A 69,261-nucleotide genomic window follows, 5' to 3' on the forward strand; every position below is an offset into this window, starting at 1 on the left:
TTCCCACAGAGAGAGAGATGGCGGGCCTTCAGAGAAGCTCCACAGCCTGGCCCTGGTTAGCAGCTACTCAGCAGCTTTTACACTCGCAGCTGCAGCAGCGGTGTGGTCTTCTCCAGGGTCTGGATGGATGGAAAATGAGTGGGAGCGAGAGAGAGAGGACCGGCCTTCTCTCTGCCGAGAGGTCTTTCACTACGAAGTTGTAGTGTCGTCTAACTGCACCACAGCGGCTAAGAGAAATTGTACTGACAGTGTTGAAACACCCTGGGGGGTCTTTCTAGGTTAATCTCTCTGCTTCCAGAGTTTATAGAAAATCAGTAATTGAAGAAAGAGGGGGCTTTACATGTGTACTCTACTATAAACATCCAATGGCATATGCTAACACGTTGAGATTTATTAACTAGGGCGGATGAAACAGCTTTTTAATGTTAAAGAAGGTGTTTATGTCGCATGAGGGATTAATTAGAGTGAATTATCAGTAGTGACATGCATAATGGTACAGTATAACAGGGCAGACATATTTGTACGGGCTCAGATGGGAACGGCCATCACTGGCAAATCGTTTATTCCAAAACATTTTGCATTGCGCCGGCTGATTTTTAGAAGACACAGTCTTTTTGACCAGAATAAATCCTAGTCACAGGATATATATATCAAGCTAAGATCAACACAGGGGGGGAATATATATTCTAGCTGTCATTGGAACTTGTGGGGGGGGACATTGTTTCCGTAAACGGCAGGGTGGACTTAGGTGTCTGCACATGATCATTACTCTCTCTGGTTCCTTTCAAGGTTGACACAGGAAGCAGGAGAGATTGTGTAAAATGATGTTCACTTTCACCACCAGCAGGTGTGATAATCACGCTGGAGGAGGAAAGAGTACAAATGTGGTAAACATTAAATGGTAGGAAACAGCACAGCTTGTGTGCTAATAGGGGGAGGAAAGGTTTTGCGGTCTGTCCAGATGCAGTGGGCAGAAGGCATCACTCAACACTTCATTTGTCACCTGCACGAGATCCAACACCCACAACTGCATTGCATCCTTCCAACAACACATTCTAAGGGCCAGACTTTCTCTTGTGAATGATCAGACACAAACTGGATGTGCCACAGTCGTGAAGGAGCTGAAGGAGCCTTCTTTCCCCTTTTGCTCAAACTCTCATTCACATTATCGTGCTGATGCAACATTATGTCACTGCAGCAGCAGACAATCCAGTGATATACATTTACCACACATGACACTGAGACAGTTTCAGATAAGTGTCCTGCCCTGCACTCTGCTTGTCAGGAAGCCTCTGGATAAGTCTTCATCAATGCAGATTGTCAGTATCACACCATCACTTAACATGCAGTGGTGAGTATTATTATTCTTAATAATAATAATAATAATAATACGTTAGACTTATATAGTGCTTTTCTAGACACTCAAAGACGCTTTACAAACTGAAAAGATCGAGTAGTAACATAAAAAGAAACAAAAAAATAATAAAAGAAAGTATAGGGGTCTAATAAATGTTTTGATGACTAAATCTAAATCTAATTGTCTTTGTAGGACAATCTACTCTGTATACTGCAAGTATATCTAGATTTCGGGCGGAGAAGCGGCGAACAAACAACGCCAGCGTCCTCTCTCGACTGGCATTTTTAAAAAGAGTATTATTCCCTGGTTTAATCCTTATTGTCTAAATGTATCCTGCTTAAAATCCTACTGTAACTATACTTGATGTGTGAAATACATTTTTTTTAAATAATAATTTTGTTCTTTGTCAATATCTTAAAGGTTCTTCCTAGATTTCTTTATTTCGTACCCTCCAATACCTAAACCCTGTAGCCCTGTTTGGCTATGTGTTGGTAAACTAACAGACGATTATCATGTTTACAGAGTAAGACATATTTGTGCATACTTTTCCCATGATTTCATTAGCATTTCGCTATGTTGTGAGGAAGAAATGACCGGAATCGACTGGTTGTATCCAAATATTTACCGATTAAGTCATCTGCAATGTGTTCTTGGAGACAAACATCACAAACAAAGTTAATAGAGAGTGAGTAAACAGCAGCATGAGATATGCACCTATGAGCACAATGGAAAACATGACCATACTTCCAAGAGGTGCACTCATACTTCCTCCACTGTTGCACTGATGCACAGTACTGTATGAATCTCAAAGTGAAGTCATAATACATTGAAACTCCAATGAGTAAACCTTGGGTGAAAAATGTAAACCATTTGTACCGTACCACTCAAATATAAGTATTACCATTCTACTTGACTGTGCCAAATGATGCTTACATAGTAATACTGTGCATTACAAGGAATTTAGGCAATGCCTGTTCAAATAAAGTTTGACTTAGATTTTATAATAAAAATAAATAAATATGTTGAGATAAAGACAGTAGAGATTGACCAGGAGGATGGGTGAGAGAGAGAGAGAGAGAGAGGAGGGATGACATGCAGGATATGTCGATGGCTGGAATCCTGACCAGGGACCTTGCGATGATATGGCATGCGCCTTAGTGTGCTATGCCACTTACCCGCCACTATCTTAGATTTCTGAAGTAATCGAATCCCCAAAAAGACTAAAAAGACTCAATTGTATTTGACTATATCAATCTCATGGTGAACAGTGTTCCTTGTAGAGAATGGCCTCACTGGGGATGAGACCTACAAAGCCCTCGTGGTCATTACTCATTTTTTATTATATATATTTTTAAATGTACTCCTCATGCCCTGTGTGACTCTGTCATGCTAGTCCCAGCCGGTCACCTAAGCCGACCCTATTTAGATTACATCTCCCAGCCTCTGCCAATGGCTTCTCATCGTCAACAGTGGGCTAGCTCACTAGAGGATGTGTGGAAAGGCCGTGGCTTTTGTTTCAGAGAGAGAGAGAAGAGAGAGAGAGAGAGAGAGAGAGAGAGAGAGAGAGAGAGAGAGAGAGAGAGAGAGAGAGAGAGAGAGAGAGAGGTGCAGTTGGTCCACCTGGGACCGTTATGTCTCAAAGCCAAGGGTCTGTCAGGACGCACGCTTCCCAGCTGCTCCCGTGTCTAAACATCATGGCTGGATACCTCAGGGACAGCGGTGATGTCATTCTGATTAATGCTACTGGAAGCAAGAGGTTTGGGTCAGCCCCCAGAATGATATAGAGATGACTGTCTGTTGTTTGTTCAACATCCATGTCCCAGATGTCCAGTCAATTGTATCTACACATTATTACCAATAGTTTTTGATGGGTTTTGCAGTATAGATTCAATACCTTACTACATGCCAATGTGTGTAGATAAATGCAGTGTAGTGAATGACAGTAGTTATACTGTAGTACATTCACAGTCCTTGAATCATGATGGCTTAGACTGGAATATCAATTAACAGGCAGTAAATACACATCATACTTCCACTTCTCTACCAACATAATACCATCGACCTGAGGTCACTGACAGGATTGGCAATGGAAGCATTAGAATTTGAAAATAATGTGTACATTTAAAAACCCTGGAGAACACATGGAGCTTTACTGTGACAAAAAGCTTGAATTTATTATCATGAGGATAGTGAAGATTTTCCTTCAGTCTGTACTGAATATTGTTCAGACCCTCAAAAAATATCTGGATATAGATTTTAGTTCTTTTTTATTCTTTCTTTTACAAAGACGGAAAAGTACTTTTTCCACTTGAGAAAAAAGTGTGTATCATCATGCATATCACATTAATTCTTTAACTTAACATTAAGAAACTAGGCTAAACCAAAAAGATCAAAATGGCAATATAAACCATGACATTTTGCAAAGCTAATACTTCTTATGGCCAAACCATGCCGCTTTGAAGGGAAGAAAATGTCTGTGAACCAGGAAACAGTGTGCCATGCGCCGTGGCGAGCACCGAACCCACTTTTCCCTCTCTCACACGAGTGAGGCCGTTCCAAAGATGAGGTCAGCTTTCTGAGCTGCCAGCCCTGCAGGCCCTGTGGTGGAGGTCTATGCCTTAGGTTCGGCAAGTCCAAACGGTGAAGAGTGAAAACATTATTCTGCCATGTTGCACTAAAAGCAGCTGGCACTCACACTCTCCCACTGGCACAGGGTACCCGGGGCAGTAAGCCCTCCTTAGAGCAGAGTAGGCTGGTTAGGAGGGAAAGACTGTGCCTTCTACAATGTGGGTTTAGTCAAACTCAAATAAGGATAAGTACAGTAGAAGCTTGTGTAGGCCCACACTGTGCTGTCCATGGGTTGACCCCAGGTCATAAGAGGCAAACCTCCAGCAGTCTTTACAAAGCTGTGCTTCCTGGGAGGTGAAATGCCTATGAGCTGTCAGCAGATTTGGATGTGGAGGATATCAGCTTGGCAAAACAAGCCAGTTGAGTTGTGTGATACTGTAAAGTCTGAAAATGTATTGGAACATGCACACAAAAATCCATCACCGCGCATCTTGTTTTTAGGTGGAATTCTATGAGCCTAAATTCAAAAATATAATATATTTTTGCTCCTAGTCTCTATGTAGAGCATCGGAATAACCTAGACACGTGAGGAAACCCAGACCTGCTGTCAAGACCACTAAGCTCCATGTTCCTCTTCTACCACCGTCACCAACCTAGCCTTTTCACCCTCTTTTATCAACAACACATGTTTGAGACAGGACCAAACACTCCTTCAGCTCTTGTGTCAGATCCTACTCAGGGAGGTCAAGTGGGGATGCCTTGTCCTTGAGGCCTGGTTGACAGTTTCAGTAGCATATCTCTCCCCCCCCCCCGCCCAGTGAAAGGAATACCATTGCCCACAGTGCAGGACATTCTCTCACTCCATAGAGGAGGGCTACTCTGTGTGGAATGATTTGCCTTACAATTTGGCATCAATTGGGTCTGTGCTTTTGACCCTTAGAGCCACTGGTTTCATTAGTCTTGTTCTGAGGGAACCCTGTGGGGCCGATTTAAGCTTCTGCGTCGAATTTACGCCCGTCTACGCCGTAGCCTACGTAAGGGGTCTCCAAGTTTATAGTTCTACGTTGGTCCGCGGACCGCGTCGCGTTGGTCGGTGTACTCATAGCGGCATAATAGTGATCAAAAAACGTATTTTTGTTATGCTTGTTGTAAAGAAAATGTCTATAGTGCATTGAAATGACAGTAAACTAAGATAATAAGATGGTTATCATACATTTTCAAATCTTTATTAATAAGTAATTACAGAAAAAGTAAATGACATTTCTGTCCTGACTTCCGCATTTACGAGAGAGTCGGAATGTGACGCTACCAAGCGGACCAATCACAGTTCTTATAGATAACTTAACATTAAATATGTCTATCATAAATATAATTTAAACCCAACGAACAGCCATGGGGCTCCCTGTAACTAATCATTTATTTCTAAGTAAACAGTACATCTCGTAAATGTGAATCGCGCTCCTTATAGGAAGGCTGTGCCTGACGCTTCCATAGTGCGCTCTACTCAAAGCGGCGTAATAGCGATTTCTTTTTTGTTATGCTTGTTGTAAATAAAAGTTCTATGATGCATTGAAATGACATTAAACTAAGATAATACGATGGTTATCATAATTTTTCAAATCTTTATTAATAAGTAATTACAGAAAAAGTAAATGACATTTCTGTCATGGCTTCCGCATTTTGGCCCACGAGAGAGTCGGAATTTTGTCGGAATCATGTGCTACCAAGCGGACCAATCACAGAGCTTACGGTTGCGTAGAAAGTGACGCGTACTTACATTTTTGGAGAGGTGCGCGTTAATCTACTCCGTAGGCTACGTAAGGCTACGCGAGCTACACCGTAGCCTACGCCGTCGATTTTACGCAGGAGCGTAAACTGGGTTTAAGGGAGGACGTAGCTGCCTAATTCACCTGTGTCTCAGAGGCAGGACTGCATACATCATCCTGACTGGTGGTTCTATTTTGCATGTCAATCAGATTTCTTCTGCTACTTCATCATGATTAGGGGGCAGAGGTAATCACAACTGTAGAAAATTAGGCTTCAATGAGAAACAACCTTGTTACCGCTCAATTCATCTATTCACGCATTCCTGACTCCTGACTTCCTGTTGAAATTGTTCAACACACGTCACCGACATGCATGTGAATGCATGTGAATGCATGTGAATGCCTCCCAGACACATGATATCCAGTAACTTCACCAGAGTGTGTTATGGTACACTGCTGTTTGGTGATCCAGTACTGTATTTCATATTCAAATTCTCATAATATTCATCCATCTTGATATTTCTCTTTCACACAACCATGATTAAGTTCACACGTGTGGACACACATGTCAGAGATCTGTATATTAAAATAGGATTACTTTACTATGAATATATTTCTTTTATAATGGTCGCTATTGTCTCAATACATGTCGATTTTCCAGACATTGACTTTCCAGTGATCCCAGCAGAGTTAAATGAGGAATTAGAACTTTAAAAGCACCTGCACAAGGGGGCCCTTTGTCTGCAGGCACACTGGATTATCCTTCATTGTAATCTTGCCAGCGTCTTAGGATGCACTTGAACATGTACCTCAAGTCAGAAGACAGTGGCCCAGACGATAGATGAAGTTACAGCACAAAAGGCTGTGTTACATCTTAAGCTAAGTAATAAGAGATTCTTCCAAACTCTGGATGTGGTTTGATTCTAGAAGAAACGGCATTAGTAGACGTTTCAGAACGTTGGTTGCAGGCGAGACATTCTCTACTGCTTCCAGTTTAATTGACAATTATCCATGAGATTTCAGCCACAATTGTTCGAATCCTCGGGGTTTAAACCAATAAATATGACTCAGTCGCTTCATAATCATTGTCTTGGTATGGGTATTAAAACACTTGAACATAATGGACTTCATTACAGACAATTATTCCAATGTGTAAAAAAGTACTGTAAAAGTACTGCCTTACTTCATTGAAACACTTTCCATGACATGGTCAAGTGTCTGGATGCAGCCTGAGAACAGCCCTGCTGCTTCAGGAGGGAGATTTCTGATGACGAAGCAGAGGAGCACCACTCATAAAACATTGAATCCAACTAAAACCAAACCAAAACAATCTGGTGTCTCCATGGCAACCCCACCATTGCCTTCAGATGTGGACACCCGTGGGAGGTGGAACATTCTGATGATCTTACTCATGGTTGATCCTCATGCACAGGCCCCACGGCTGTGGACATAGCCAATGTGGAGAGATTTTTGGTGTGAGATGGCTGTGTGAGATTCAATCTGACTTCCTCCCTCCAAGTATGTCACAGTAATATAATTAAATTCCATTCGTTCCCCCGAGGCTCCCTAAGTTTCATCCTAAACTGATTGTGTGGTTATCTATCACCGCCTGGGGTAGATATGCACTTGCGAGAGGAATTGTAAAGCAACAGTTTGGGCTCAGTTGAGGCCAGTGACCTGCTCTGACCCCTTTTTTTTCGGTCTTTGCTGAAAACACGTCTCACGTCTTTGGTGGTAATTGGCATCAGTCTCTTTGTGTACCACTCTCTAGAGGGACTGGCTCCTCTCTGTGGCATCCATCATCAGTACGGGGAGCAGGTTGCATCTGTCTCTCCAAACACAAACATCTCAACACACACAGAGGAGAGAGTGGGGTCTGAGACCAACCCCCACAAGTGAAAAAACAGATGCTTCCAACCCTCCAGCTGCTGTTCTGGCCTCAACATAACAACAATCCAGTCTCACAAAAGCTGGAAAAACACTGCGTTGGATCACCCTCTTCTCACCTTTTAGTTTTTTGTTGTTGTTCTCATGTGTCATTACTGACAATAGCTCCTAATAAATCCACTTAAAACTGTAAAACTACAGAATGAGCATAATGCACGATGATTACAGAGAGGTTAGACTGGATGTTGAATTACTGAAGGCTATGGCACAGCATTGGAATAAAGGTCAAAGTCACTGAGCCAGGAGCTGATGTAAATCCACTAGGAGGAGTGCCCTGTCTAGAATGACTGGGCTGCGTGTTTCCGATCTCCCTGGCTGTCTATTGTTGTCTGGATCAATATTACGCCTGGAAAATATTCTGACATGGAACCTAGTTTTGACATTTTCCATGAGAAATAGAGTTCTTTTTTTTTAAACAAACAGCAACCATCAGTGTAATGAATAATAAACTTGAACCTGACTACCACTGTTAATCTGAATTCTGATTTTCAGGTATTATATATTGTGATACAGTAGACTGTAGAATGTATATATATTTGTTAAAATATTGACTTAGCCTTTTTACATAACATACCAACATGTAAAGTTCTAAGAACAGGTGAACAAACCTAAAAGCAGGTCCACCTCTTTGACCCTTGCTGTCCGCTGCAGTGGGGACCAGACAGCTACAGTCCAAAAGCTCCACACACGTTCTGTCACTTCAGTTGATGTTCGGTCACGTTTTCACCCAGTAGCCATAAAAGAGAGGGCGCTGAGTTTGGACTCCAACGCTTCGCCAATGTGTGAGTATCAGCGGTTGCCACTCAATGACTCAATGACTGCGGCAGACAGCATAGCTAATACTCATCTCTCCACAGAGTGAACGACCCTGGCTGATCTCTCTATGCTAATCTGTCTCTCTGCAGGGAGTCTCTAATATGAAGGAACCCAAATCAATACCGATAATCAGCCGTCAGCTACCCAAATGAGGTCAGCGCCTCCAGACATACCGATATCACAGTCAAAGTGCTTGTCTGTGCACGCAGCGCTTCGACCGTGATTGCCTGCTATGTGGAAGTAGGAAGAATTACTGTATCCAGCTGTACAACATAAATAGCGGCTTTGTTGTCTAACATTTGGTGTTGGCATCTCATTATCTTGCTGAATGTGTTTGGGACTGATCTCTTCAAACAAAAGGCTAGGGCCTCTTCAACTCTGCACAACCCAAACAGAAAGACCTAGATCTAGTCCTTAGACGAAGTGATGCGCTACATTCTACGACGTCAATCAAAGTAACCAAGAGTGCATGTTCTGTAATATAAACCATCCTTCGGCCGAATGGCTTAGTTCTGTTTAGGAACCATCACGTCCGTATTGGTTATAGTCATGGTGATTGCTCTGTTTTGGCATACAACCCCTTGGTTTCCCTCCATTATCATCTCAACCTCCTCCATCCTGGTTTTGGTACTGTTTGGGTTGAAGAGGAGTCTGTGAGTGCCTTTCTCTCCCCAGAGTGACTAATCCCCCCAGGCCCTCGTTCATCACTGAGACAAAGGCATGGGTGTGATGTCTGCTCCGCAGGGAAATCTATGCCAGGATCAAGAGTTCCCTTTCACAGTTTCCAGAAGGCAATTTAAGAAAAACAGACACAAGACAAGCCCTCTCTCAGGAACAAGATAAGGATCTGGAGTGACAAATAGGACCTACTGGTATAAAATAAGCTTGTTCCTGTATCATAGGATACACTATGAGATCAGTTTCTCCACTGTTGAGTTGTTGAGTGCATGAAAAAGAAGAACTTATTTAATCAAGGAGTCTTTTCCTTTCCATTTACCTAACGCTCCTAAATCATGCTCTATAGAGCGTTTACTGTACTGTAGACAAAATACAGTATGTACATGCTGATCTGGTTATAGATACGTTAACTTATTGAAAGTGGAGGTAGAATGTATGCAAATGCTCTGAAATACATTAACACAACACTTGTGACTTTCAAAGGTCTACCTGGAACCAATTGGCTTGTAATACTGTATTATCTAGCTCTGATCTGCTTGAGTTGTTGTAAAGAGGGATGAGATCATGCTGAAGGATCCCTACCTATTTGTCTTTTTGTCTGTGGAGAAGATGGGAGTTGTAATGATTAGGTGTTTATTAATGCCTGTGTGGTGTTATTTTTAAAATGTGGATTTTTTTTAGTTAGTAATTAATAAAATACAAAGGTTCCTCCTCACAAAACATAATGGAATGTAAAAACTTTGACGCTCAATATCTCTGAACTGCCCTAAACGGAGATAGAACCTTATAATTCTAAGCTCACGAGTCTACTCATCTCAAAAAGATACAGACACATCCCCCCTCCTCCTTCTATGTTAGGCCTACATCCAGGCTAAACAAGTTCTCCCAAAACGAAGAGGGTCATTACTCCCTGTTTATGTTTCAGGAGTAAAAAGAATGTGTCATAAATATTCCGTGTTTTTAAAATGGTTACCCGGTCAGAGGTTGACATGGATAGCTTCCTGGCTTTGATCCTGCTTCTTAAGAGGCGGCCTTGGAGGCATCTGAGGAAAGCTACTCATTGGTCTTCTGATTTACGGCGGCATGAAAGAGGGAAGGGATTGGGAAATCCATAGGTGTTGTCAACACTAACACTTTTCTAATCTGTTAAAGACAACAAGGATTTCCCACTCTCAGTAAAAGTGTTTCATGTCTAAATACCTCCCCTGAGGGCTTTTGATAGCACATGTGCCTAAAGAGGAGGAAGTTAAAGGTATATTGGGGGTTGGCATCAAATACTCATTCTCCCATAGACATACTATCCAACTCTGAATGAGGTATTTCTTGCAAGACCTCTGGGTTTCATCTATTCGGTATAGAGTGACTGTCATGTTTCCTTTTCAACAGCACACAGAGCATCTTAATATGATAGGCCAGAGCCCAGGTGAGCTGTAGTCCTCGATAAACATCCCGCTATCGGAAGTCACTTATTTACCTCCCCTTGAGACATTCCACTAGTGCATAGCCATTGTTTTGACTGTGTCCATCATAACCCAATGAAGGATTACTCCTGGGGGAATCTGGGCACATTTCCTCTTTTTCAACGCCCTTTTTTTAAATATTTGGTTTCCAAGGGAACCCCACCACACATGGCATCTTCTGCTCAGGGGGTTCAAGGGTTGATGGAGGGAGAGAAGGAACAGCATTCTTGGTGAGTAGAGGAACTACTTAACACTCAGCGGTGACAACGCTGCCAGCTCTGGATGAGATGAATGCCTTGAGATGTAATAAAAATTGAGCCCTGAAAAGACATCAGTGTTAAAAACACAAACCAGCTGTAGTTAGTGAGGAAAAACACAAGGTAGCAGTTTGATATCAAGCAATGACAGGAATGTAGGGCTGAGGCACAAACTAGTAAACATGTCACTACCACTGCCAATACTAAGTCTACTTTTCCGCTGTAGGCTTCATCCAAACGATGCCACTTGACGGAAATCTAACCTGTATTCCTTATAACCAAGAGGGGGGTGCTAAAGGTGCTATGGTCTATTGAAGAGACCATCGCCTTGACTAGTGTTTTAGTCACAATGCCTGCCATAGTCTGGTAACACAGAACTATTGTTCAGCTCCACTGTCCAGCTATTAGTACTGTAGTATAGTACTGCACATCTTCAGTGTCTGTCTTGTTCATTTGGAGTGAATGGTTCCAATGTTTCAGTCTGTTTACTATACCTGCACATAGGGACAACCACTATAGGGAAGAACAACTTCCATTTGAAAATGTCTGAAGTTTTGAGGGTTAATGAAAGGGACCTTACAAATTGTACATGTGTAGGGTCACAATGAGGACACTTCCTCTCTGCAGTTCACCCACAGACGCCCACGGACACGAGGCCAGGCCAGTGTGTGTGTAATCAACCCTGTGGCAGGAGGACAAAACAAACCTCCATCTCATGTTAATTAATCAGCCTTCAAATCAGGAAGCTGTGAGATCATCGCTACAGGAGCTGAAAAGGCTCTTGACATGAGCCTGGGCCATATGGGGGACAGCTATGATTAATAGGCAGAAATGGAGAACAGTAGTAAGTGGGTCTTGTTCAGCAACTCCGTCTGCTAGGGAAGGTCACATGTTCATTTACATGGCCACAAGCAGGGAGAATCTAAGGACTAGCCAGATGTGGCACAACGCTTCTCAAGCTCAATGAGGTAGTGAGGCTGAGAAAACTGACAGAGACAAATGATGGTGGAAAGAGTTCATGGAAGCTAATGTAATACAAGTACATGTTTCCATATCGTAATTGGGCATAGTCTACAACATGTTTGTACTCCTCTTTGCTACAGTTTAAGGGTCCTCAAATCCAAAGAAAAACAGTGACTGTGATTGATGCTGGGAGTGAAACCATCACCTTCTAAAATGGGACTGAAGCCTCTCCAGTCATAACAGAATATCCCAGCTTGCACCACAGCACCCCGACATCTGTCTAAATAAGACCCCATGGTTACTGCTTTGGTGCAAATGGGACATCTCTTCACTGTGTCTGGGGCATGAACTGGCTGGAGATTAAGATTCCTGGATCACTGGTTCCTCCTCAAACTGTGCTTTGTTCTCATTTCTTATTATTACAGCCAAAAGTAGTATTATTACAATGATGTATGTATGTGTGGTTTGGTCATTGTTGGGCCTTAGTCTTTGATTTAGATGAAACAGTATTGATCATAGTGTTTCTAAAGCCCTCCAGTCCTTCCATCTTGAATCTATTTCCTTATCAGGCCAGATCCATTTCCCCCTGTCCAGATATCAGATGGTAATCTCATTAAAAGCTTACTGATATAAAACGTTCCCCTGCCTCTGTTCTAATTCAAAGATCAACTCCAGTAGGAAGTGAGGTCACCTAAGGGAACCATGGATGATCTCATGTCCTGTCAGGAAGTTGTTGAACATGGCTCCCTGGTCCAAGATTACCCATAAAACACATCCGCTCTCCCTGAAGCACAGTGCATGTAAGGAGAGGGCTGTCTTGGGCCCAATCCCAATTCACCCCGTGGCCCTACCACTTAGGCCTACCTCTCCATTTTGCACATTCACGTGTAGGGGGAGGGTGTCCCAATTCTTGTTGGCATGGAGGGGTAGGGCCAAGTGGTAGGGCTACATGGCCCTCCAAACTGAGTTTTTTCAGAGGCACACTCCAAACGGAGTTACAAACGGAGTGTTATGTGAAATCCCAGAATGCCTTGTGAATCATTAACAAGATACTGGCAAACGCACAAGCAACAAAACAATGTAATTATTTTCTTTATTAATAAAGATTTAAAAAATAACCATTGTATTATCTTAGTTTAATGTCATTTCAATGTATTATAGACCTTTTCTTTATAACAAGCATAACAAAAAAATCGCTAGTATGCCAATGTCTCTAGCTAGCTAGCTAACATTACAATAATGTTTTAAAGCTGATTTATGCATGACAGTCCCGCATTTTGACATATTTCCATGATGCTTTTCCCCCCTTTGAGGGCATATGACGCACGAAATTTAACTAAAGTCCAGCCGCGAAGCTGTTGCACTTGTTAAGCGCTATTCTAATATCAGTGCAGACTGGCAGGGTAGGAGCAGGGTTTGTAGCCTACAGAGCACCGCTATTCTGTCATGAACTGGCCTGGTAATGAAGTATTGTTTTTTACTATTTTTATATGATGACTTGTTTGATCGATTGACAGCGTGAAACTTAAGTTGTGAACGAATCACGAGCGTCCATGCTTTTCTATGATACTACTGATGATGTATCAGGGTCTTGAAGGGTTATCGCATTTCATCGGGGAAGATTTCAACACCTACCCCATGTAACTCTGTTCTGAGGGGAAAGCCGAAAAGCAAGTGGCACTCCAAAATGAGGGGTAGGGGTAAAAATTTGAAATGGGATTGGGCCATAGTAAAAATTCAGAAAATACTGATCATACAGAAAAAGACAGATATACATTCCTCACCAGCTTTTAAACTCATGAAGTATCTTGACTTTAAAAGAATTTGGTTGAAATAGAGCACGAGTTCTAAGACTATTTATTAAACAAAGTAACAATTACCGATTACAGCATTTCTCTCTGATGGTGGGAGAGCTTCTACTCAGCTGGTGGAGGACAAAGAGGACCTGGTGTGAAAGGAAGAGACCTCCTTTGTGTGTTGTCCACACCTTTATAGCCCCAATGAGCAAGGTGTGAAAAAGGGTCAGTGTCACAGTCACTCAGGTTAAAGGTCAGGGGGCAGGCCACAGGAAGCCATCTTGAACATGCCTGCTAGGACAAAAGAATGACCTTGTGCTTCTAATGACCATCATAAACCCCACCCCCCCTTTAGGAATGCGACAATGGCCTACAAAAGGTGTAACCCCCATAGGTAAAAGACAAATTCTACAGGTCTATACTATACAGTTTATGTGTGTGTGTGTCTGTGTCAAAATATACCACACCCAGTTTATCTTGTCCAACATGTTGATATTTCTACAGATATGGATATGTGGGAGCGGATCAGCTATTTTTTCTAATGGGTTTTGTGTTCTAATGGGGTAAGACAGTTGAACTCATGCTATATTTAAACCATATTCTTCAAGAATACATTAATTTCAAATTCCACAAATCTGGATGTTCCAATTCCAGATTGCCTGTTTATGTCTAGATTGATAAGGTAACAGTAACAGGATATCACAAACAAATAATTGATTCCAAATAATAGGTCAAGCTGTCAGTCCTCAGCTTACGGTACATAATGTAAAGAGGGTTCTCTCTTTATGTCTTTCCCATCTGTCCCAGTTAATCTCTCCTGTTTCTTACATTCCATACAGATGGGGGATTATAAGAAGCCAGAAGAATGATATGACGTGCTGAGAATGGAGCAGGGCTGGATCACAAAAGTCGCCTAAAGATGGACACCACCAGGCAAGGTGGCCCAGAACCACCTGGCACAGAACTGTGACAAAAGAGCTGGACCAGTGTCTTTGACAAAATGCTGCCAAGGACCGAATACAATGGAGAGAGCTCATTGAAGCCTTATGTCCCATAGGGGACAGATAAGATAGATATGTATAAATGGTTGAGGCCATTTTCAGATATTAAAAGAAACTCCCTCAATATCAATAATGTTACCATAAATAGTTTCCTTGTGTGGACTGGTCTTTGGTAGAGTAATGTAACCTCCAGCAGACCTCCCACTGTTCCAGCAGGACAGATCTGAGACCCACATTAACTACTGAATGACTGCTGCCTGAGACTCACATGAACTACTGAATGACTGCTGCCTGAGACCCACATTAACTACTGAATGACTGCTGCCTGAGACTCACGTTAACTACTGAATGACTGCTGCCTGAGACTCACGTTAACTACTGAATGACTGCTGCCTGAGACTCACGTTAACTACTGAATGACTGCTGCCTGAGACTCACATGAACTACTGAATGACTGCTGCCTGAGACCCACATTAACTACTGAATGACTGCTGCCTGAGACCCACATTAACTACTGAATGACTGCTGCCTGAGACCCACGTTAACTACTGAATGACTGCTGCTTCAGTGGAAATAAAGGTTCAGCAAGGAAGTACTTAACAGGGAAAGAAAGTCATAGTAAGAGAAGGAAAATCATAGTAAAGAGAAGAAAATCACTGGGGAATCAAAAGTACAATATCCAGTTAGTTTAGAAACACCTCGGATAATAAGGGCTTTATTTTCAGGCGACGCAAAACGGACGCAAGTCCAAGCGCAGGCGTATTGGCCAGGTGAAATGACCACAGCGCTGGAGTTCTGTCTCGTCTGCACACAGATGGGTGGAGTAGAGGTAAAAGAGGCGTGTCTACAAGCAAGTCAAGTGCCATCAGGTGCACTGAAAAATGCTGGCTTTGACAATAGCAGAAATATTTTTTGAGTTTTTGACACAGTTAAAGTAGAGCCCTAGAGGTTTGCTGCTACAGGTTAGCTGTGTTTGACACATCAATCATCATTTTAATGCATTATCTTATTATATTATATTAGCACACAACCAATGTCACATAGTGTGATACACATTTGGCAGACACAGGTACATAGCTTATCCCTAATAAATAAATACATTTTTAAAAACTAACAGTCAGTAGTGCAAACAAGCGGAATACAAATCTGAATGAACATACTGTAACGATCCTGTATGAGGCCCGTTAACAGCTCCGCCATGGGAGTTAACTCTCTTGGTGTAGTGGTTGGCGCGGCCGGCGGTTATGCGGGGGATCAGGGTTCGATCCCCGCATGGGGCGAGTTACACTACCAGTTTCCGTTCGCTACACTTGTGTCAGAAAGTTGGGATGGAAGGAAGGCCATCGGAGAGCCGTGTCCCACGTGAGGGACTTGACATAGTGAAGCGTGAGGGCACGCTCTCCCGAACGGTGAGGATAGTGTAACGATCCTGTATGAGGCCCGTTAACAGCTCCGCCAAGGGAGTTAACTCTCTTGGTGTTGTGGTTAGCGCGGCCGGCGGTTATGCGGGAGGTCGGGGTTCGACTCCCGCATGGGGCGAGTTACACTACCAGTTCTCGTTCGCTACAATACTGTAGAATCTTTCATCAATTGAATTCGCTGGCTATAAAGTAGGACACAAAACACAAATCCATAACATGAAAAAATAAAAAAGCCTGTTTTTATGAGCCAAACTCTTTTATTGACTGACTCATGCATCACTAGTGCCAATGGTAATGCAATGGTGTGACTGTTCTTCCTTCTTCTACCATTTTGACTGCCAATGGCCTCTGGCCCGAGCATAGATTAGTTTTTCTTGCAATGACTGATGGATAGATGATTCACTTACTTAGACACATGTATTTGTTGTAAATCACTTTGGATAAGGCTTCTGCTGAATGCCAAAAATGTAAATGTAAATGTAATCCCTGGACTGAGTGAACAAGCATATCCACTTCCTAGTCCTAACCTGGGACCCTGCGGTCCTATGACCCCCCGCTATGTTAGTATGGCAGCCTGGCCAAGACTCTCTGTCTGCCTCGCTGATGGATAGAATGGACACAGAATGGATATAGATCCACTGTTGATTTATTTGAGTGTAGTAAGAGATGAGAGAAAGAGAGTCAGAGAGATGAAAATAGAAAGTGAAAGAGAAAGAGAATGTACGGTAATACAGAGTGAGAGAAAGACAAAGAGAGAGAAAAGCAAGGGACGGTAAGAGAGAGAGAGAGAGAGAGAGAGAGAGAGAGAGAGAGAGAGAGAGAGAGAGAGAGAGAGAGAGAGAGAGAGAGAGAGAGAGAGAGAGAAACAAACCCAAAACTGCCTCTTGTCAGATGAGGTCCAGGTGGAGGATGGCCTCCATGTTTGCGGGGTGACCACCTTAACGGACCCCAAGACGTTCATGTCGGACCTAACGATGTCAGACTGTGAAATGCAGGAGATTTTCCACTGATTCGGACCAGGGAATTGAATTCTGGCTAAAGGGTATAGGAGGTAATTGATGATTCGCATTCCTGGAAAAACTCAAATAAACATCCGTTCAAGAAAAGAGATGCCCGTAAACTAATCTCTTGACGATTATTCCGGGCGACTTTTTATATACAGAACTGTACATTTTACATGATTGTATCAGAGTAATACCAGCGGAACCTATGTAATAACCCCATAACAATCTAGTATGTAGTTATGTTGTGGATACAAGAAAGAGAGGAAGAAAGGATGTTTTTAAAAGGACCTTGGACACAAGGCTAGCTAGTTTTCTCAACTGATAGCCATCCATCACACCACAGCCAGAATAGCTATCCATCCCACAGTAGCTTCCCGCTCAGCAGCGTTGGGAGCAGGGGGGAGACAGCATGGTGGGGTGTGGCAGTATCCTGTCTTGTTAATTACTTATCGACAGGACCTCGGGGAATGACCTGCTTTCACTTCTAACTGTTGACTGTGTGATTAGTCAGCTACAACTAGACAAGTCACAGTCTCAATGCACAGCATTTTTACCAGGGTAACACCGATTTAATACTTCCAACATGGACACAATGGTTTGCATTGAACAGTAGGATGGGGTTTATGATCAGGCTTATTGGATGATGAATGATATGAATGAAAATTAGCCCTCTGCACAGTGGCGGCTGGCCGATAGAGGGCGCTGGGGCGCCGCCCCCACCTTCACTTCCTAGTTGCGATTTGTAAAAGTAAAAAAAAACAAAAAAAACATTGTTTATTCACAAAATGCGGCTGATATTCTGTCGGCGCCTATCAGCATTCATTAAACATCCTCCAATACAATAAGCATTTTATCTGTGTGTGTGTAAAATTCACCGTTAAAATACATAGGGGGAGGCGTCGGGGCGCCGGTCGAATGCAAGTCTCTGGCAGGCCGAATACTTTTCGCTTACACGTGAGCTGTAGCAGCGCTCCAATTGGCTGTCTCCTATTTCTCGGCCGGGGCGCAAAAAATTGCGTCCTGAATATCCGGTTGTATAGCAGACAATGCATTATGCTGAGGACTTCCGACTTCCGGGGCAGCATGGATTGAACGCACGCACGACTGCTCTCCTAACAAATTAAGTTTTTTACAATGTAAGGAGGATTTATTTCTGTAAACAAATTGAACAAATGGATTAGAAGGAGGCATCTTTTGTTCCCAACTTGAGGATATTGCAACTGGACCTATTACCGAAGTCAAACTTATCTCGTTTGTGGTCGCAATCTCCGCACCGGCTGTTAGTTACTACTGTTGGTCTTTTGCGAAGCCAGAATACACAAACTCGACCTGAAGGTAAGAGAGTCAGCTAAGATAAAAGCTACTTCAACAGCGTGTGAGATGGGAAATGTGTCACTTGTTGTTAGTCAAGTCCCAAGTCAAGCTCAGCTGATCACCTTAGTCGACATTTACATGATTTATTTGTTTACATGTTTGGCATTTTAGCAGACACCTTTATCCAAAGCGACTTACAGTAGTGTAAGTAAGTGAATCGTCTGTCCTTCAGTCATGATAGGAAAACCAAATCGATGCTGGGAGAAGGAATGGCAGACTGTATTCTGATTGTATCTTGCTCTTTGTATGTTTCTATGCTCTTTGTATGTTTCTATGCTCTTTGTATGTGTCTTGGTGTAGGAGAAACGTAGGACCACGTTGGAAACAAGTGTTTCGGTACACGTTGACATGTAGAAACTGTAGAGAGAAAATTGTAGAAATTGGAGAGAAAACTGGGGGGGGTAGAGGTGATGAAGAGGTCTGTACAGGGGGGGTAGAGGGGATGAAGAGGTCTGTACAGGGGGGGTAGAGGTGATGAAGAGGTCTGTACAAGGGGGGTAGAGGGGATGAAGAGGTCTGTACAGGGGGGTAGAGGGGATGAAGAGGTCTGTACAGGGGATGAAGAGGTCTGTACAGGGGGTAGAGGGGATGACGGGGTCTGTAGAGATGGGTAGAGGGGATGACGGGGTCTGTACAGGGGGGTAGAGGGGATGAAGAGGTCTGTACAGGGGGGTAGAGGGGATGAAGAGGTCTGTACAGGGGGGTAGAGGGGATGAAGAGGTCTGTACAGGGGGGTAGAGCTATTCTCATGCTAAAATCAACTGTAAATCCAGATTTTAAAGTTGATATTCTTCCCCGTGGAGCATGCCCCCATAACCTGTGCCCCACCCAAACATTTTAGCACCAGCCGCCACTGCCTCTGCAGCTACTGTATGTCTATGGAAATGTCTATTGAACAGCTGGATTTACAGAATCCTGTAGCAAACAAACCATTATTTAATATATCTAATATATTTTGTACTGGCAAGAAGCAATTCTGTTAATCTTTCTGTCTCATTCATGAGTAAATCCTGGTGCAGACAAAACTTCTGTTGCTTAGGAACGATATTATGAAATAACACAAGTAAAAAAAAGTATACAATTTATCACATATTCCCCATATCTTCATATCTGCGGATAAATGATAGTGATCCTGAGAGGCAGAAATACAAGCCTGCGTTTGAAACTGGCTCAAGTTCAGTCTAGGCATTTTCACTGCCCTGATCAGAACAATAACATCTTTCAAAATATGCCTAGCAACAAATCCCCGTTTGGCTTGAGCTCAAGCAGTGAAAGCGGGTCTCCGGGCCAGGGGCCTGGAAACCAGGGGGGTTCTCATTCAGCCCTGGGAAATACGCAACTGCTCATGTAAAACCCACGGGGTCGCCGCATCGCTATGTTGGAAGCGTCATGCTTACTGTTTAAGGCTTTTTCCTCTGCTACAAATTCGCCACGTATTCCTGTGCCCTATTCCACCCCCCTGCGTGAAGTTACACACTTCTCCTAAATGTGACTAACCGCTTCCCAGCTAGCAATGTGATTGTGAACATACAGGAAAGCCAGTGTTTTATGGCAGTTGGGGCGGAAGAGTTGGCAATGCCTCGATATGAAAGATTCTGAAGCAGAGCATGGGAATTTGCCTTGGTCTGAAGAACTGCTGTCCGATCCCATGTGTTCAATAGATCACATTCCAATTATTATGTGGTATCTTGTCATGAATAAATCATGGACATTATGTGTTTCTCTCCCAGGTATCCTCCTATGTTGTAGAGTATTTTCTAGCCGCTGTCACCTCTGCTTGCCCTCTTGGGATTGTGGTTAAAGTTGCTGTTACCTGGCACATTTGGTGTCCCGTGTATTTGAAAAGTCGTATTATCCAAATACGGTTTGATCATTTGATTGGTTCATGAGCAGTATCCCCCAGTGTGCACATCAGTTAAGTTCCTGTCCCAGTTCTAATAGCTAGCTTTTCTGTATATTTTAGCAATCAATAGGAGTGTGAAGTCTGATTGCAGTTAGGCTCTGGTTGTTCACTCCAGTTCATTCCAGTGTTTGATACCGATATACCTTGGAAAACAGGCATCAATCACCTACATTTGAGTAAAACACAGAGCATTTTTGCTGTGACAGTTTAAGTAAATATATCACAAAATGATCACTTCTCTTTATGAAAGTTCACAGAAGGTAGCCTAAATTTCCTGGAGTCAAAACCCCTTGGATTTCTGTGTGCAATAGCTCAAACCGTAGGAAAACAACTATCCAATAGAACGTAATATACATGGAAGTTGAAAAAAGTAGTTTCTTAGTTGGTAGGGAAAGGTTGCAATTGTCTTTGTATACCTGTGTTATATCCTTCATTCACCTTTCATGTCCAAATGTACACACATCATTCGACAGAAACCATACTTTCTCAGGAGAAGATCAGGAGTTTCTCTGTGGTAGAGATCTCATCATCCCGTTGGCTAAACACCGATGACCGCATCATTTACTTGTGGGAAGGTTTCCCTCATCAACATTCCATACCAGCTAGACAATTACAGGTCATTGATGATTGATAAACATTTTATTTTGGTTTTGGTACTTTACAGTCAATTACAACAGAGCTCAACAGACCACAATCTTTCAAACACCCGGGAAAAGTCTGGGAAGAGAGCCGAGAGCCGAAATCTCTATCCTTCCTCCCAGTCAAACTCGTATAGCTTTAAACAGGGCTGCAGAATCCAGGAAAACATGACATGTTATTTAGCATTCATTCCCTGGCTGTCAAAACAAACACTGAGACCATTTGCAGGTTCACAGGTTTATTGTAAGAGGGCAGCAAGGACACATGAATCTTACAGTATTTCTACTACTGCTACTGCTACTGTGTGCATGTAGCTGACAGCTCAGCCAACGTAAAGAGCTTCTCTGAGCTGTTAGAGCATAGGTCCTCAGCATGATAAATGTCTACCATTATGCCACGCAATTAAATAGTCAAAGACACTGGTGGGAGCAATCAAGGGTTCAAAGGTACAGTACCTCTGGATATGGCACTGTAAATGTCACTGATTATTTCCCAGCTGGGAACTTGGCCTTGCATTCCTCCACAATGCTCTCCCAAATAGATGTTTTTGTCTGAGGGTATAGCTCCACAGTCGGAACATGAATAATTATGCTGTACACAATAGATTTAATCTAATAGGAGATGCCTTTAGTTTGACTGCGCACCATAAGTTTTAAGGGAGGTATAATGGACCTTGGCTAGATGTATGAGTCACATGAGGTCATGTCTCAAACAAGTAGACTTAACATGTTCCAAAGATGAATGTAAGCTACAATATATATATATATATATATATATATATATATATATATATATATGTATGTGTGTGTATCTTTTCACAGTGGCCTCTTTCACAGTGGTCTCTTTCTCTTTCATTTGTGTATCATAATAGTGCAGTGGTCTCTTCCACAGTTGTTGAGTTGTTGAGTGTCAGATTTTCTTCAAACAGAAGCACAGATGAACTTTGGTCTTATCAGTCACAACGGTAAGTGCTCTACCGCATTTCCCCCTTAAAATCAGCCCGTTCTAATTATTGTACATTCAAATTATTGATATTGGGGAGTTTCCGTGGAAATGTGCTCATCTGAGACTGAAGCTGTGACTAAGTGCACCCTGTATACCCCATCATGGGGTCAGAGCAGAGTTCCCTCCACAAAATAAGGCATCAATTATGCTAGATGTTTAGTCTGGGGGATACTGTTGGCATTAGCGCAGAGGGCTGATTTATAGCGCAGCTCGAAAGTGGTGAGGAGCGCACTACTTCTGAGGGCGGTGATGTCATGCTCATACTCTGGATCGGGGGGGGGGGGGGGGGGGGGAAACACAGCTCCTTCATCCCTGACTTTCCTGTCCTGTCCTGGCTAGCCAGGCAAGGAACAGAGGCTAAGGAGACTGAGTCAGGGGGCTCGCATCAGTTGTAACCTATTAACTCATCCCTCCTGTCTTCTCTCCGACACAGTCTGGGCCGCCGGGAGGGTGTGTGTGTGGGATGGCCGGGGTACGTTGAGGCATGTGGTAACAAGATTCAGCGCGACCGGGAGAGGTCAAGTTAGGGTGAGCATGCCACTATAATGATATAATGTAGTAGGTGAGGTCATTTCTTCTAGTGTTGTCATCTCCTGTACTCCTGTACTGAAACCTCAGGCTGTTGTCTCCAACCAGTTTTAATGAGTTACTAATTAAACTTCAGTGTGGAGAGCTTAAAGAAGCACCGTTTTGCATCTGGAACATGCTACATTAATACATCCCCATGACAGGATGTGAATAAAGAGATGGGTTAGGTTTAGACGGATATATGTTTTTGGTGAATAGAAGTTTCAATACCATTAGGGATATTGGGGTCAAAGTTGCCAAAACCTATGCAGCAACGTGACCTTAACAACCTTGTAAAATACCATTGTTTGAACTCTACTATCGACAATTCAAACACACACTAATACATTTGAATGCAAGTATTGTGATAACTTGTTTTACAGACTCAGGCCCTGTCCACACCTATACGTTTTCTTGCTAAACGTGGATTTTTATATTCGTTTTGGGGGGTTCGTCCAGACGCAAACGAGTTTTTGCCCTCTGAAAACGAAGATGTTTAAAAACACCTGCCAGAGTGAAGATGTTTAAAAACGCTGTATATTCGCCATATATTTTTGACGTGTGGACGAGATAGACGGAGCTTTTTGTATTCGTCACGTCATCATGCGCGTAGATTTCTATGATCATGCGCACTGCAGCGGTTTGCTGTTCCCTCCAACGTCATATCCTGGCACCAGTAACTACTATGTTTACAACAGGCAACGGTGTTCGAGGCTACACAAGCGAGGAAAATGGATGTGAACAAAGTGCTTCTAGTTCTTTCACTGTTAACTGGACTTTTAACCTGTTTACAGATAAATGCACAGTTAATGATCGAGAACATTGAGAGACAGAGGCGTCTGATTGGCCAGCGGGGCTATGGGGATAATATTATATCGCCGACTACTGGTGTGGAATGCTCAATGACAGCGTTTATATTGCGTTCATGCGTGTGCGTGTGGACACAGATATGGTTTATAAACATGCTGGTGTGGACGGTAATATTTTTATATACGAAAAACGTTTATCGAAAAAACGTATAGGTGTGGACAGGGCCTCATAAACCACCTTACAAATCCAGGTCCTTACCTGTGAAAACACCTTGTTAATGTAACACAGCTGTGGAGCGGTCAATCACAATCATTCACTTGCCATTTTAGAGTCACAAAAGAGTTACCGGTAAGCTGTCATTCAAGTCAATTGCAAGAAAGCCTACTATACTAAAAATAGATGATTGACATGGAAAATGATTACCTCCGAATGACGAATGACTTGATACACCATTGCATTACCATTGGCACTAGTGATGCATGAGTCAGTCAATAAAAGAGTTTGGCTCATAAAAACAGGTTGTTATGGATGTGTGTTTTGTGTCCTACTTTATAGGCAGCGTATATATTCCTCTCGAATTCAATTGATGAAAGATTCTACAGTATGTTCATTCAGATTTGTATTCCGCTTGTGACTGCTACTGACTGTTAACTATGTGCGGGTTTGGATCATTGTTTTATCTGCAGGCTTGGGCCACGTCTATGAAACTGCGGGGTGGGTGCAGGGATATAAATAACCACAGTTCCTGTATGAGGTAACTCTGTATGAGGTCCCTCTCACCTTGTTCTGGCTTTGTGTAGGGGAAACTCTGAGGGACACAGTAAGCTAAGATAAGATCTTATAGCACTTTCCATCCCCACATGTTTCAGGAATCCTAACTTTACCCCTCTTGGTTTTATCGATGTCTACGGAACAAAACCGAAGGTCTTCTTCAGGCATGAAGCAATTAGAGCAAGTATGTAACAAAGTAGAGATCAGATAAGTCAGGTCAGGTTAGTTTTCCATCTGTTCAATCCCACTGACTGTCCGGATTTCAGTTCAATTTACGTAGGCCTACGTTCCATATTTTTCTTTTCTCACGATGCAGTCAGTAACTTTTCATCATTCAAGGGAGATTTCAAGAGGAAGATAAAAACAGATTGGATTCATTTGATAGTGTAGTCTATATATAGCATTGAAGTTAAATCCAAAGTAAAACCGAAAAAGCTCAAAGTAAAACCGAACTCTGCAGTTGAAGACGTCATCCAAGACATTTGCCATTACCGCACCAAATGCATGCAGATCTTGTATCAGTATGGGGAAGGGAAATATGTCATAAGACAACTCGTTGATGGGAAAAGTGTGGAAATAAACAAGAATGCACAGACTCTTTCTAGGGACGAGCTCTAATTCAAAACGATAGTTGGATGTCAGCCCCAGATGCATCTCAGCACTGTCAGAGGGCTAAAACGCATGTGTTTGTAGGAAGCCTGAGGGACCTATCTCCCAGTGTTCTCCTTCATAACCAGTTTCCACAGCTTCCCTCAACAACAGATGAAAACAGAGCTCCACTTGTCTCTGTTATGTTAGTATTTCATTCGTTTTCCATCTGCTTAATCACTGTTCTTTCCTGTGTTATTTACCTATGGCACCCAACAGCGTAAAAGCACGCAAGGGAAGCTAATAGGCCATGCCTAGAGTAGATACTGGCCTTTAAGACTATATTGCATATTTCCACTCACTGTCTTATTTATAGGTTTTAGCAACAAGAGAGAGAAAGGATTTCATATCAACACAGGGGAAACCCCCTTCAGAGGGCAATCTCTGTCAAATCAGTTGTAGTATTACTTACTCATTATATCCCACAGGCAATCAGAGTAATTTATATCTTCTCATAAAAGATTCACCGTTTTCACACAAAGAGTACTCTCCAATGCTTTAGGTTCTGGTTCCCAAAAATATTGCAACATATTGGTTCGATGATTTTGAATATAAGCCTACTCAGGTCTTCATGCCAACTAAATGACCACTATTTTTCCACTGTTACTTCACAAAATTGCACAACAACATTTTGTAACACTAGCAGTCATATTGTAACAAGTCAGACTTGACATATAACTTTGACCCAAAATCAATCTGTCAAAATGAGTCCTACTCTACAGCACCTCATCTTGCACTCACTTTTCATCACATTGATGCATCTCTGGAACACCCTCCCCAACCACATCAGACAGGCCAACAGTCTCCCAACATTTAAACAGGCCCTCAAAACCCACCTCTTCAAGCTTACCTTCACCAGTTAACCCTCTCCCCCTCCCCTTCCCATGTGTCCCCAGCACTACCTTAATTAGGCCCCTATACTTTATTTTATTTTATTATTACTACTCGATCTTTTCAGTTTGTAAAGCGTCTTTGAGTGTCTATAAAAGCGCTATATAAGTCTAATGTATTATTATTATTATTATTATTATTATCTAGTTACGTGTTTCAGGGTCACTGCATAAATGAACTAAAGTATGACCATGAAAATCCCAGAACCAAAGTCACAGTTCAAGGGCTAATTGAACAACAAAATCTAATTATTCATGAACAGAAGGGGGAGAGACATAATACAAATAAAAGGTGGAAAATGTTACTGGTTTTCTGATAATCACCTCAAGTGGAACCAATTAAACAATTACTGGAAAAACAAATCACATCGATTTACTGTGCAGCCGAACTTCTCAATATGTCTGGAGCCTGAGCGAGTATCTCATTCCAGTAGGACACACATCTGTGACACATCTCTGTTCTGTCTAGGAATCTCAACACAAGCTGTTGACCCGCATCCTCTCTCTATGGGGCCTTGCTTGGCCAAAAGGAGACCTTTTAACTTATACAGCCTAAATGTACTGGCAAACTATGCCAGGTGTTTTACATTTGTGCTGGAGGCTTGTAAAAGTGGCTCCTGTGGGTAGCTGTGGGTTATTTTGGAGAGCTGGGGGACTGTTTCAGGCCCTATTATTACCCCCAGTGTCCACGGCTTGTAAGGCCTACTACAGGAGGAGAATAGCAGAGTTTCACGTCCCTGCATTGTTCCCTATAGTCGTCTTATGGGATCATTATCTCACTGGGGGCTCCCTTTTTCCATTTCCCTCCTCATTGGTGACAAATGGCTCACTTCAGATATCCATCTTTTTGATTTGTCCGCTAACTGTTTCCATATACGGTCGATTTCATCAAAAACATGTGGTGTCCTTGGACATGGTTTTGCAAGGTTCTCCCTACGCACCAACCTGGCAGTATCGTTGTGAAGGTTGTATACTGTACCTCCTTCAAAGGCTTGGCTTCTGAACAAGCCTGCAGATCTGTTTGCTACAGTCTAAATGGGTCTCAGGTGAACAGAGACGTAAGCCCAACAACACATCGATGCATTCCTGACCAGCTGTTTTATAGCCTCTTGATCTAGAGAACTATACCTTTCCCCATTCGCTGTGAATGTCTCCCACAACAAGACACTGGTACTTCCAACTCCCAAGGAGCCCTCCTCCTCCCAAAAACCAAAGTTCTCAGAATTCTCAGGGCCCCAATCCTGACATTGTTGAAACAGTGTTTTAATTCCGGACGTTCAGTTGTACCCGTAGGACCCCCGGCTTCATGAGTGTACTCTGACCTGGAGTACCATGAGATCACAGCTTGTGTGAAGACCAATCAGAGGGCTTGTTAGAGGGAACCACCCTCTGTTAACGGGCATGCCTGCGGACAGTTATTGCTCTAATAAAGCAAGTGGGGGACATTAAGGACACCGGGTTACATAATAAGGTGATTTGAGAAGGAAGCTCTGCTGACAGAAGACTATTTCTTTCTTCATATTATTAATCAGCTTTATCTCTTTAGCGTCTCCATTTCGTTCCTGGGAGGTTTCCTCCATGTTGGTTTTTGAGTTAATCAGTTGATGAAGTGGATGAGCAAACTGTGTGTGTTCTTCCCAAAAGAAATATTTTAGATATAATCTCCAGCACAGATGAAAACCAGACACACATCCGTTCCACACTTATTCATCTCCCTTTCAAAACACACACATGCACACTCGCACACACACACATGCACACGGACAACGTGTATTGTATAACTAAAAAGGGTTCCATCATTCTAATTCTTTATCCAAACATCACAAAGACGCTTCCTTCTGATAAACATCGACCATAGCATGATAAAGCACCATCGCTCTTCTGTGCTGTGCTGTCATATCAAACAATACCTGACAGATGGTCAGACAAATTCCTTTCATCTTTTGCCCAGGATCAAACAGTCAAATCTGTTGCCTGTCGATACCAGCCAGCCTCATTTTGCATGACAGAGGTCAGTTCAGTGAATTGTAATTGTCGTATTTTGGTAAATATGAGGTTCTGCAGCTCAATATGTCCATCTTAACTTGAATTAGTAGATATTTAAATTCAAGCAGTAAATAATAGGCAAATATTGCAGATCGTCTAATGGAAAGTCGCCTACTCATAAAAAGAGAATCATCGTCTGTTGCCATATCCTGAGTAGAGATGAATTACAATGACAAGATGATGTCAATATTACTGCAAAGTATACCTGCACTTGGAGCAAAATGGAAGGAACTAAAATGATTGGACAAAGTACGTATCCAGCACGTATTCCTTACATACAATCCTAGTTGTAAACTCTTTTGTGACATCATTGTGTTTGCCTAATCCTAGTTCCTAGCATTCTATTCTGGATCAAACAGAGAACATGACTCAGAGCTGCAACTGAAGACGCCATCATAAACTAAAGCAGATAGCCTGTCATAGTGATGTCATAATGGCATCTGACGGCTTCTGAATGCTGACGGAACATAATCCCCTCTAGCCTCGTTGCCAGTGTGTTTCTTCTTCCTTGGCCAAGGGAAAGTATTGTGAAAAGCAGAAGCAGACTGGTAGTCTAACAGACTAATAAACTGCTGGAGCCGTGCCCTCAGCCTCTGCTCACTAGGAACGTCGTTTAGTGCCGTCAGCCTCACACAGCCAGGTGCCAGGTTTAGATTAGATTCAACCTTTGAGTACAACGAAATAAATGTTTTGCTCTAGTCACAGGGTCAGTGCCCCCGGAGCAATTAGGGGTTAAGTGCCTTGCTCAAGGGCACAACGGCAGTGGTAGGCACCTTAGATTATGATGCCAGCCTAACCCTCCCAGTCACCAGCTCACGTGCAGCTCCCTCCTGAGGCGGGGATCAAACCAGCGACCTTCTGATTGCTGGCCGGCCTCTCTAACCTCCAGGCTACCGCCGCCCCTGTGGAGAGTTCATAATCCTGTCCATCAGCACCATGGTGGGGTCTGGGGGATTAGATTTGTGTCGATGGCTTTTGGCCGAATAGTGTGGAGTCCCGCCCAGCTGTGTAGGCTAGTTGTCCTCCTCCCACCACTTCCCCCCCAGGAAACAACTGCACTGCCAGTTCAGTTCCACTGTCCATCACCACAGAGCAACTGTGGTCATGTCCAGTTATATTACTGTATGCTGTAGCACTCGTTTTGCTAGAATGTGTGTGTAGTAGAGGGCTGTGGTAGTAGGCTGATGTCAGTAAGATTACTTTTGCAAAATAGACATAGACATGTTAAAACAAAGGAAAATGCCAGTTCTCACCATAAATTGACTGTTACGTTGAGATTTGGCCATATGCCAAAACCATGGACAGAATGATACAGTAAATGTGCCAAGGTTTCTGGGAATCAAGGGAAATACTCGGTAGACTTCTAGAAGCAATTATCATCTTCTCTTAGTTATTTTACACAGTGATTTGTGCATTTTACATACTCATTTTCACTGAACAGCACATTTCCCAATGGTCCAGTTGCTTTTCCAGTGTTGCGTTACTTAAATATACACGATATGGTCCAGCGAGAGTTTCCCTTGGTGTTTGTTTATGAGATTCTCAGAAACCGTTGCACATTTACTTTGTCAGTCCAGGGTTTTGGGATATGGCCAAATCTCAGCGTAACACTGCAATAATTCCAGTTCTAAGAACCTACCTAAAACAGACTGTAATGTACTGTAGTGGTGGTGACCAGCCTATGACAATGGCGCCCCCCTCAGCTAAAGATGGCCAACAAGATTTTCCAGTGGGGGGGAAATGAGGTGGAGAGGCGTTTGATAAAAGACAAACAAAATCAGAAATCCAACAATGAATGTATTACATACTGCATGTCCTGTAATGTAGCACATTATGTAACACATCAGAATTCCTACACCTCTGGTCTCACAGTATACAAATCACTGAACATAGTACCCTGTTTGACAATACTAAATAATACAAAGTGCACATGTAAAATTCATTCGATTCAACTGCATTATCAACTGTACAACAGAACTGCTTTATCACCTCAAAGACATGATAGAGAGGACCACTGCGTGAAGGCTTACATTCAGAAACCCACAGAAAGGTATATTATTAGTGGAGATACTTTGCACAAAATACTAAATGCACATCTCCATAACTCTAGTGGTTATAAAAGTGACCCATGCAGCATATTGAAATAAAACATGAATATAAACCATAAACTTTAGTCTCTCTAAGCATATTTGGCACCATACTGTATCTTAGCATAGAATACAACTTACAATACAACTTTTTCAGTATATGGAGGTAATATTACATTTTGGCACAACACAAGAATATGTAGCACGTAAAGAAAAAACATGTGTATTAATCCCACTCATTGGATGTGCACTACACTTTAGAATCATCATTCTAAGATTGAGGCTATACTTCTACAGGATAAATTATCCTAAATGCTCAAATGGTTTTATTCAACTCCAGCAGATCAAACCTGTCTGTAACCTTCAGAGTATGAAACAACATCCACAATTACAGAGCTCTCTTATGATGTCCAAGTGGTCAGATTGTACCCCTTAATAGCGACCAAAGCACCGTTCCTTCTTGGGATGTTGAATAACTGGGTTACTGTATTTCCCACCTTTGCCAGAAGCCTCTAACAGGCCGTTTTGAGCCATGTAAACAAATTCACTCCATCTCATCACCTGGGAGTAGCTCAGTTCACCCTGAAAATGACGTGTCATGGTTATCCTAATCTCGTCTCTGTTGCACTACATTAGCAACTGAATCAATGGATTTGTGTTTGAAGGGGTTGTCCAGACCTGTTTTAAACCATCTTGACAAACAAAAAGTTGGTATATAGATATATAATTAATAAGATATTCAACAATACAATGTTCATTAATAATAATATGTGTATACTAACATCAATATATTGAATATTTCAACATTATGATATCAAAGATACATATCTATTCATTTCTTATAAATATATAGGCATCTGCTTGTATTGAATAGAAGCAGTGCGAGATATAATAATAACTATACTATAATTATTTATATTCCTCCAAACAAATACAAATAAATGCATTCACTATTGGTCTACAAGGTAAACCAATCATGAACTGCGATACTTAATATGAATTGAAGCCTCCCATGCACAGAGAGGTTTCAATACAGGTCGAGACTGGTTTTAAAACAGGTCTGCGGAAACCTTATGACCAGAGCATGCGTTCAAAGTAAATGGACATGTATAGAAACTACAGATATATTTCATGTTTTGGGAATTTCCTCAGATTTAGCAAAGCTGTAGCATTTTGGTCTGCGCCGTTAGTGGTGTGTCATGGAATATAGTAAATAATGTCAGAGGCTTCACTGGAGCCTGAAGGTTAATGAGAATTTCCCATGGCTACATCAAACATCTAGCTGCAAACAACAATGTCTACGTTGATCTGTGTCCAACGAAAAAGTATAGCAGTAACTTGTTTTCCTTTCACTTTGCTCCTTCTTTCACCCTCAACTTCAACCGCTTCCTCTAAATTCAGATATATTTGCATTAACATGTATTTGTTTTACACCAGTATCATATCTGAAAGCAGCAAAACGACATATGTATGTACAGTACTGTATATGGACAGAAAACAGGAACAGACAATTCCCTCAGTTCGTGGAACCTGTATTTCTTTCCATCTGTGGTGGGGCACAGTACTATGTGTTGAGATGTGAGCTACTGAGCATATCCTGGGGAATACTCCAGCTGTGTGTATGTGTCAGTGACAAACATACACATCTTATGCCTCAGGCTTGACTGGCAAGCTGCCTTGACACCCTGATAACGCCACTGTATCTTCCACAGATGTACCAAACCACCAATTGCAACCCTCAACCCCTAAGAAGAACACAAATGCAAGACTAATGTCATATGTATAAAATGCCTGAATCCAAGACATGCAGGCAATGTCCACCATCACAGATGGTTAACTCACTAACAGGTTTAACAACAATGAGGAACCCTCAAAACCTCAATGAAAGAAATGAGCACTTTACACTAAAAAAGCCAATTAAAGATAGCGGCATGCAATTTGCGCAAAAAGGCAAATAAATGCCCATATTCTTATTCATAACATAACTCCACGTTTGTCTATGCAAATTTACTCAACAATGGCATTGAGAAGCTCACAATATCCACAATCAAATCACTCGCAATGAGAAAGACGATTAAAGCAAATACCCTGCATCAAGCCACAATTCTACTTCTACTGTAAAGCAGTGTCAGTTTTCTACACTGACACAGAAAAAAGATCCTATCTCTCTGTGCCAACCGCCAACAACAAGAATCCACACTCTCCGAGACCTTCTGTTCAAAGTCTTACAAAAATAGAAGAGAGAGAGAGAGAGAGAAAGCTTTTCCTAAACTAACTTCTCCTGTCTCCCATCTGTCCTGTTCAATACCACAAGTTCCATTCTATTCAAGACTGAGACTACATGCTGGAGTTGAGTCTACGTTCAGTTGCACTTTCCATGGATGAAAATACAGAGCTATAGTGCGGTGTGTGTGTGTGTGTGTGTGTGTGTGTGTGTGTGTGTGTGTGTGTGTGTGTGAGTGAGGGGGGGGGGGGGTTCAAGCACCATGAGGATCTAGTGTAGTGGCTTCAACAAATCAACAAATCATTGTACCCAAAATGTGGAGCTAAAACAGAATTGCTTCTGCCGGAGACCACCCAGTACAACAGTGCCGTGACCTCCTAAAGCGGAGCCAAACTGGAGCCATGTGCAGCACACAGTAGCAAGCATGTCAGTCTCCCTACATCTGGAGGGGACTGGGGGAGAAGCCCCGGATGGAGCTCCGATGGAGCCAGAATGGAACCTGGAGGGTCACAGTGCTGCTCGACACTGCCGCTCTGAGGCGGTTCCGCTCTAGAGTCCAGTCAGGTCCACGATGGCCTTGATGAAGATGGTGTCGTCTCGGATGTAGGAGTTCTTGGCGTCGAGCTTGGAGAGCGGGCAGAAGAGCGGACAGCCGCTGGCGATGTTCATCTCGCTCACGGGCCTCTGGAAGGAAGAGGAAGTGACGTCGGGCCGGAAGGCGTCGATGATGTGCTCTCTGTTACTCTGGTCCAGCAGCATCAGAGTCACCTGGGGGGGAGGGACGCAGAGAGAGAGAGAGAGAGAGAACATGGTTGATGCTATGCAACTTTCCATGCATTATTTGAGAGGGCAGAAAGCTATTTTATGACCACTGCCTCTCTCTGCATTTCGTTGTCTGGTACTTGTACGCTGCAATGACAATAAAGTTGAATCTAATCTAATCTAACCTCTGGGTCGGCCAGCTACTCACCTTCTGGTTAAAGGGCCATTTGAGCAGGGCGTCACTCAGTCCCCTCATCACCACGAAGAACAGAGACAGATGGCTGCCACGCCCTGTCCCGTCCCCGTTCAGGTAGATCCGCAGACACATCTTGTAGCCATATTTACTGGTGTAGAAGGCTGCAGGCAGACCAACAGACCAAACCGGGGGAAAATCAAAACTATTCTTGAAACTGTCTAGCCATGGTTTCCATGGTTTCCAAACATATGTAACAATTGTGACAGCAGCTGGCGGAAGAGAACAAGGGAACAAGTCGGCAACCAATCAAAACGGTGTAGGTAGTAGTGGGGATTACTCACCGAATCCATTGTGTTGCAATATTTTGGGCTTGACCAGTGAGTGTGTCGTTATTGACATTTTTCAGAATAAAAGTCTGAACATTTGGTCGGTTGCCGAGGTGTTCCCGCTTTCACCAGCTGCTGTCGCGATTGGTTGATATAAAGTATGTGATGGTCAAGTTGTCAATGCGGCTCCTATGACCGTCGTCTAAAGCAACGTGACGTGCTAGTGTGAGAGATAATAATAATAATAACAATAATATAATAATAATAACTTTTATTTGTATAGCGCTTTTCCTGCAAACATTGCAGCTCAAAGTGCTCCAATCATTATAGAATCATCATTTAATTATTTAGTTATTTAAAGGCAATATTAAAAAGATGGGTTTTTAGTCTTGACTTGAACATATTTGCTGAGGTTGCATCCCTAATGTAAACTGGCAGTGTATTCCACAATTTGGGTGCATAAAATGGGAATGCAGCCTCACCAAATCTCTTCTTTTGTACATGTGGTACACAGAGAAAACCAGCGTCAGAAGACCTTAGAGCTCTATTGGGCTGATATGCTAGCTAGATGACCCAGAGGGGACGTGTACTGGACGTTCTGGGGTTTACCTGGTGAGAACATGGCGGGGGCTCTGCCGGCGATGGCGTCCTGTCTCTTCTTGGTGAAGTCAGAGATCCTCCAGACGAAGACGCCGTCGAAGGTGGTGGCTGACATCTCCCTCAACCTGCCCTCCATCTCTGCTACGGTCAGGTCCTTCAGCCCCACCGTCCTCTCCAGCTGACGCACCTGACACACACACACACACACACACACACACATCACACACGCACAAACACACTCTCAACGCTCACCCGCCACTGTTCATGTCTAAATTCGACGTTATCTATTCCATCAACCATAAATAATCCAGCTAGGAGTTGAGCCTCTGTGAATCTATCGCCAATCATGTCCTAATCGATTCCTGGTTCTTTACTCACTTTATTACTCAGGGCCTCGATCTTATCCTGGTCCAGCCGGTGTTGACGATTACTGGCCTCCATGGTCGTGGCGAACCTCTCCACCTCTCTGTTCAGGACACACACCACGTTCTCGAACGTCCCGGCCTTCACCTCCAGGTCGGTGCACCTGCGGCCCAGCTCGGCCACCTTGGTCTTCTCGCTGTGAAGCTGCAGCTCCAGAGCCGCCCCGACGGCACTGGGCAGGGGAGTGAAGGAGGTGGACACGGAGAGGGTGGGCAGCACGAGAGCGGCGGGCGCTGGAGGAAGAGGCAAGGGGACTGGGGCCGGGGCCGGGAGACACAGGGGGCCAGAGCTGGAGGACGATGCGGATGCGGATGTGGATGCGGATGCGGATGCGGAGGAGGTGGAGGTGGAGGTGGAGGAGGTGGCCCCCTGCACGGGAGGCCCAGAGGTGGTGGTGCTGAGCTGGGAGACCCTGGCCTCCAGCTGTCTGAGGGACTGGTGGAGCTCCAGGAGCTTGTGTCCAGCCAACTCCAAGCCCTGGGGCTGCAGGCCCTCCATGCTCACCTTCATGCCCATGATGTAGTGCAGCAGCAGGTTGAGGTGTTCGTAGGCGCAGGCCCGCTCGTGGTCATGGATCTTCTCCTTCTCCACCTACAGAGAGACAGACAGACAGACAGACAGACAGACAGACAGACGGATGTCCATAAGACTAGAGCCACTGACTGATCTGTCATATGAAATCTTATATTGTTTTGCATTCTGACTGGAATGTGATGCAACTTACCGACATATCACACCCAACAACATGGAATCTGCATGGAGTTCTGAACTTGCTACAGAACTTGATGTGGTCCACATACTGAGGAACAGCAAATCATAGAAGATCAGAAAAGTGGATGAATTGACAAGGGACATTTTGCAACATTCAGACACAATAGACCACAACAATTGTCGTGGATGAGACGTGGATATTTTATATGTTAATATCCCTTTTCTGCAATGCGTTTTCCACAAGCATCAAAAGATACAAAGATGATGGGATCTGATACAGTACATGATACAGTACCTTTTCCCTAGGGATCTTCTAAGCCTGTAAGGACTCACCTTTTCCCTAGGGATCTTCTTCTTAGCACAGCCTTCACAGATCATTGGGTACTTTGGGCAGATCTCGTCGTGAGCCTAAAAAAAAACAGGAAATGTGTCTTTGTACAGTTACTTAGTTTATCTTATCTTCTTCTACTGCTTACTGCAATACTTCTATCATAAACCAATACTTCTATCATAAACCAATGCAGAGATTTCAAAATCGATTGGGAAAACATACTTATGTCAGAATAAAGAAAAAGTACTTCTCACCTTGATGTTTTTGAAATGAAATGGTTCCTTGCAGTACTTGCAGTTGAGGGTTCTCTCTGGGCACTCTCTCTCGTTATGGCGTTCCTGTTCATTGAAGCGAATCCGTTCTTTACATGATGGGCAGGGGATGATCATAAATTCACACTTCCCCTCATGGTTAAGCTGTAGAAAACGAAACAAAGGATAAAGCTTGTCTTGCTACTGTATGGCACTTTTCAACTTATCTAATCAAGGATCTCTGATGGCACTGGTCTTGAAGCCGGCACACAGCAAACACATCACGCTGAAGCTCACACACAGACACCTATGGTACACCTTTTATGGAGTAGCTGTGGGGGCATGGTGGTAGTTAAGCTGAATGTCTATTTACACATGATGTAAACTCATCATTTGAATTTGAACAAGACCCAACTAACCTCATATTCCTTGATATTGCCTTTCCAACTGCAGCCTTCATTCATACAGACAGCAGAAAGGTTTTCAACTTCTCTTCGAGCAGCATTATCAGGAAAAGCCTGCAAATTAAGAAATAAACTAAAATCTGAGCTTTTTCTGGTGTGTGTGTGTGTGTGTGTGTGTTTACCCCCTGACACAACCTTTGCATGATAGGAGAAGTACTACTGTATCAGATAAATGAAGTTTGTATGCATAACTATAATATATATACTTACACAGCCTTGTTTTAAAATCGATGTTGGCTCTTCAAAGATGTCCTCTTTGATACAAGCGTTACATTTCTGAGGTCCATTGCTGGAATGGGAACAAGATCAACACATGATCCCACACCCAGAAATACAAGGAGAAAGTGAAATGTGGTCAGAAGCACAAAGCAAATGTAAGATCACGAAAGATCACGTGGAGGTAAAAAGTACAGTATTGAAAATCACTTGGTGTGACAGCCACTCTACAACGTCTGGTTAATATATCATCAAAGAACAGTTGGTTGACCATATAACTGTAACAGACCAAAACCAACCAGACGTGCAAAGCAAACACATCTACAATATGACAACATGCCACATTAGTAGTTCAAGCATCATATCCGGTATGATTTACCTCACAGTCCTGTTGAAACAGTATGAACAGAAGCGATGGCCACACTGGGCTTGGAATGGTCTCCGTAGGATATTCTGACAGCAGTTACATAGGTGTTTGTCCTCTAGCTTGTTGGCTAGTATCTTCTTGGGGAATCCAGGTTTGTTGCTCTCCATTGAAGATGGAGGGGATGGCTCCTGCGTGGCCATATTGCCTCTCTACCACGTTAGACCTGCCAGAAGCAACATCATCAAAACAAAAACAGTGGAAGAAAAAAACTCATCCTAATTACTAAATGTCTTTATTGACACGTGTATGTTGATATGACAATTGCGTTGAACTTAGTATAGACAACACATCAGACATTTCAGGGAGCTGATCGATCAAGCAACTCTGGCAGTACGTCCCACATCTTGTTATTGTCAAATGACTAGCCTGTCATGCACTGAAAAGGTACAATATATCATACTGTCATATGTTATAGGGCTTTTTGCATTTCAGCATGTATCAGCATCAGACAATACACCGGCTGACACTATTCTACACATATAAAGCAACATGCATCACCCATTTATTGACAGCTTGACATTATCAGTATTCGAGACAACTTCAATATTCCATGCAGCTTGCTCGGCCTATTGAGAGGCCCATCTCTCTTTGTTTACATCTCGGGTCGCCATCCAAGGCGGCATGTCGATGGAACTAGTCCTATCGGAACAGCTGCCTGCACACACACACTCCAGCCACTCAGTCAGCCCATTCGAACGAGATGCTTACGAATAAATCCATCCTTAAATCCATCGTTGTCGTGTTCTCCTCCTCCTCCTCCTCTCCCCTGTCGTTGTTGCTAGGCATATCAGCATCTTTCAGCTGGAAGTGGTACCCTAACATGCCGCCACGCCCCTTGAAATCAGGTGCACTAGAAACCCGTTTTGCTGTCGAAAATGGTTCCAGTGTTTCTGTGGGTCTATTGCAATGACCGTGCATGAAACTCACCAGGGTTTAGACAGTCATCATCGCTTGCAGAGACAGAGACAGAGACAGCAGAACGGCCCTTCTCGTCGCAGCGTTAAACGTCCCGATTTTCCATTTGATTTTGTAGCATCGTGAATCGGTCTTCTTCTGTAATGTTAACGACATAATAAATAAGGTACCCCAAAGCGATGGCTGTTATTGTCCAATATCGCCATTGCACTTTCAATGTGTTACGTCATGTGCTGCTGGGTTGACAGGCAGGCCAAATGTGCGCCGACGTAGAGGGGGTGCGATTCTTTATTCTAATGGCATCAGTTGCATTACAATGAGGCTAAAGGATCTCCCTTTAGCCCTAATACAAATATATATTAGAGAATAAAATAGTGTAATGCACGAATCCCAACGTTGAATGTGAATGATGCCACAGTAATAAGTATGGGCTGCTGGATTTTCTTCCCTAAATGGCTGGGAGCAACATTATTTTTCAACATTTGGTTGCGTTAATTGCCACCAAGTCTAAGCATCAGTAAAGTACGTTATATTGAATGGAAACATTCTTATGAAATTTAACATATTTGGCTGCATAATAAATTAAACTCTCAGATGATTCTTATGAGCTGTAGCGGTTAGACAGGTTCTGGCCTTTTTCCTCATGTTTGATATCATGAAATGTATATTACTTGTTTAGATGTTAGTCTACACGTTGGATGAAAATATTGTATGTAGTGCAAGTCTTTGTATTCAGAGATGTGAACACAATGGGGGATGTAATGACAGAAGTCAACAGAGTTGTTTGGTAGGTATTTCAAATAAGGTTAATCTCTGCTTTGCATACAAATCTTACTAAAAGCAAGAGACCATTGGAGGGCAATTGGAGGTGAGGAAAAACTCCTTATATTATTGAGATGCTCCACATCTCCAACCAATCCCCTTTACACACTAGAGTACCAACCCAAACGGTGCTTGCTCATATATTCTCTTATGAAATTGTCCTTTCTAGCACAGCTCCAGCTCTCTTCTGTTTTCAGATTAATGCACATAAAGGTGGGAGACAAGGAGAGGACACAATAGTCTATTGAGGTGCACCACTATAATGAACCCAGCCTGCTAAATGTGAACATCAGCACTCTCTGCTGGTGGAGGGTTGCTATGACACCCATGATTATGTTCTTTGTTGGAACTGTCAATACGGAATAGCAATTACTGGAGCAATAAAAATGGGTGCAAAAATAGCACTTGAGACAGCAGATGGACAACAAGTAATGAAGCAACTATAAATATTTAATTTTTTGCAAATTCATATTTTGTAACAAAAGGGCACATAAGGGCACATAAACAGAAGGCATAACATGACCGTTGACCATTATTGAAATGATAGATATACATTGAAATAGGTGGGTCCTTGGGACCTACAAATACCTGAAGAAATCCCAGTAACATGCAAAAAAGAAGTACTACACAAAGCTTATGGCTTACCGTTGCTAACGACAGTTGATGAAATGTTTAAATTACTCTAGTAATCAGATACAAAATACTTATTTTGACCTGAGTAAAGAGAGGGAATATTGCAATTGCACAATTAAGAATGCTCTTTTCGAAGTAGCCATCTGTTATTTGGTAACAGACTGCTGATCTGCAGTGTTTAACCAGCGTTTTTAAAGAAGGCGCAGCTTCCATCCAGCAAGACGACAAAGAAATCAGGTCTCTTCAAGTAGCTTCCGGAGGTTTCTCTGAATCTGGTTTGGTCAGAATAATGACACAAGTAAAGACATGTTTTACCAGAGGAAAACACCTTAAAGACAACGCCATGCAAGAGACTGGTGAGTTATTTCATGATGAAATGTAACTTTGACAATTCAAAACAAGGCGATTATAGTGGACAAACTGTGAACCAGGGGGGTATTCCTGTCACAGGCAGCTTTGTCACTGAGCTGGACAATAGCTCTCTCTTCTCTTTTAGTTAAGTTAACCCCTCCCCTCCAGGGGGGTATTCCATCAACATTGGTAAAGGAAAATCCAGTCTTATTTTTGATAGGTTTTGTGAGATTTATAAAACTCTCACCAGAGTTATCAAAAATAAGCCTGGACTTTCCTTTAGCGGCGCTGATGGAATACCCCCCAGGAGGGGAGGGGTTAACTTAACTAATAGAGAAGAGAGAGCTATTGTCCAGCTCAGTGACAAAGCTGCCTGTGACAGGTAGAGTAGCATGTTGACAAACCTTTTCTAACTTGAACAGGTTGGTAGACAGCTCCCCATAGATCTCTGCATTAAAGTCGGCCTGGGACCTGTGGTTCACAACATGTCTGAAACAAGAATGAGCAAATAAGTCTTGAATTAGCCTACAGTACACTGTCTGAATCCAGCAAATTGTAATCATTTACAGGTGAAGCCCTAACCAAAGTGTTGTAAAAAGCTAGTTTACTCATGGACTTCATACAAGAATAAGACAAAAACTATTGATTATTTGACTGACTGGAATGATCTGATCTATAAATAAAGCAAAAACACAGATTCATGACATAGCTACAATGCGACGCTACGTTTCATGAGATGGCGTGCCCGTACCCGTTTCGGCATGGCTTATCCCAGTTTTGAAAGTATCCACATGCTCTCCATCATCTGGGATTTTCATTGGCCCCCACGAAATATTCCAAAGGTTGTTTAATATCTATACGAATTAACTTGGAGAACTGCAAACATGGCACACTGCATCGCAGTTGGATTTCCGCTTCTTCATTTACGATTCTAGCATTTAGCACCCTCTGGTCTACCTGCACACTGCGGATATTAAGCAGCCTTTTGGATGGTTCGTGGGGCCGATGAAATTCTCAGATGATGGGAGATTACGTGGATGCTCCAGCAAGCCGTTACCACGGCACTCTATCTCCTGAAATGATATGGAGCGTCGCGTCGGAGCTAGACATAATATGACAATGAATGAGTCAAAAGATTTCCCGTCAGGTGATGATAGTACAGCTTTAAGCCATTATGTCATTACACACTATCTGAACCATGAGGTGATTATGACTGTCTGGTGATAGAGAGGCATGGGTTTGTTGGGCTCCAGTATCTCATACAAAGCTGTTTTTGCGTAGTAGTGTGAAACAGCTCTTACTCGTTGCGTACAAACTCCCCCATGGAACCCAACGAGTTCAGACGCTGCTCAAAAGCCATAATCTTGAAGGCCATGTAACAGGAGGACAAGACAAGAACACATACTCTGCAAAGACAACACAAACATAGTGACACATACCGTTCCCAAGACAACACCAAGGACAAAGGGCCACTCCACTTCACTTAACCCTAACCCAACATTCTCAAGAAGTGAAATTGAATACCTCCATCAGGCTACTTTGGGAGCCCTGATAATAATAATAATGATAATAATAATAATAATAATAATAATAATAACAACTTTATTTGTATAGCGCTTTTCCTGCAAACGTTTAATAATTATATAATCTTAATTTAATTATTTTGTAACTTAAATGTAATATTAAAAGGATGGGTTTTTATCATCTTAATTAAATTATTTAGTCATTTAAAGGCAATATTAAAAAGATGGGTTTTTAGTCTTGACTTGAACATATTTGCTGAGGTTGCATCCCTAATGTAAACTGGCAGTGCATTCCACAATTTGGGTGCATAAAATGAGAATGCAGCCTCACCAAATCTCTTCTTTTGTACATGTGGTACACAGAGAAAACCAGCGTCAGAAGACCTGAGAGCTCTACTGGGCTGATATGATGCCACATAATGGCAGGTTACTCACAAGAACAAATAGATGAGGAGTAGGGTGTTCAACGACACAGGATGTAGCGATTTCATTTTGTGTACATCTCCATGGTCTGGCTTGGTTGGCCCTAACACGGAAGACAAGATTAGGACAGAAACTCGAAGGACTTGATGTACTAAGCATCGGTAGTTCCATGTTTTCAGAACAGAATAACATACCCAAACTTCAATGAACATAAAATCGTAAATAACATCTTTATTTCTATTTCACGCTTTACTCTACCCATAGTAATTATTTCCCTTCCAACTCTTTGCAAAACAAGCCTCATGAAGGCAGGAGGGATAGACGGAAAATATTTCCTTTACACTGTGCCCTCAGTGTTACATAATCACTGTAGGGGTTCGTACCATTCTGGTGGGCAGCTCCGTGCTTTTGGTTTGGGGTCTGGAGGTGGACATCGGCATGGACCGCCACCTCTCCGTTCTTCACCGCGCTCAGGAACGCGTCAGGGAGGCTGGGGAACTCTGTTCAAACAAACACAGGGAGCTCTGAATAGAGCAGGCTGCGAACTGAGTCAATACCTGTTGTACATCTCTCAAACACTATCTCATCCTCTCAACATGTATTCCCTTTAGTGTCACATCTGACCTGCTCAGCCTTACGCGCAGAGTGAGCTGCTGAATGGGAAGTGAGAGTACCATCAGACACTAGTAGAACTTCCTCAGTCGATAAAACGCAACATGTTTTGCGTGTTACTGACATCTGTGTCTTTATCAACATGCAATAAATAATGCCTGTTTCAACTCTTGAAAAACTAAAACTTTTGCATAAAAAAAAAAAAAACATCTAAGTCCAAACCTGGCCACTTAACGTGTACAGCAGGGAAGCGTAGCTAAAAAGCTAAAAGCATCGGAATTCACCCTTCAATAGAAGATTGATAGATGACCCAACTCTATCCAGCCTACTTTATGGACTGTAAACAGTCATTTGGGCCCATATCCTTAGTAGAATAATACAGTATAGTCCAGCCTGAGGGAGAGGGAGAGGGACATACCAGCCATCTTCTCATAGTCTGGGGTCTGGGAACCAGAGCTGCTGCTCTCCAGCATGTCCTGCCTCCTCTGACGCACCACTCCATCCAGGTCGGAGAAGTCTGCCGAGAAATCCTGTCAGAGGAGATGAAGTAGAAGAACCTGTTACCGTCTACACACTCTGGACAACAACACATCGTGAGCTTAGAATTATACGGTTCTATCTCCGTTTAGGGTAGTTCAGAGATATTGAGCGTCAACGTTTTTACATTCCATTATGTTTTGTGAGATGCAACCTTTGTATTTCATTAATTACTAACAAAAAACAACATTTAAAAAGATAACACCACACAGGCATTAATAAACACCTAATGGATCAGATTATGTAACAAACTCAATTTTGACAAAAATGGACTGAGCCCGCCCTCAAAGCAGAGTCGGTACTGACCAGAGGAAGGGACGAGGGGCAGTCTGCTCTGAAGCTGTTCTCAGCGGAGGACGTGATAGGGCTGCTCCCCGTGTTGTCCGCCTGAAACAGTGTTTCATGAGCACGGATACCGTCAGCACAACTAAGGTCTGGCAGGGAAGGAATGCGTGGACTTGGTGTATCCGTGGATACTGTTGTATCTCTGGTTGGGATTACGCGAGGACATTAACAGTGTGTGAGGATCGTACTTACATCCAAATGAACACAGAGGGATCTCAGGAGTTTATAGGTGGTATCTCGGGAAAGGAATGACACAAATACATGCTGAAAAACATATTTGACATCATTAAGCGGACAAAGATTGACAAAATAGGAGGACAAACTTCCAAATATGCAAGTAAACGTCGCAGGTCATATGTCTTACCCGCTCGTTGGTGGTTGTAATAACAAGAGCATTTGGCACCAAAATGGCGGTTTTTGTCTTCTTAATAAAAGTGACAGAGGACACCGGGATAGCAATCTGGCAGGAAGAAGAGGAAACACGTATACTTCAATAAAAATACTAAGACAATCAAAGGGAAAACTAAATGGTGATGTAGTTATGGTGGAGAGCCAGAACTACTTGTTTTCATACCTTAGTGTCTCTGCCAAAGACTTTGGAACTGAAACAGATCCAGTTATCCGATACAAACATTCTGCCCTGATACAGCATGTCTTTCTGCAGGGCACAAGTGTAACCTGGGAACAGATATGGCTCATTTATAGCTTCAAAACCAACCGTTTTCATGCTGCAAGACTATGTTGCTTTATCTTCAAGTGAGATGAGAAAACCAAACCCCAAAAGCTGCTGTATAGCCATGGTGAACTTGAGGAAAATGGTACCCATATCAAATGTAGCCGATGTGAAATGACTTGAATTCTTCATTGACAAGTAATGTTTACTATATTCATATTAAGAACCATACGCTATGAAAACAGGTACAACAGGAACTTACTTTGTTTGAGCAACTCATCCGTGCAGACGTCTTTGAATATTTTATGGTACTGGGCATTTGTCTTGGATATCTACAAGAGCAGACAATACATTTGAATATCATTTTGACCAAACTAATTCTATAATCATCGATCTGTGGGGCTAGCTGGAAATATATACCAACCTGGGATTTCTTCCTTTCAAACTTTGTTTCATAGTCACTTGGACTTTGCATTGGGGAAAGCTGCTCAACAGCTTTGAATCTGAAAAAAAGGGACGACGTTAACAAACGTCTGAAGTAGCAAACATGACACACACAAACAATTATGCAGACTGACAACTCCCACAGAATAATCCCAACAACTAGGCCTAATTGCTTACTGCTACTGGAACACACATTTTGTTCATCTGCAACTGAACAGAAATAGTTCCTCTCCTGGGTCTGCATTCAAAATAACAACCACTTTCCCTTGGGGGAAGCCAGACACCTCACCTGCAGCATGGTTGTGTAAAGAGTCACGGTTTGTGAACACAACGCTGGGCCAATGTTATGCAGGTGTACATGACGTAACAGCCGCAGCACAATGCTGCCTGGTCCTATTACTCAATACTGTTTATTCAAACGGTGGTTAAGCCCTGTCGACTGAAAACAGGCCTCATTGAGACGTTTTACTGAAAACAGTGACCCATGAGTTGATTCGTTTGAGTATCAGAAGATTCACTTTTCGATTGTTTTGATGCCAGTGGAACATGCATGTCACCTCATAAGGGGGGGTTTCTTCCTGTTCTCTGACAGGTCCGACTCCGTTTCCACTGAAAGCTGAAGGTCCCCAGCCGACCTCCCACTTCTCCTCTGCCTTTCTTCACTTCCATTCTCAGCCTCAGACCTAGACCATAAACATGATTTGAGAATGAGTTATTGAGTAGCAGGACATTAAATGGGCAACAGTCAACAGACATGTAGTGAAGTTTATGGATTTCTATGTTTGTATATTGCAATTGTCGTGTGCATTGACAGCAACTGGGTTCGATCCCTTCCATTTCGACTTTCACAAAGAATAGTCTATAGTCTAGTGGTGGTCTAGTCTAGTGGATAGTGAGATGGACTTGTGATGGGAAGGTTGTGAGTTCAAATCCCGCCTGAAACCACACCACTACTAGTGTGCACTTGAGTAAGGCACTTAGCCCTCAGTTACTCCAGGGGGAATGTCCCTGTAATTCGTAATTGTAAATCGCTTTGGATTAAAAGCGTCTGCTAAATGGCAAAATTATTAAATTAAATTACAATTCATAGGCTGGAAAAACATTGACGCTACCGCTGACTGTTCATCATGTTGAAGTTCAGGGCATGTTGTGTATTATTACCTAAGAACAGTTTGAAAGGCTCATTGCATGCACGGATCTGACCAACTGAAAAGAGTCCATTTGGATAGCTCACTACAACTAAATCCTAGATCAGTGCGGGTCACTACCAACCTATGATGTTAGCAATGTAGCATGCAAGCTAAAGTCATTGTTAAGTTCGATTGTCAAATGTCTCTGGCGTTTATGCAACCTGGTTAAAAAGTTGAAAACAATGTAAAAGTCAGCTGTAGTTCTGGTTGCATAGATCAAGCAACGGAATGCAGACAAGTTGTAGAATCGGGTCAACTTTACAAGTGAAAAGTTATCCTTTTTTTTTTTTTTTTAAGGAAAAGAAAAAGCAACAGGGGGGCTAGCTATGCTATCCCCGGCTAGGCCCTGAGAGATATGTCGCTTTGTTTTTTTTTTAAAACTCGCATCCAAACTTACTTGGGTTGAATCCCCCCCGAGTGCTTCCTGGCCGGTCTGACGGACTTGACGACTTGTTCTGGCGTAGATAACGGACTAGTCGGAGCTCGGTCCGGTGGTTCGGTCATCAGGACCATGTCGTGAGGGACTGCCTGGGTTAGCCTCCCTCATGCATACGTCTCCTTTCCCTTCCTCCGCTGGAGAAAGTTGAACAGCAACTCCTCAGTCTACGGCTTACATTTGGGAAGATCGTCCGATAAGGCCTTGCGTTCGTCAATTCGCTATGGAAATGGGATTAGCACTCATGGAATGCCTCTTGTCCAATCAAATGACTCGGTTCCTTTATGACGTTGAACCCAGTGTGCGCTCCGGCGCTCTCAGAGCGAATTGACGAACGCAGCCAAGGCTCTCCCCATGCGGGAGGTGGAGGCAGCAGCAGGCAGGGGCTGGGCATGGAGGGGAGGGAAGCTGCTCTACCGAGTAGTAAACATCAATAACATTATTTCAATATGTTTCATAATATATCAAATGAAAATGATAATAATACCCCTATAATAACCATTGAGTTACCATCAAGTGCAGTGCTTATCTAATTCGTATTAGCATTCAACTAAAGGATTTCAATCACTCTTTGAAAAAAGGGGTTCCGAGGTTTCTTCGGCTTTAGAACCTTGTAGGATTGTTTTAGTAAAAGACTACATGGAACACAAAAGGGTTCTACGTGTTCTACAAAATCTGTCTATAGAACTTTTTAATATATAATTATTCCAGTAGAGTAGTGAGGGGCTGGGTCTGCACATCACCAGCAGAGGGCAGCAAAGTCAAGGTAATGATTCAAAGTTTCCAAAGATGTTGGTTTCTCCTTCTGGTGGACTGGCTTTCCCAAACTCTGCGGATGCTGTCGCCTTGGTAGCACACATTAGGAAATTATTATGCATTACTTTAATGTATGTTATGTATGTATCCTGTCATCATAAAATGTTCTTGTACTCAAAAGATCCCCCTTCACTGTGATTGGCAGGTTTGCAGATAGATGGACTATTTTAGTCACTGTATTGCACTGTACTTATCCTAGGTGTATCACTAAAGGCTGGTTTATAGATCATATCACACAACATAAAAGGTAAACTCATTGTACATTAAATATTCTCCTTCATCTAGGAGTCGCTGTTGCAAGCCTATGCTGCAAAAGAAAGAAAGTAAAGGAGGAAAAAGAGTCTTGTCAGAGTTCATTAAGTATCCAGGGAACAATGGCGAAGTCGGCAATGCAGGCTACAGCTAGCTGGCCTGCCATTAATCATGGCTGACAAGGAACTAGGGTTAAAGGTGGGAGAGCTGCCAGCGACTCTGTTAGTGATTATAGTGCCTTTCTCACTGAGAGAGAGAGAGAGAGAGAGAGAGAGAGAGAGAGAGAGAGAGAGAGAGAGAGAGAGAGAGAGAGAGAAGGAGAGAGGGAGGGAGGGAGAGAGAGAGGGAGAGAGGGGGAGATGGATTCAACACTGCCTGTTCAGAGTAGACCAGACACACACAGGACTGGGTAGCCTATACGCTATATCTATCACAACTTGATTTACGACCACTGCTTCTGCAACAGCCTCAACAATAACAGTTCTACAACCATTATATCAACTAAATGCATGTTCACTACTACAACATAAGTCAGCCACCTGCTCTGCCACTAAACCACCACTGTCACCACCAAATACTTCCTTTAATGTTCTTATGATGACAGACAAGTGGATAGTAAATATATATGAGGTAAAACAGGTTGCTGAAATGCAGAGCCATGATGACTCGTACGATTGCTTTCGTAAGATGACGTCTGTTTTTTGCTCTGTCGTCAATACACCTTAGTTCAGTGATGCAAGCAACGTTACCCGACTAACACAGTATTTTGGTGATATCTAGTAGCAAAATGCCAGATTGGTCCCAGGCTACACCAGCCTTCAATAAAAGCAAAGAGTTCTTTGGATGAATCAAGAGTTGCTTGACATGTCCTCTTTGCACAAACTCTGTTTGTGTCTGAAAAAGAGTGGGACCTCTTTTCCTTTCTCTGTCTGCCTGCTGAGAAACATCTCCAGTTGTACTCGGCAGACCCCTTCGGTGCCTGACAGCTTTGCCACTGCCGGGGGAAAAAAGGAAGGGAGAGAGAGAGAGAGAAAAGAGTAAAGGAAGGGAGAGAGAGAGAGAGAAAAGAGTAAAGCGGTGCCTGTGACTGGGGAGATTGAAGCGCTGTTAAGTGCTCTGCTTGAAAGCATGTCTGGCCTCATTAGCTGTCAGTTGTAACAATACTGAACTGGCAGTGAAGACAGGTTGGAGTCTCATGGTCATAAATCACTCTCCGACAGCTGCCTGACAAGCTGGGAACCAGAACACATGCAAGGGAGGCACCCTCTCCGTCTCGACACTGCACAGGCGCACCTCAGACAAACACACACACGCAAGCATGGCCTTTTTTGGGAGAAGGTTTTTTGTTACGATTACGCTATCTTGGACTTTTGTTTTAGAATGCCAATCCTAGCTTACGTGACTGAGTGTCTGATGTCTGGTGTGTGTCTGTGTGTGTGTGTGTGTGTGTGTGTGTTGTCTGTGTGTGTGTGTGTGTGTTGTCTGTGTGTGTGTGTGTGTGTGTGTGTGTGTGTGTTGTCTGTGTGTGTGTGTGTGTGTGTGTGTGTGTGTCCTCCCCTGTGTCTGTCTGGCCGTGTCCATTAGCTTGACGAGCGGTGGTGTGGATGACTAGTGTGAGGCGGCGGGGGTAGAGAGCAGGGCCTGCGGGTCATTAATCATGGCCTCTGACATGCAGAGCAGGAGGCCACCGCTCCCCTGTGCATACAGCTGCTGGGCCACACTCAATGCACAGGAGATGTGTTCCACTGCACCCCCACACTCTCAATGCCTGTGGCTCTCATCTGTCCAACTCCTTCAGTGTTTAAGTCACTCACCCTCGAATCTGACAGGCGAGTCACACACACACACACACACACACTACACCTCCATCTTCCTCCTCCATCACATGCATCTGTTTCCTCTTGCTCAGATAATGCGGTTGTGTGGTCTCAGGTTTTTCAGATTGACATGAGTACCTTTCTGTTGATCTGTACTTTACAGGCTACCGACTGATGTTCAGACATTTTTCTTAGGAGCTGTAACAGAACGGTTTGTAAAAAGTACAATAATACAATCATATAGTAAAGAAAACGTACAATAATATAGTAACAACTGTAATGGGATATCACTCTCATCTTGTGGTTATTTCAGTGTCGTTTCTGTTGACCGTTTCATCCCCTATGAGCAGTCAGAGGCCATATCTGCCCGTGTGGTTTATCCAACTCTGGAGTAACCAAACACATCTAAACGTGAGAGACAAAGACTAATGGACCATCTCATTCCTGTTCCCATCCACTGACATGACCTCACCCAGACATGCAGCTGCCTGCATAATGAAATAAACCAGGCAGGGTCTGATACACTGTAACGCTGTTGTATCATTCACAGCTAGTAAATCACACGAGTCCAAGCGTGGGACGTGTGTTGAGAGCTGACTCCTTATCAACTTTCCAACCTGATTTGGGAAACATCTGGAATTTCTGGCAAATATAGCATGCTTAGTCCTGAGGGAGTCACGAGGCCGTTCTCAAAGTGTATTATCTTCTGTCTGTGTTACCCATCCACCAGGTGATCTGAGGGCAGACATCAACCTTTTGAATTGGCAATTTGTTTCATGTTCATTGAAAATCGAGCAACACTGTAACCATACAAGACAAGGTTTCCTATATCTGACATTTGTTAAGCAGCTGTAGAACGTTTTAGTCTTTTTGTAAAGTTGTAATTAGGGGTAAAACATGTACTAAGAAGCACAGTAGTAATTATCTTGATAACTCACTGACTGTCAAGTGGAGGTCATTAATCAAAAAATAATAGCAGCCACACACAACTCACTCACTAATCAAACACCGGCTGTTGCTCATTCAAGTTCCCTTTCAACAATATCCAGCTGAGAGTATACCTAATGCTCCTTTCTCAAATAGTTTGTTTGTTCTGTGTTAATGACAGGCTTTGCAGCATGTGTTTGTTCAGTGTTGAGGATATGCAGCAGAATCATTGTATTCCCTGTCACACACACATTCCTCCCTTCTGTGGTGTAATATTATTTTTACTTCACTCTCTGGAACCACACCTTGCTTTTCTCCCCTCTCGCTACACACACACACACACACACACACACACACACACACACACACACACACACACACACACACAGTGTGTGCCACACACAAGGCCTGCCATAAATCAGTGAAAGGGATCAGGTCTGCCGGTTAGACTAAACAACAGCGTTTGAGTGGATTTGCTCTCCCTCATTAATCATCCTGACAGACTGAAAAACACATTTCCCCTTTAATGACTGTTTTTGGGTAATCATGTCTGCTTATTTCCATGCATGCCTCTCTCTCTCCATCTCCCTCCTTCTCTTTCTCACTGTGTGTGTGTGTGTGTGTGTGCGTGTGTGTGTGTGTATGTGTGTGTGTGTGTGTGTTTGAGAGAAAAAGAGAGAGAGAGAGAGAGAGAGAGAGAGAGAGAGAGAGAGAGAGAGAGTCTCTTTGACCTCCCAAGTCTGTGGTGTGGCGCCTGCTCTGGGTCATGGTGGGCAATTAGGGTGGGTTACATCCATAAAGAGACTGAATAAACCGTGAGGAATGAGAGAATGTGACTGGGAGCCTGCAGATGCGGAAGGCAGAGGATGCTGTCACCCCCGCGTGCGGCTAACCCACTAGCCCCCGCTAGCCTCCGGGCCTCGTACTGATGGCTGCCAAGGCACGTTTTTCCGTGAGCGGCCCTGCTTGTGATGCATGAGAGCTGACAACCAGGCCGGGATCCCTCAGAGCTATGGGCAGATCAAAACCAGCTGGGGCCATGCGCATTAGCGGCGAACCAATAATTGCCAATGCCCTCTCGTGCACTGCTGAACTCGCTCTGTCCGCACTGTTGCATGTCAGGTGAGGCCCCCGAGGAGCTGGAAGGGAGAGAGACAAGCCCAAAGAGAGAGAGTCAAGAAAGGTCCAACTAGTGCCCCATTTTCGAATAAAAGTGCGAGGGCAGGTTAATTTACGGTCGGACGGGGGTAATTTACCTCAGAATGCCATGATGGATCGGCCTATCATGTGCGGTTTGGTTTCTCCAAGGTTTCACGGTATGCTCTTTGAGGGCGGAGTCGGGAGGGCGGCGAACGAGAAAAGTATATTTCCAACATTTTTCCCTGTCTGTGGGTGGATGTAAGTAATGGGCTGTGTGATGGTTTAGAAACATCAATCCAATGTGTCTGACATCTGTGTGCTCTTTATATTTGGACCACTTGAAAGCCCTCTCAGAAAGATGACTGATGAAGTGATAAAGTTGGAGAGGAGAGGAGATTTGTGGGAAGCTGTTCGTGATCTCTTTTAGAGCTTCCAGAAAAAGCTCTGTAGAGGAACCATCCAGACAGATGTCCATGGACCCTGATGTTTTGTTCCGTGCCCTTCATCCAACATGGTTGGCAGGCAAATCATTCCAACGCAGCAGAACCAGCACCAGAACCGGCTCCAGAACCAACACCTTGGGTGGGCAGGGGCTGACGGGGTAGTTGGGGGCAGGAGGCTGGTGGTAATGCTAGTGGATATGGTAGTACCGGTATTAACTTTCTTAACTTTCGATCGGGTGGGCAAGACACGTGTTTGGGTGGGCCGAGCTCGTCTCTGGCCGTAGCTACTGCCAGCCTTGCTCCAACGTCTTAGGAAACAGAGACTGAAACATTGTAAAAAAACGTTCTTTCAAGACCAGGGGGGTATTTCATCAACGTCTCTAACTAAGTCAGCGCTTAATTGAAAAAGCCCGGTTACTCTTGACGTCGACTGTGGCTTAAGGCTCAAGCCGTTCCATTAACCCAATTTAGCCGTGTCTCGTCAATGCTAACTCTGACCAGGCTTGTAAAGTCTTGCTTCGGGCGCCCGCACAGAGTAAATAAGCAACCCAGAAAAGCCGATTGTCGAAAAAAGAAGGGAAAATGATCTTTGCAGCATCAGAACAAAACCCTGCTGATGGAGCTTTATCTATCTATCTATCTATCTATCTGTCTATCTGTCTATCTGTCTATCTGTCTATCAGTCTATCAGTCTATCAGTCTATCAGTCTATCAGTCTATCAGTCTATCAGTCTGTCAGTCTGTCTGTCTGTCTGTCTGTCTGTCTGTCTGTCTGTCTGTCTAGAATACCCCCCAGAGCTAATAAGATGGACCTGGTCATTGAGGAAAAGGTAGATGTTTTCTGGAGTAGGCCTCTGGAGTATCATGGACAGAGTGGGGGGGGGGGGGGGGGGGGGGGAACTATGTGTCTACTAGATGAAAGTAAAACCCAGTCCCTCCCTCTATCAGTGGTCATGAAATACTGACCGGGAAAATAAGCTGTTCAAAAGTCTCATCAGAGTAGCTACCTCCCTCGCCCTCCTGTCTCCCTCCTTCCTCCTTTCTCTTCTTCACTTCCTCCCTCCTGCTTTTCTCTCTCTCTCTTCCTCCCCCCCTTCTCTCTCTTTCTTTCTTTCTCTCTCTCTCTCTCTCTCTCTCTCTATTCTGGCTGATGGAGAGGTTGAGACTTGTCGTGTAATGAAGGAGCTGCTCTACGCTCTGTCATGGTTAATCACTGGGCCTGTCAGCTGTCCACCCAGAACCCATAGAGACCAGCCAGCAGGGCCAGAAACAGCACACACACCCCCACACCCCGACCAGGAGCAGAGGAGGACACTGTGTGTGTGTGTGTGTGTGTGTGTGTGTATGTGTGTGTGTGTGTGTGTGTGTGTGTGTGTGTGTGTGTGTGTGTGTGTGTGTCTGTGTGTGTGTCTATCTGTGTGTGTGTGTGTGTGTGTGTGTGTGTGTGTGTGTGTGTTTCTAAACATTTCGTTTTAGATACGGTTTTAGCCGAGTGTGCTCGGGGTATGAATTACATATAACACATGCTTGCCAGCAGCCAAGGGGTAAAATACACCCCGGCGTGTGAGTGCTGATATCTGCCACAAACATTAGCCAGACCAGAGATGGATGGACAGAGTGATTGATGAGGGGAGGAAGGGGAAGAAAGGAATGATGGATGGATTGGATAAATGAGTAATGGATGAGTAACAACAAAATAGAAAATGGAAACACTATTAATTTCTCCTCTGAGACAAGACGGAGAGGTTTTCTAATTCAATTGTATCTGTTGCTTCCTTCATTGACAGGTTGCCGTTATTGTTTGTTGCGTTCAGTCTCTCGGGTTGTGCAGAGCTGCCTCCCTGTCGTGCACAACAGAAGGGCTTCCCTAGGAGCCTATAGGTGGCGACACAATCTGCTCCATTCCATCTAGTCCAGACATAGACGCCTGAATGGCAACCTAGGTTTGATAACTGTAACAACAGACTAAATCAACTGAAAAAAAACGTGAAATACTGGTCTTGTACTTAAAGCAGCCAGGGGAAGAAAAAATAAGCATCCCTCACACAACCAGGAACAGAAAATACACCCCTTCATTAAATAGATGCACTTCCCTGAACCAGTAACCACACGATGACATCACCTACTTTACCTCAAGCCACTGTCAGGCCGCGGCGGTCTGGGACATCTTTACAACCTGATAGCTCTCATTTACAACAGAGGCACGGCTACTTAAGCGTGTCTGTGTCTGTTTTCTGGGCCAAACACCAAGGCTACAGAGCACTCCAGGCAACCCGACACCTCCCTCTCCACCAGCCTAAAGTATCTCCTGCCCTCCTGTCGAACCCACCACTCTGCAGGCTCACAGCTTCTCGATGAGCACAACAATGTCCCGGGAACACGGAAACAGGAGCGGCCTCTCGTGTTACTGCTGCGACAGGGGTGTTTTGACCCCTGTGGGTCCCCTGTCAGGTCCTGTGAGTGACCGGCGCGGGTCATCTATACTCCACCAAGGGGCCTCATAGTGTCACATAGCCAGGAAATGCCATATTACCACTGCCAATCACATGGGCTGTTAGGTAACCTGAGCGACTGTCAAGGCCTTATCCCGAGCATGTCTGGACTTGGACAGCCACGGTTTAGCTCTGATGCCTATCTGGGCTTTAACAGAGACATACTGAAGGGCCAAGACTCAATCAAACCCTCACTGTTGAAACACGGGCTTCTTGCACTGCAAACACACGGCCTCTTTTTAAATCAAATATCTTCGCTAAATCACATTACCTAGAATGCGCTTTCATGTGGCACAATGCAGACGTTGTTTCTCGGCAGTGTTTTTTTCTTATTGAATCCTGAGAATGAGACATGCTGTGGGGAAATGTGAGGTCCCATAGAGAGGCCTTGATTGGATAATTACACACGTGTGACCCCTCACTTGTGGTTCACTTTCAAAGCAATACGACGCTAATCTGCAGTCGTTCGATTTAATCGAATTGTCTTAAGGCACACCTTGAAAGAGGGATAACCTTACATAATTAAGAACATCAGCATGGGGCGTTAACCCGAGCAGTTAATTAGCCAAGCGCGGTTAGCGAGCGTAGAAATCAAGGTGTTGCGTTGAGATACTTATTATACGATCATACCCTATTGTCACAAGATTTCTAGTGTTACATGGTAGGGTGAACAGGTGAGTTTAAGTGGTCAGTTGGGCTGTTAATACACCTCGATCAGTCCGAAGGAGAGGTCTAGTGTGTTCCCCTGTGTCCTCATTACAGGCAGAGTCAGTTTCCACATTCATCCCAGGACATTGCTGAGAAGGCTTGTTTTATCCAGGGTCCCCCCATAACAATGGCTCCCTGAGAGCTCTGAACACACTGTGTTCTTCAGGTAAGACTGCATTTCCGGCATAGTTGAGGGTTGAGAGCTGAGCCCTTGTCGTCTGCACTCTATCCGTGTGTGTTGTCTGTCTGCGCTGTGAAACACTAGCTGTGGGTAAAGCACACCCAAAACCATCTATCACCTGGCTCTGTCTGTTGAACAATAGTGGCTGGCACAAACCCACTAACCCTACATTGCAGGGAGGCTGATATGCGTGCTTACAAAGGCGTATCTTTCTTCTTAGAATTGTGTAGTCTCTATAATAGTATAGTCATATGAATTGGACCCTGTCTTTTTTTTTGCTTTAAATGTTAGATTAAATGAACTGTATTACTGTTGAATCTGGTTTAAATCACCTTTGTGATCTCCTCCGTTTATTTGTTCACATTTTGGATGACTTGCCGGTCAAAACTATTGTTACTCCTAAACCAGGTCCACAATGACTAACTGTCAAGTCATGAAAGGAGTAGCACAGGCCGTGATGGTTGTGATGAGTCAATGGGGCTCTCCCAGCTTTACAAAGGCTTATCATCCTGAGAATCAATACAAGTTAGTTCCTGGGTTGGTCATAAGAGAGATGTACGTACAGTCAGATTTGGACCAGGGATGCAAACTGGTGATGGCCCAAAAAGGTGACAATTATTATTATTTTTGCCTGAAAACAAAGAACATTTATGAAAATTGGTGACCTATTTTGAGGTAAAAACAGCTAACACGGCTAAAAGGTGACACGTTTGCACCCCTGTGGACATAGAGACACGAGGGTACCAGTGACATGTCAGTGTACCTTCTGAGAAACAATAGCGGACATTCTGATTGAATGTATATACCGGTATGTATATATCCTTGGAACTTGGAATTTTAAGATGTACAACCCAGTGACTTAGCAGGCGCTCCTATCTTGAGCTACTTACAATAAGCATACTCCTTTGTACCTCCCTGTCCTTATCACACTGTCTTTGAATGTTCTTACTAGAATGAATGAAGCACTAACACAGGACAAGGTGTGCTGTATTGTGGTTTGAACATGGCTGAGCTGTAGCACGGGGAGCAGCTGACTCATCTAACGAACCGTGTTTTAACGAATGAGCCGACAGCGTATCAATCAGACCGAGAAATGAAGACGACAACATTTAAATATAGCCATTGTCATTTATTAAACAAAATATGACCTCCCGTTTAACCGGATAGCACTGCCATCACTGAGTTTCTGGTGTGTTTGTGTTAAACTTCCTCCTTATACTCAGGTGTTTCACCCAAATACTTTACCAAAAATATCACATCTCCTTTAACTGTTCATCTGCTGTACAAATTAAAATAATTCTGAAGCGTTGATAAAGTCCAGATAGATGTGACATGCACATTCACTCTTCAAAGAGATAGAAAAAGAAAAAGACATTTCTTCTGTCGTTGAAGCTTCAAACTGTTTTTCTGCCATGTTGGCATGCCACGAATCTTGTTCATACTGTAATAGGTGAAATGATAATTTTTAATTTTAATACAACAATGACAGTAAGAAAAAATGAAGAACAATGTATTTGGATAGTAAACTTGAAAGCGCTCAGAACAAAATAAATAAAAATTTCTCAGACTAGGAGGAAACAAAATGTTGAAAAAAACAAAACAAATCTCAAACCGTCACTGAGATAAACACATAGACTCAAGGCTGCCCAATCCGGCCACTCCCTTAGTGCATGAGCATCACTGAAGGTCACCGGCCATCCCACTCACATGGCCTCTCCCCTTACTGCACCGTCACACAGCAGCTCACCAGCAGCTATCAACTAACCCAGTTTGTGGTGCTGTAGCCCAGCATAGTAACACACCACTTGACCACTGGTCCAGTCCCGTTAAGTCCAGTCGCTCAGGAACTGTATCCAAAGCAGGCGAGTTTGCAGGCATGAAAGTGCCCCGTCTCCCATCTCTCCAGAGGACCCTGTATCGGAGCAGTGATTCTTCCTGATGTCGTCTTAGGCCGGGTGCAGAGCCTCCTGAAACAACAATCCAGGGCAGCCAGAATGTTTCTACTGAAACCAACTGAATCCGCGGTTTGGTGGCGGAGAGGGGGAGGAGGGGGGAGGGGGGCAAAATAACTAGGCGAGATGGCCCCGCCCTGCCTAGGTAATGTTAGGAGAAACACTGGGTACTGTAGGGGGGTTGCGTGTGGATCACTGGTAGCCCAGGGCAGATGCTGCGCCTAGCCTCTGGCTGTAAAGGGCATAATGGGGGTAGTAGGGCGCCGAGGCGGGGAGCGAGTGCAGGGGGATGGAGCCGTGTCCGGGAGGCAGGTGGACCTTACTGTAGGGGTGGTACCGGGCCAGACCCAGGCTGGGGGGGGCCCTGAGGGAGAAGTTAGGGAGGGAGCCGGGGCTGCTCTGGTGGGGGAGGTGGAGGTGGCAGGAGGCAGCGGAGGAGGAGACCGAGGGGTAGGCAGAGAGCAGCTTGCTGTCCATCCCTCCGGGCAGGGCCGTGTGCGTGCGGAGGTGGGCCAGGAGATCGTCCGAGTTGGCAAAGCGCTTGTCGCACGGCCCCGCGGACGACATCCAGTTGCAGGCGTGGGGCGCCGGGTCGTTCTGGAGCATGAAGCCGTAGGTGTAGAGCGGGTGTGAGAAGGAGGTGGGGGTCACGCTGGACGACAGGGTGCTGGGGTGGAGGGAGTGGAGAGGGTGAGAGGGGTACACCAGCGGGTAGCCCTGTTTCAGCGCGGCGGACGGGTCGTGGACGCAGGAGTTGCAGTTGCTGCCCCCTAGGTGGGGCGCGTTGGGGTAGCTCAGACAGTACGGGTCCCTGCAGATCCCCTGCATGAAGGAGGGGGGAGAGGCGCCGGTGAGAGGGCTGGAGCTGGGGTGTTTTCCCGGGACTCCGACCCCTCCCCCTCCGAGGGCAGACTTGGTAGGGTCCATCCCCGGCAAGAACTGGGACGGGTAGCCCGCGTAAGCCCCCACCACGGAGCCGTGGTAGCCCAAGCCAGAAGACGAGAGAGGGAAGACAGAGTGGCCCGTCTTGTAGGGGGAGATAGGGGCGATATGTCCGGGGCCCAGGGTGGGCTGGGCGGGTTGGGAGTCTCCCTTGCTCCCCTCGTGGTTGGGGCTGCTTTCAGAGCTCCCATTGCTGGAGTTGGCGCTGGCTCGGGCGTGGCTGGAGTTAGCATGTTGGGGACTGTCCAAGTTCACCTTGTTGAGGTCGGGCTCTTTTTTAAGATGGCCTCCGCCGCTGGAGCTACTGTTGGGACTGCCCTGCTCTGCTTTAGGCTCTCCTCCACCGTTCAGGGTCTGAGAGTGCGAGGCCTGGGGTCCACTAGGCGACAGGCTCTGTCTGTGTGACTGTGAGGGTTGCTGCTGCTGCGAGTGTTGCGGGGGGGTGCCGCTGCCCACTCTGGAGTTGGGGGAGATGGAGTGAGGCGGAAAAGACGGAAGGTTCGCTGAGTTACTGTTGTTGGCGTTGCCGTTACTGGGTACCCTGAAGCCTGCCTTGTCAGCGCCGCCGCCGCCGCCGCCACTGGAGCTGCTGACCCCATCCCTCCGACTGTCTCCGCCCACTTTGGAGTAGGGCTTGAAGCTGGACTTGTCCTCCCCCGAGGAGGGGCGGAGTTCCCCCAACTTCAAGCTGGAGCTGGAGGAGCGTCCTCCGCTGGAGTCTTTATCGCTGTGGCCGTTGGAGGAGCCCTGTTTGGAGGAGGGGGGAGGGTCTGGCTTGCCTATCTGAGAACAGGTTTGTGCTAGCAGGGCCAAGGGACTCTTCTTGGCATCCAGCTGCAAAAAAGAGACAAAGCTTCACATTAGTTCAGTCTTTCTTCATTGTTCACTTAGAGGCATTGGTGCAGGTGTAATCTAATGTATGTGGTCATCAATGTTCATATTTGGTAACACTTTACATTCAGTTATGACTGCATGATAGTCATAAGTAGTCAGGAAGTACAGGGACAACTGTCTCTTACACTTGTGTGATAACAAGAGAATGAAAAACAACTCAATTGTATTCCTACACGATTATACAACTACTAGCTGATATTATATCATTGTAATGTATTTATCTGAGTGTTTTCAGCTCCTTAGCTTTCTAAAGTAAGTCAAAATCATTGCAAAAGTATGACTGAAAGATAATGCTGAAAGTTGCCTTTAATAGAAAAACAGAGTAGTTACTGCATGTGTAATTTAGTCCTATATCGAGATCACCTAATTATACAATTATAAGACAGGCCATTCGAATAACAACAACATACACATAAAATAAAAACTACTAAAATAATGAACTATATAATTACAAGTATAACATTGTTATATTATATATTAACATCCATTTAAGCCTTAGGAATATTATTTCTCAATGTTTGAAATGTTGACATGCGGTGAGGAATGTTGGTAAGAAAAAAAAGAAAGAAAATGGTATGAGAAAGGGTAACTCAAACAAAAATGCAGCCACCATGAGGCGTATGAAGACATGCTATCTATTCGGATTTGTCATCTAGGGAGTTGAGGAGGGGGATTTACTTGCGTCAATTCTGCCAAGAAAATGACGCTGGCCGCATCCAAAAACAAATGCGGCTATTTAGATTTGTCGTTTTTCGGGCAGTATGGGTGAGATACCTTGCACAAAATCACATCGAAGAAAACCAAACTTGACAGTAGTCTATGCCGTGCATACAAAGAGAGTACATGGCAATTTACTCAAGAGAAACAATAGCCAACCTCAATGCTCACTGGTGCAGACGTCAAGGGCTGCAGGTACTCCGGGTGAAGCAAGTGGCTGGTGTGCGCGGACAACATCCTGAGGATCCGGATAGGGAGTCGCTTTGCTTGGCGAGTAGGATCCCAGGGACTCAGTAGAGAAACAGCGCCTGGACGGGACTTGCAGTGATCACTAGTGTCAATAGGCTCTGTGGTCCGCTGGCGTACTTCGTGCGTAATAGATCCCAAAAAAGACTCTTTCATTGGGGAGAAAGACGCAAATGTTTCGTATAGGAGGTGGTGCGTTTTACTCCCAAAAAGTCGATGTGATGTCCCTGCAAACTGTGCAGTTTATAATCCGAGTAAAAACTATATCTCTGTAATTTCCCATGCAGAATCACCGAAAAGAAAGTTACCGATAGGTGACAATATCGGCCCGTTACAAACGGGATTGAAACATCTCTTCTTAACTCATGGTCCCAATTCCAGATTTTCTTCCAGAGTTTTTTTTTTTTTTAACTGTGCCTTTGCGATACAATATAAAACACCTTCCCAACTCAGTAATAAAATCAGGTGGTCAGCAGCCAAAATAGAGACGGGTTTGGAGATTCCGCACGTACTCAGGGTTTGGAGATTCCGCACGTACTCAAGGTTTGAATCCTCCACTGTATCACTCTCTCTGTCCACCAGTGTCTCTCTCGAATGTGTGAGATCACAAGAAGACCTGCAAAGTAAGCGAGCCGCCGTCCAATAGTGGTTGACTGCATTGGTAATGAGAGGGGTTGGTGCTATTCTTTTAAAGGCGGGGTAACATTGTCCCCATCATCCTGTGTTTCACAGAAAATGAGTCCTCCGAGAGTTCCTCACATGTTGGGAATTAACATAATTTATTTTGATGCAAGAGTAATGCTACATGACATATTTGTAATTGTCATTTTCATAGTCTAATATGGTCTAAAGAGACCATCAACATGCCATATACATGACCAAAAGGGGGCACTATCCGTGATATCTTGTTAGGGTTAGGGTTAGAAAGTCCTAAATGTTATTTGCTCTACTCATTTTATTCCTCTCCTTATTTTAACTGGAAAGACATGTCACACTACAGTCCATATTCTTTTATTCTTTTATGACATTTTCACAACTGAGGAAAAAAATTGATAAAGAAGGAATTACTGTATTCATGGTTCTATAAATCTGGAATGTTAATAACTTTATTGCATTACCGCCTGGTGACTGACTCGGCAATGAGCTAATTTTGTTAACCTAATTATACAATGAATTGGTTAAAGTACTTAAAAATTACGCCTGACAAGAGCTATTAGAGGAAGCCAGAAATAGTCAGAGGCTGAGGGGCTTTGATGCTCTGAATCCTTTGCGGTCTCAATTGAGTGCGAAATTTGTCCTAATCCTTCATAACCTATGGGCAAAAGGCTGCATAATGCGTTTAAGCTGATGAATATTTGCCCTTCTGTTTCAGTGTCCTCAATCTTAGGCAGCCTCGTACAATAATGAACAGTGAGTATATGTGAACAGTATAATATTATCTGTGATGATAACAATGTAATTACATTGTTTTATTTACTGAGCTGTTACATGTAGCTTGTAGTCTGTGTTTTCTCGTTTCATCCTCTTTACACAACAGACAGAAGTCTCTGTTTAGAGGAGATATGTAACTGACCCTCCTTGACCTCGTAGTCACCCGTTACTGCAACACAAGCCCATAAGCCATCCATCAGTGTCCTCTTTGTGATAAGAGGGAGAGTGCTGGAGCAACATCACGTCAGGAAACAAGGTCAGGGTTCAAGTCACACTGAGAGAGACTGGAGCTTTGTGGAGACGGCCAGTCTTCTACTTGTGAGGTGATGAGACACAGACACAGACGAGGCAGCGAGCCGGGCCTATGAGGTGTGGAAACGTACAAGAAGCATAACGTCATTAGAGGGCCTGGGTCAAAAGAGGCCTTGGGTCAAAAGAGGCCTTGAGAAAAAGGCTTTGTTGACGCACAGAACCAGCAGAAATCCCCTGTCTTAAGGACAGATAGTCATTGAGGGTGGCCATGGCCTATCCCTGAGAACAGCCAATCAAATGTTATCTTTTCACAAATGCCTTTTGAACCCGGAGCAGTCCTAATGTCCTTTTGATCATATCAACATGGAACCGCAAACCAATGTGGACAATACATACAGTGTACATGCGGGGTGTGGGCTGTATCTCCACATAAGAAGAGCTCTTTGTTTGGGGGACACAACGTTCGGCCGTGGTCATACTCCTCTCCCTGTGTGTTTCCCAGCTGCGGTAGAGCTTTTATGCCATGTACATTGTAACCCTAAAGTACCCCTCTATGACACCAACTCACAACTCCCATAAGAAGCAGACAGCACAGGTCTGGGCTTCCTCCACCCATCAACATGTAAAAGAAGAGGAGAAAGGTGGTGGGGGAGGAGAAAGAGAAGAATGAGCCAGCGGGAGGGAGGTCTGAAGAAAAGCCAGAGAGAGAGAGAAGGAACGGAGAGAGGGGCTGTCCTGAACAATGGGGGTCCACTGCTGGACTTTTCATGAGTCGCCTTGAAGTTGGTCGTTAACAGCTGTGGCACAGCGTCAGTGAGTGATTGCTGTTTCCTGTTGTTGGTGGTTTCGGGGCAGGTTTCCTGTCGCGAGGGCGATTTATCTCCCAAGTTTCGAATCTGCAAAATAATCACAGCAACAGCGCTTAGCAACACAATGGCAGCCATTTTGAAAGACACATGGAAACAAGAGCACAGATGGATAGTTCGAGTCAGTTCCCATTACGACAGCTTAGCACAGAGAATGTTGTGTACTCTACAGGCTGGTGAAGAGTCTAGGTGGTAACTATTGAAACCTTCTCTGCTTTCAAAAGCCAAACTGGTGTTTATTGACGCTGAGAGGTTGTGTAATGAGTAATGATCTCAGCTATATAACTCTGCGATGCTTCCAACCAATGGGGCCTTTCATTTCAAAATGGGAATACATGTGAAATGTAAAGTTTTCTCCAACTCAGGTTTCCAAAACAGACATTCCTCGGAAAGTGAATTAAGATCAAAGGCACTTGTTATGTCTCCATGTTTACTTACTTATCCCCATCCGCCCACCATAGAAATGATTGACAGCAATGGTGTGCTGAAAAATAAACCACACACACACTGTACACACATTCACACACACCCTCACAGGGGATTCTTGTATGAAGTGAGGGTGAGGTCTGTTTACAAAGCAGCACGAGCAGAGACAGCTGATAACCATCCTCACAAGACCAAAATAACACCCAAAATAACACACACACACACACACACACACACCACACACACACACACACACACACACACACACACACACACACACACACACCCACACACTGACAATACGCCCAGGTACCCACACACACACTTTGCACCATCTGTGTGATTTCAATGTGCGACTATTTACATACTTAAACATTCCCTAATCTCTCACACCCTGATGTGTCAGCCAGCTCCTGTGAACACCGGCCGTATCTTCCTGCCTAACGCTTAGTACCTGTTTGTTCTATCCTCCGGTGTGTCCACCTGTCATCTCCTAATCTTAACAATCACTTATGCACTCAAATATTGAAATCTCCAGAGATTATCCACTCCACTTAAAAACACACACACACGTACATGTACAAGTACACGTACACATACACATATATGTACACACACACACACACACACACACACACTGTATCTAAAACGAAATGTTTCGAAATACACACACATACACACACACACACACACACACACACACACACACACTCACACACACACACACACACACCTAACACACACTCTTGCCATGCCACACATGCTCTTCCCCAACAACAAAAGCTACCATTGTGCCCCAGCAGGGAGGAGAAGAGGTTATCTGCTGCGGTGGGTGGGAAGATCCACAGAGATCATCATGCTGCCAGAGGACGCTAGCCCACAATCAGATCGTTCTACATTGTTCTGTGAAACTTCATCTGACATCAAAGGACTAGACTCCTCTGTAGTTGTTGTTACAGAGTATCTTCTAAAGGACAGCCACAAAACCTGAGTAGCTGGCTCTGAACATGTGATCACTTACTGCTGCATACGGTGCGGTAAGTCAGTCAGAGTGATCTATTATCTTCCGTCATATAATTACATTAGGAGGAGCAGCAGGCACAATACAGACTGTGTGTGTATACTGTACCATCCATACGGGCTTGGTTTACACTAGCGCCTTGATCTAAAACAAAGATATGTTATGTATATTCTACTCTGACGTTTTCACTGCCGAATCTGTGCCTGCCCTGGGAGCTCCCTCTATCCATCTTTTCAAAGGTTCAGAGTGTTCAGAGAGTTCCCGACCTTTCTCCACACACACACACACACACACACACACACACACACGCACACGCACGCACGTGCGCGCACACACACACACACACACACACACACACACACACACACACACACACACACAAACCCCTCTGCAAACCAGAGGCCATCCATCACACATCAACGGATTGACACCCCCCCCCCCCCCCTCACTCTCGGTGTGGTGTAAAATTACTTTCCCCATCATGGCGGTTGGGAGATCTATAGTAGCCCTCTTTCGACCGGTTAAGGTGCAGGTAAATTGATGGTGACCACAGGGCTCCGGAGGCACTAAACAAACCTCTCCATCGCTCCCCTGCAGTCTCCACTCCACCGACAGCAGCCAGCCAATCGTTTATCATTGATCTCCGCTGCTGTTGTGACGACTTAAACAGAGACACACAGGAGAAAGCCATGCTCCTCAAACTCAAAGGAGCTGAGAATAATACATTGAAGGCTTGCGCCACACACAAGGAACCAAATCACTCAGGCGATTTGTGGAGTTTTCTAAGTAAACGATCACACTGGCTAGAGGCACATTTTCGAGTGTTTTTTTGGGCACAGCAGTCGGTGATAGAGGAGCTTTACCTTGGTCCTCTTGTATGTGTTTCACACACTCAAAACACTCACACAAATAAACATAAACATAGTGTTTACCTTGTGTGAATGCTACCACCAACCCCCCCCCCCCCCCAATGAGACACAAGTCAGTTGATTGTGTTCCTTCCATTTGGTAGCCAATTGAACCCAACCTAGCATCCAATTATCCCCTGCCTATTGCGAAGGATCCGCCGCACAACCCCGTGGCCGGCAGTCCCAGAGGAGGCCGCCAGGCAGACTAGCTGACTGGCTCCTCGAGCCCAGCACCGTTATTCCGGCACCCCGAGGGCGCTGTTGCGCGACGGATCCTTGTCCGGAAATACTCCTATACCGCCCTCGGGAGCGGCCGCCCAATATGCCACTCCCCGTGTGTGCCCCAGCCATATCCGGATCTGGCGGATCTGGCGAGCTGGGATTCGATCGGTGGGCAGCTTGCACTAGTGGCCAGTGCTTAGACCTTGATTGTGTTCCTTGTCAAATAAACTCTCATCCAAGATCGTGTGCAAACCAATTCTGTATTGGCCTCCTGCTTCTCTGCTTTATAACGAGGCAAAGGAGTGAAACAAAAGCCAATCGTTGTCCGTTCAGGATCCCCATTAATCCTCAGTCTATAGGATCAAAGGAGAAGTAGTTAAGTGTAACAGTGCCACCGATCTGGATCTATGTTCCCCATTGATTCGCTCCATTCAATAAGCTACTTTGATAGGAAGGTCTCTGCTGGGTTGTTTACACGGCCCGGGAGAGAGAGAGAGAGAGAGAGAGAGAGAGAAATGTGAAAGGGAGTGAGAGAGGAAGTGTTGAAGGCGGTCCTATGCTCTCCTGAATGCTGCCCAGTTCACAGACTTTATTTACTTAACCCTCCGTCCAACCCTCATTCGTACATGTCAGAAATGACTAATACCCGTGCGCCATCTTGAGACCCAAAGGCTATATGGGGGACCTAAAGTGTACAGCCCGATCCTGTCGAGTTATGCTGCATAATGTGGGTCTATGTGTGTCGGATGCATACCAGCGTAATCGCTGGGCCGGCAGACCCGCCGTTCCCAAAGCCGAAACACACCGTTACAGAAGGAGAGATGCATTACAGCTCGGGTCCCACATCTGTCATCGCTCAACACACACCGCACGCCTCTCTCTCTCCCTGCAGGCACGCCAGCAACCCTGACACAGTCTGTCCAAACACTTGACTTGCGGTTAAACAAAGACTGTGGTCATGTTGAAAGGTGCTGGATGGCTTTCCTTTGTTATTTGTGTTTCTTTTCTCTCTAAAAACGTGACGTGTCTTCCAATGCGGGAGAACCAAGAATACACCCGAAACATCTTTAGGCTATTGTCGTCGGGGGGGTGTTGAATAGTCATTAAGTTCTTTAATACAGCTGTTATTGGAAATGACCTCATGACAACTGGGAAATGATGTTTGGAAATGTGTGTGTGAGTGGTGAAAACCTAAACAGCCCCCACGACTTGAGGTTCTGTTTTCAGCTTGGTATTGCTGCAGTGACCGCACAGGGGAAACTGAGAAGGAAGGATGACGTTTGCCATATTGGACCTGTCATTCACCACAGGGGAAAGAGAAAGGCCTCTTGTCGGAAGGCTTGTCAGGCTCTGATGTCCCGAAGGACAAAAGGTGCTCAATTATAAAACGCCTATCATTGTGTAAGTAAATCCATGCCTATCAGCTCTGTCACATCAAACAAACAGTTATCACAAGGTGCCACGAACCTCATTTATCTCACGCTTGACGTGTTGGCAGCCAGGATCATGATATGGCATGTGATTATGTTTAGAGAATTCCTGCACTGGAGTTTCAACCAATGTGGATCTGAAAAGGTCTTCATATCCAATGTGAAGTCAGGAACAATAGCATATGGAACAGGTTATTTTGTATATTTTGGACTCTCGTTATAGACAATCTATTGACATTGACTTCATTTCACAAACAATAACAACGACAGCAACAGCAAAAAACGACAACAGTACATTGTGGTTCTATGTAGCTTCTACTGACATTCTACGTAGACATGTCTATACTGACGTGATGTCACAATATAGAAGAATGTTGCACATTTAGAAGGGGTAGGAGATCATGAATTATTCTGTTGATCAGCCATCACGTCTTCTCTTTAGTTGCTGATGACATAGTACTCTACTTAAGAAGTTAGATTGAAATGTCTGGGGTCTAATTTATCTCTCCCAGATGAATACATGAATGTGAAGCAGTGCCATATTTCACAAGAGCCTCCTCTACCCGCCTAGAATATGATTACGGCTGCCCTAGAAAGGCAGGAAGAAACCGTTTTTCACCTGAACAAGCATTACCGTGTCATGTTGAACATTATTCACCGTCTGCACAGTGCTCTGACACTTAGATGAAATATTTTCCCCACTGACCCCGGTTTCTGCTGAACTAGGACAGTTTTTCTCTCTCTCTGAACATCAAAGCACCTCTGACAGGATGGGAAGACGTCAGGATGTTTCACAGGAGTCATAAATAATGTCCTATTGATGTTTCTCTGAGCGTGTTTTTAGGATAAACAAATCCCAAATATTTTCTTGATTGTACAGTGGATTGAGCTGAATGCAGTATTTAACCCTCTCTCACTTTCTCTCTTTTCGCTCATTGTCTCTCTTATATCCCGTCATTTCTTTCGCCTGGTAAGTCACCAAAGCTCACCATACTGACAGAAGAATTGATAACTCATAACAAGTGCATGGAAACTCAACACATCTGGTAAAAAGGTTAGAAATGTTATTTAGTAGCTGAAAGAGCAAGTCTCTTCTGTAGTTCCTGCCAAAAGGTTACTAGGCTAGGGCGTCGTAAATTACTCATGGCAGGGAAGGTATGGTGGTGTGTGTGTGTGTGTGTGTGTGTGTGTGTGTGTGTGAGTGTGTGTGTGTGTGTGTGTGTGTGTGTGTGTGTGTGTGTGTGTGCGTGCGCGTGGGTGTGTGCGTTTGTGTGTGGACAGAGGGGTTTGGAAGAGGGTCGTCACAGGGATAGACGTAAAAGCGGGTTTCTTTATTGTCGTATTTGATGAATGGGTTTCAGAACAAGACAGAGCATACATCATATCACCTTTAATGGGTACACATTTCTGGGACCATAACTCACCGTCCTTAAACAGAAAAACAGTGAAATATGGCATTGTATATTTCTCCCCTAGACACATTTACGAGTCCTCCCTGCAGTATAAACGCAGTGATTGCTATTTCAAAGTACCATGTCAGGCCTAGCACTGAGCACTGCCAGCTGGCTCAGCAGTGAGGGGGGAGAGAAGTGGGGAGAGAGAGAGGGAGAGAGGGAGAGAAGGAAAGGGAGATGGAGAAAAGATGAGAGACAGAGAAAGAGAGAGAGAGAGAGAGAGAGAGAGAGAGAGAGAGAGAGAGAGAGAGAGAGGGAGAGAGAGAGAGAGAGAGAGAGAGAGAGAGAGAGAGAGAGAGAGAGAGAGAGAGAGAAAGAGAGACAGAGAGAGAAATTATAGCCCTGGCAAAGTTGAGTGTCTATTCAAAAACTCTCTGGTGGCTGTAAATTTATAGTGTTTTTGCTTACTGCTATTAAAACCAAAACCATGGCCTGGCTATGGCCGTCCATTCCAGAGAACCAGCTGGAGAGAATTCTTGCTTGACAGGCAGTCCCTGTTGTAAGAGAGGGGTTGGAGAGGAAACAGCAGGCCAGAAGGCAGGAACACCAAGGAATGGCGCTGTTTTAATTGCATTTTGTTTGCTTTAGTTAAATAGTTTCTCTTTAATAGGAAACTGAAGTGTTGAATTGTCAGGGAGGTGTTGGTACGTCAACAGGAATCAAGCTCAATGAATAAAGTATTGTTTCAATGTGGTTAAATGTTGTGCATTTCTGTGTTTTTAAGTAAGGCTGTATTTTAGATGATGTGAGATGGACAATTAATGACAGGCTGAGCATGTTTTCTCAACCCAGCTCTTGAGTAACACATGCAAAAGTACAGCGCACCAAGAACACATCATATTTATGGTGCAATCACTTTGATTTGTAACAATAGTATTCTCTCCCTCAGTTCATCTGAACCCTCCTGTCATGTTGTCAAATTGAGTTTAAGTCTAATGAATTCATTATTTGTTCAGCATGAACCTTCATCCTTGAGGTATGAACTTGGGGAAAAGGGGAAAACATGATATACTTAGGTTACATAGATGATGTTCTGGGTCAATTTGACTTGACAGCTTAAGTGAATAGGGTTTGGACCTTCACTCTCTCTGTACAACAGAACAATATTTTCTTTCTTACATTTTCATAATTGTATTTATTTGCACAATGATGTTCTCTCTTGAAACGTTGTTGTGAACTTTGATCGTTAGGACTCATCTTCCGAGGAAGAATAAGCTTCCTCACAAAGGTTTTCATGTCAAACAATGCTAAAAATGTAATGGCCCTCTTTCCCCATCCCCCAGGAAAGTCAGGGAAGAGTGCCTGTTGACAACATGAAATGTCCGAGGTCACTATGTCCTAACACTATGTCCATTATAGCATAAAAGGATTGAAAATTGCCTGTTTTATGATGAAAGCGAGCGGATACATATAAGACAATTGTAGTCTGGTGGATTAAAAAAAGAAAACAATGTGACAGAATATAAAGCGTGTATATACTTATTGGACATAACAGGAGGGTTAAACACACGCACACTCTCTCTCGCTCTCATTCTCTCTCTCTCTCTCTCTCTCTCTCTCTCTCTCTCTCTCTCTCTCTCTCTCTCTCTCTCTCTCTCTCTCTCCATGGATCAGTCTATTAAAATCTATTCTGGACTCTAGCCACTGACACATCATTCATCTAAGCTGTGGCCAAGGAGAATTATTGTTGTGTAAATCTTAAAGCCTTTTTAGAAGATCAAAGTTGCCAACCATAAATCACTGTTCCTCACAAATCCACACGCGTGCAGTGGAGGAGAAAAGCACACGCTCTCTCTTTCCCCATGTGTGGAGGCCAGGGACTGTACTTCCTCTCCTCCCCTTCATCACGGCCCCTCCCTGTCTTTCACTATTCCCTTTTCCCCCTAGTTGCTCCTTCCACCTCCGTGTTTCACTCTGATCTTGATCTCCAAGAAAACCTAAACCTCTTCACTCGTTCTCTCTTTTGTTATTTCCCGTTTTTGTTGTTTGCTGCCTTTGTATTCCAATTCTATTTCGGGTTGTTTTATCCTCAACCCCCCCATATGTCACAACATCTTCTGTTGCTATCCTCGGAGGTCTTGATCAATGCTGTAGGAAGAGGAACTGGATTGTGGT

General features: G+C 44.0%; 3 protein-coding genes across 3 annotated transcripts; all 3 read right to left on the minus strand.

The window, feature by feature from the left end:
- Nucleotides 1–32,547: 32,547 nt before the first annotated feature.
- On the minus strand, nucleotides 32,548–36,848 carry LOC308155372 (TNF receptor-associated factor 2-like; the record flags this gene model as incomplete). The annotated part of the gene is made up of 10 exons (XM_080528685.1): nucleotides 36,658–36,848; nucleotides 36,273–36,351; nucleotides 36,018–36,116; nucleotides 35,602–35,763; nucleotides 35,350–35,424; nucleotides 35,030–35,104; nucleotides 34,261–34,896; nucleotides 33,892–34,069; nucleotides 32,969–33,117; nucleotides 32,548–32,766 (listed from the first exon to the last, which is right to left on the minus strand). The coding sequence occupies exons 1-10, from the start codon at nucleotides 36,843–36,845 to the stop codon at nucleotides 32,548–32,550; spliced, it is 1,860 nt and encodes a 619-aa protein (XP_080384811.1). The 5' UTR covers nucleotides 36,846–36,848.
- Nucleotides 36,849–38,932: 2,084 nt separating this feature from the next.
- On the minus strand, nucleotides 38,933–45,759 carry LOC308155223 (GRAM domain-containing protein 2B-like). Its single transcript, XM_080528497.1, has 14 exons — nucleotides 45,571–45,759; nucleotides 44,541–44,666; nucleotides 43,964–44,042; nucleotides 43,802–43,871; nucleotides 43,441–43,544; nucleotides 43,231–43,326; nucleotides 43,059–43,130; nucleotides 42,828–42,908; nucleotides 42,403–42,514; nucleotides 41,756–41,872; nucleotides 41,385–41,475; nucleotides 40,728–40,832; nucleotides 39,831–39,915; nucleotides 38,933–39,347 (listed from the first exon to the last, which is right to left on the minus strand). Exons 1-14 carry the CDS (start codon nucleotides 45,684–45,686, stop codon nucleotides 39,309–39,311), a joined length of 1,293 nt encoding a protein of 430 aa, XP_080384623.1. The 5' UTR covers nucleotides 45,687–45,759; the 3' UTR covers nucleotides 38,933–39,308.
- A 10,770-nt stretch (nucleotides 45,760–56,529) lies between these two features.
- LOC308155561 (zinc finger protein 703-like) lies at nucleotides 56,530–59,127 on the minus strand (the record flags this gene model as incomplete). Its single annotated transcript, XM_080528897.1, has 2 exons — nucleotides 56,530–58,113; nucleotides 59,050–59,127. 2 exons carry the CDS (start codon nucleotides 59,125–59,127, stop codon nucleotides 56,530–56,532), a joined length of 1,662 nt encoding a protein of 553 aa, XP_080385023.1.
- Between the last annotated feature and the right edge of the window lie 10,134 nt (nucleotides 59,128–69,261).

Source organism: Nansenia antarctica, assembly GCF_963989245.1.
Source record: "Nansenia antarctica genome assembly, chromosome: 4".
In the NCBI taxonomy this organism is placed as follows: domain Eukaryota; kingdom Metazoa; phylum Chordata; class Actinopteri; order Argentiniformes; family Microstomatidae; genus Nansenia; species Nansenia antarctica.

What these genes read in the sequence shown, in the direction of transcription:
- LOC308155223 (XM_080528497.1), bottom strand. Translation starts at nt 45,686, where the DNA reads ATGGTCCTGATGACCGAACCACCGGACCGAGCTCCGACTAGTCCGTTA. An exon ending in AAGAAACCCCCCCTTATGAG is followed by an intron (nt 44,043 to 44,540) that starts GTGACATGCATG and finishes CCTTTTTTTCAG; the next exon opens with ATTCAAAGCTGTTGAGCAGC. An exon ending in ACCTGTTCAAGTTAGAAAAG is followed by an intron (nt 39,348 to 39,830) that starts GTTTGTCAACAT and finishes TGACCAAACCAG; the next exon opens with ATTCAGAGAAACCTCCGGAA.